Raw genomic sequence first — 72,089 nt, 5'->3', positions numbered from 1 at the left:
GGAAAGAATATTCTACATCAAGTTCTTCTTTAACTTCCACATGCACATGTGTGGCATATTCTGTCCTTCCCAAAACACACAGCATGCAAAGGTAAAATAAATTCAAACAAGATTTTCTATTAGTGATAGGCAAATTAATTTTTAAAACCATTTAAAAATATGCAAGACATAGTATTATCTAAGTAAGCTATTTTCCATATGGTAAGCATTTCTCATAATTTTTTCCAAAGCACAGAAAAATAAGAAAATTATAACATTAATAAATTAATTTTTCTTGCACTGGCTTGAATGAGAATGCCTCCCACAGGCTTGATCCCCAGTTAGTGGAATTATTTGGGAAAATGGGAGGTGTGACCATGTTGAATTATGTGTATTTCTTGAGGCTGGGCTTTGAGGTTTCAAAATGGATTAGGTCTAGTCTAGTTCTCTTTCTTTGCCTGCTGCCTTCAGATCAAGATGTAAAGCTCTCAGCTGCCAGTGTATTGCCATGCTGCTGGCCTGCTGCTATGATTCTTAGCATGATGAACAAAGTAAACTGCAAGCTTCCATTTCATGCTTTATTTTAGAAGCTGCCTTGGTTATGGCTCATCATTATAGAAATAGAACACTGACTAAGGTAATATTGGTACAAGGAACTCAGGCATTCTGTGATAGCTGACTCTCCTTATTTTTTCACCCAAGTTTTAAAGACTATTTTGTTTATGTAAGTTTTATTCATGCACATTTTAGCGAAAAGCATTTAATTGTGGTCTTGCTTACAGTTATGGTTGGGAATGATGTTTGCAGGTGCATTATGCTGAAAGAGGAGCTAAGAGCAAAGGGAAATTGGGCCTCCCATGGACTTTTGAAGCCTCAAAGCTCACCTCCAGTGACGCACATCCTCCAACAAAGGCACAAACAGTTCCTCATCAAGGCCAAACTGTCTATGTTTTCCTAAACAGAATTACCAATTCAATATTCAATATTCAATCACAGTGGCTATGAGAGACATTCTAGTTGAAAACACCAACGTAGTTAAACTAGAATTCTTGAAATTGAAGGATTTCTGAAAAGATTATATATATATATATATATATATATATATATATATGAAGTTAAAAATAGTATATTTCCTGTGAAGCCACATTAGAAATAAGTGAGAGGAGGGTGATTCTGGACTAGTAAAGGGAATTGGAAGAAAAAAATGTTTTTCCTGACCTGGTAAGAGTCACGCAGAATGTAGTGATGTAAGAGTATATGATCATATATGAGTGTCTTCTAACTCATGCTGTCCTTTGGGAGGTAATTTGTAATCTGCCTCTCTATTTCTGTCTCTTCTCCAATCCATCCTGTGTCTATCTCAAATTATATTTGAGACAGATCAGAGGTTTTCTTAGGAAAAAGAAAGAATAGAGTCCAAAAAACCCACATATCATATTCAGCAGTATTCAATGTATCTTAAATGCTTCAAAATGAGGACCTTTTGAAATGAAGGGTGATTTAAAACTAGAACAGTAATTAAAATTGTCAAATACAATTTGCTACTTACATAATGCAAAACAAAAAAAACGATCTAATATAGTTGAGTCTGAGAAAAAAGAAAGTGAGGAATCGTGGGATCAGGACAAGAAGAAGAGCAAAGACAGTATTCTTTTTTAATCTAGGAAATTAATGAATTAAAATATCTCTAATATATAAACAGCCTTTAAATGGGAGTGACAAGGGGCTACAAATCATATTAAAATATTGGGCCAATAACATTAAAAAGAAATGTAAAATATCCACAAGAGAGGACGGTACCAGGATGAATGCGTCCAAGATTTCCCTCTTGTGTTTCACATAGTCACAGCCATGCAAATGTATACTCCTAACACAAAAGCTTCCACATACACCCCATATACACACACTTGTGAGTAGGTTTATCAGAGCCATGTATGACCCTTTCTTTCAGGCAATCAATGAAACTTCTTAGAAATCCCTCTGAATTTACAGTGTTAATAGTCTGAAAACAAATTACACAGGGCATTCTCTGATAAATACTGTGTATTGAACATCACTTACATTTCTAAGTCAAAACTGTTTGTTAAATAAATTATTTAATATACTATGTAGTACATCATATATTACCCTTTAGTTTTTCAGATTAAAAATCATAATATATAATATTTATAATTACAATAAGCCTTAAACAGCACAAGAGGTGGTTAGACTTATCCTCTATGCTACTAGAATCTACTGTCCTATCAATATCTCTGATTTATTACTTGCTACTTACTATGTTTTATCTGGGCTGCTCTTCATTCCAATTGGCCTTCCCTCGGGACCACACTTTTGTGGCTCACCTAACCCATGGTGGCTTCTCTTTCTTCCTCCTGCACCTTATTTTCCTCCTGGTTCTCCTTCAACCTCAGGAACCCTAAATCCCAGCTATGTCCCTTTCACCCAGGTATTAGCCCTGGGAATCTTTATTTACCAATCAGAAGTAACTTGGGGGCAGGGTCACTTGGAGCTGATGTGGACTTAGGTCTTGGCAGCCCACACTCAGCATTAAAATAGACAGCATGAGCAAACTTCAACAGCTGGGTGCCCGTCTGGTCTACAAAGTAACCTAAGAGGAAGCCAGAGTTAGGTACAAAGTGAGAACTTAAGAAAAGACGCAAAATAACCAAGTTTAATGGAAACCAGTAATATGTCATCCCTAAAAATTCATTTGAGTGAATGAGTGGTGATCAAGATCAGGCATTTTTCAATACTCATACAATTGATGCCGAAAATATCAAGCATTATTAACACTTACTGTAGTAAGTCTTCAATCCCTCAGGAAGTCTTCTTCCAGATAATTTATTGTCTAGAAATAAAAATACAACGGATTTTAGGAAGAAGAGAAGTCTGATAATGACTAGGAATGTCACCAGGAGCCGGATATCCTGTGTCATATGCTAACTTGGGAACTGACAAGCACTCATTTCTTACCCATGCAGGAAAGAGCTATAAACTCGAACTTAATTATCAGTAACACACAACTACTATGTCCACTTAAGAACTCTGTCGATTATTAGCATCAATACTTCAAACTGTGTTGTGCAAATGAAATAACAAGATACCAGAAGAAGAGAAACCTGACTTAGCAAATGCTGAATTCCACAGCCAGAAAGTAGAAAGCCAGTGATAGAAAATTGCTACTTATCAAAGACTGGTGGCACCACACTGGTATTTTTATTCCTCTTTCTCTACGTGAATTTTATGAGGAAAACACAGAACTTAAGTTGCAACCATTGTTCAGAAACAATAATTCTCTAGTCCCAGTATGCATAGTTGGTTCAAATATTGGTTACTTTATATACTTTAAGGGACTTTAGTTTATGTGACTAAAGAGTGACTATTTGTCTCCTTACAAATGTTTAAAAATATTTTGAACTTGTGGTTTATAAATGGTTTATCATCTTATACTTAGCACCTTTAAACAACCTTTGCTATATTATTTTTGCCAACGGTAGATTTAATTCAATATACACAGGAAAATAAATTCTACCTCACATAAATATATACTAAGAATAAGAAATATCTAGAACTCGTAAACTGAGGAGTTGAGCACATGACAAAATTTGAGAACATTTAATAAGTCATGTCTACAATGACAAAAAGACAAAACTTTAATAATTCACATTAGTCAAAAAGAAGTTTTATGGGATGCATTTTTCAGATATGGAGGTGTGATTTTTTATATGATCAGAAAAATAATTGCCTATCACATTTGGAAAACTGGATGTATTAGAATAATATGCACATTTAGAGAGATTTAAAAATAGATTCGACTGTAATTTCTAGGTTGGGAGGTAAAATAATTCCAGTTCGTAGAGTTTAACTTCATTTCAAAGTTATGAAGTCACTCCTTTTTGACTTTGCTGCCAACCTCTAGGTAAAATGTTTCTGAAGTTTGCATAGTGATTTTTCTCATTAAAATGCAAATCAGTTTTCCTCAGTGACAAATATTAATTTAAAGCCCTAATATAAAGTAGAGACATGCCTTAATGGCTGCAAATTTAAATCCATTCCCATGTTAAGATCTGAGTTATAGGGTTGTATCAAGGTAGGATTTTGAAAGAGATTTTCATTATTTCACGCCTGACAATGTTAACTTTCAAAGAAAAAGTAATAGGAAGTAGATTTTAATTGTTAACACTCACAGACTATTAATAAATGGACACTTGAACTAATCACTTGCTCACATTTAAGAGGATATGTATTTGTTTATAGCATTGACAAAGCACATAAAATCATTTGGCACTGAACTCTCACTGTGACTTCAAGGAAGTTGGCCTCTTGAGTGATGTATTGTATCCATATGGTATTGATGTATTTTGTTTGTTTGTTTGTTTGCTAGTCTGTTTTAAATATAACAAGATAAAATTTAATTAGATAAGCAAAAACTATCAGTTTGGAATTAGACAAGCCAAACTGACCAAAGGAAAAGGGACTCAGAAATCCACTCATTTCATACACTGCAAAATCCTGTATATAAAACTCTTAATTGGAAGTCACAGGGCAGAGGCTGTGGTGCAGATCCAAGCAAGTCTCCTGTGTGCTGCTTTGGAATCTGTGAGTTCATAAGAGCTTTGCTTATGTTGGTTTAGATAGGCTGGTTTATGTTGGTGCTCTAGGTCTCTCACTGTTGGTTTGATAGGCTGGTTTATGTTGGTGCTCTAGGTCTCTCACTGTTGGTTTGATAGGCTGGTTTATGTTGGTGCTCTAGGTCTCTCACTGTTGGTTTGATAGGCTGGTTTATGTTGGTGCTCTAGGTCTCTCACTGTTGGTTTGATAGGCTGGTTTATGTTGGTGCTCTAGGTCTCTCACTGTTGGTTTGATAGGCTGGTTTATGTTGGTGCTCTAGGTCTCTCACTGTTGGTTTAGATAGGCTGGTTTATGTTGGTGCTCTAGGTCTCTCACTGTTGGTTTAGATAGGCTGGTTTATGTTGGTGCTCTAGGTCTCTCACTGTTGGTTTAGATAGGCTGGTTTATGTTGGTGCTCTAGGTCTCTCACTGTTGGTTTAGATAGGCTGGTTTATGTTGGTGCTCTAGGTCTCTCACACCCTTTCCATCTCATCTTCCATAAGGTTTCCTGAGCCCTGAGGGGACGAATTCAATTGGAGACATCCCTTTTGGGGCTGAGTGTTCCAAGGCATCTCACTCTCTGCATCATGCCAGCCCTTGAGTATCTGCATTTTTTTTCTAAGTGCTATCGGAGGAAACTTCTCTATAATGGCTGAGCAAGGGAGTAATCTAAGAGTATACCAGAATGTCATTAGCAATCATTTTATCACTACGTTGTTTTTGTCCATTTGTTTGTTTTGTTTTTTTATTTGTTTGGTTGTTGTTTTTTTGTTCCTGCTGTTATTTGGTTTTATTTGGCCAATAGAGTTTGGTTTCATAATAGGTCCCTGGGCTACCTAACCTCTCATTATTCTTCACCCAAGTAGTTTCAGATATGGATTCATGAATAAGCCACAAGTCAAGTAAGGCACTGGTTGGGTACTTATAAGCAAACTCTGTGCCACCATTGTGCAAGCCTAGTTTATAGGCATGACGGCCAGGACATCATTGTAGATCAAAAGGTTGATTGCTGGCTTGGTGCTTGTTTTCACTTTGGTTACTGTACTCATTAACTTCCTATACCAAAGGTATTATGATGTAGAGATAAAGAATCTATGTAAACACCAGCTAGATGTTTCCATTTTGAATGAGTTGTGTGAGCATTTTCTTTCTTAATGGGGTCTTGCTCTCAGTTTGTAGAAAACAGCATATAGTCTTGGCATCAGCCTGGATTATTTAAGAAATATCTTTTGTCCATCAACTCAATTACATGTTACCCAAGTCCAGTACTGTGGGCTTCGTTTGGTGACAAAAAGTGTCCAGTTGAGACTCTATCTCCCTCATTAATTATTTCATTTATTTGACCTTCACTGTATTAGCTCACCAATAATTATGTATTATATTACTCTTTCCTCTCAGGATCTATTTGAACTCCATAGTCTCTGTGCTATACATAACCTGTGTGGGTCTAGAGATTGTAGCTTTTTTTTTAATCATTGACTTAATTTCTAATATCCACAGGTAAGTGGCTAAATACTCTATTCATCTTTCTGGGTCTGAGTTACCTCACTAAGGATGATTTTGTTTGTTCCTTTGTAATTCCATCCATTTACTTGTAAATTTTATGCCATTTTTAAAAATAACTGGGTAAAATTTAATTGTTGTCAAAGAACCATATTTTCCTATACATTCTTCTGTTGAGGGGCATTTAGGTTGTTTCCAGTTTCTTGCTATTATAAATAAAGCAGCAATGAACATATTTCTGCAAGTCTCTGTGTGATAGGATGAAGCATCCTTTGTGTATGCCAAAAAGTGCTATAACCGGATCTTGGGATAGAATGAGTCTCATCTTCCTGATGGATCACCATATTGAGTTCTAAGTGAACAGATAATTCTCTGTTTGAATTTGAGTTACAATTTTAATTGGCTTGTCTGGTTCTTGATATATAATTTTTGAATTCTTTACATAATTTTGATATTAGCCCTTTATCATATGTGTAGTGGGTAAAAATCTTTTCCCATTCTGTAAGCTGCCAATTTGTCTGAATGACAGTGTCATTTGCCACGAGAAAGCTTCTTACACATTTGTACTCCCACCAGCAAGGTAGAAGTATTTCCCTTGCCAGTATGAGCCATCACTTGGTTTATTTATCTTTATCGTTGTGATGGGTATAAGATGAAATCTCAACGTCGTTTTAGCTTGCATTTCCCCAATGTGTAAGGCTATTGAAAATTTCTTTAAGGGTATCTCAGACATTTGATTTACCTCCTGTGAATTCTCTATTTAAACCTGAATCCCATTTTTAATTGGCTTGCCTGTTCTCTTGATATATAATTTTTGAATTCTTTATGCATTTTTGATATTAGCCCTTTATCATATATGTAGTAGCTAAAAATCTTTTCTCATTTTGCAAGCTGCCAATTTGTCTGAATGACAGTGTCCTTTGGCATTAGAATGCTTCTCAGTTTCATGAGGTCCATTTATTTTTTTTTATATCTTAATTTCTATTCTAATAGTATATTGTTCAGAACATCTTTTCCTGTGACAATGAATGCAAGACTATTACCAACTTTCTCTTCTATCTGGTTCAGTGTATCTGGTTTTATGGTGAGGCCTTTGATCCATTTGGGATTGCATTTTTTGCAGGATAATAGGTATGGCTCTGTTTGGATTATTCTACATACATGCATCCAAAGTGACCTGAACCATTTGTTGAAGATGCTGGCTTCTTTTTCAAAAATCAGGTGTCTACAGTTAGGAGGATTTGTCTGGGTCTTCTGTTCTATTCCACTGATCAATGCGTGTTATTATGCCAACACCATGCTTTGCTTTCTCTGTAGCTGTGTAGTACAACTTGAAAATGCAGTTTTATTATTCAGGATTGCTTTAGCTATTGTGAGTTTTTGTGTTTCCTTAAGAAGCTGAAAATTGTCCTTTCAAGGTCTGTAGGTCATTGTGTTGGGATTTTAATGGGGATGACACTGGCTCTGTAAATTGCTTTTAGTAGAAAGGGCATTTTTACTATGTTAATCCTATTGATCCAAAACATAGGAAAGTTTTCCATCTTGTGACATCTTCTTCAATTTCTTTCTTCAATGACATGAAGATTTGTTATTGGCAAACTATTGGTACAGTTTGAGGACTATAGAGTGGCCTGTATTATCATGAAACAAAGGTGATATTTTTATATGATAAGTTTTCCTGTAAGTCACTGATTGGATCCTGAAGAGAAGTAGTCAAGATGAATACTGGTAGCTATTACCTCAAGGACATGTACCTACACCCAAAATGTTTTAGTGCATCTGAATCAGTATACATAATTATTTTAAGTAGGTAAGCAGGAAGAATGTCTTTTTTCTTGGATTTTTAAACTGAAAATCACTGAAACTGGGATGACAATGGAGCAAATTTTACCATGCTAAAATAAGGTGTTGAGTGTTAAATTTACAGAAATAGTATCTGTGTAATAGCTAAGTATGTAAAGATGCTGACTGCCAAGCTCAGTGATGTGAATTTGGTGTCTGGAACCCACATGATGGAAGAAGGGAAACATGCCCCAAGAGTTGCTCTCTCCTCCACATATGTACCATGATTATTGATGATGAAATTCACAATTATTATATTACACAGTATTTGCTAATTTTATCTGATATTATTAACATGTGAATACTTTGTGAATAGAAACACGAAGCAAAGAAATCCACTCTGAAGAAATATAGAACTCTGGAATTATGAATGTGTTACAGCGATGCTCATTTCCTTATACAATATCTGATGCTTATTTCCTATCTTAGCACTTAGGTGCTAGAGTTTTCATTGTTTAAAAAAATCTTAAAATCCCTGAGTAAACTTCAACTATAAACACACTTGAATTACCACGATTGTTATAAAACTATTCACAGCAGCTAAGTTATGGAGTCAATCTAGATGTGCAATAAGAAATAAATGGATAAACAGAATGTGAGATATCTATATATCTATATATATATATGTATGAACAAATTATTTGGTGATAAAGAAAAATATAATCTTGTCATTCACAAAGCAATTGAAAGAACTGAATGACACTGCTTAGATGAAATATACAGAGACAGAAACATAAGTGAGTTTAAGTCTCTTTCCTATCAAACTAAAAATGTTAATCTAAACGTTGAATAGTTATCAGTGGATACTGGGAAGAGTGGCATGTTACAATGTTACATAATGTGTGCCAGGCTACATTTAGAAAAAATAAGATATGCTGTTTGAAAGTACAGTGGCATAACACTAATTCACAACGACTCACTTACTTTGTGTGATTTAAAAGGAAAATGCCAGAAAAATCTGCCTTTGGTGACGTAAAACAACAATTTCAGCACTCAAAAGGCAGTATCAAGCAGAAAAATGATTGTGTTCTACTTTTTAAGGTTTATTTAATTTTTGCATGTGTGCTGCATGTGTGTGTGTGTGTGTGTGTGTGTGTGTGTGTGTGTGTGTCTGTGTGTGTGTAGTTCTATATCCATTGGCTTCAACAGAGGACACTGGATCCCTTTAAGGAGAATTGTTAACCACTTTGTGTGATTCCTGGTAAGCCATGCATTATCTTTTTCAAGAGCAGTATGCCCTCAACTGATGGATCAAACTCTATGAACATTGACTTCTAGAACAGTTTTAGTTCTACATTGAGATTTTTTATACAAAACAAGAAAAGGAAGCAAGGTGGAGAGAAGAAAGGACAAAGGGAAAAGAGAAAGAAAAAAGAAATAATGCACAAAGGCTTCAAGCAATAATAAAAGTTCAAGGAGACTGAAGTTTTAATATAAAAGGTACAACATACATAAACTTGAACATCACAGTGCAACAACCCTTTATTAATGTAATAACATATGAATAACATATAGTTTATAAAGCAACTCGGCTTTCTGGTGGTTTCTTAGTGGTAAAAGTGGACAAAAGTTGTCATTTTTTTCTTTTATACCTAATGCAACCTACCTATAGCATGTAATTAACTTTTCCACCTAGAAGTGATAGTTTCACTGATTAAGGTGTCAGATGGATTCTGCTACTGAGATAAACTATGTGGTCTTTGCTCTCATTCTTTCTTGCTTAGTTTTGTTTTCTTGTGAGTAACTAGCTAATATTTCCTCTATTTTTCCTCATCACTTCCTTTTCAAGGACTATGTAGTATGACTCACAAACTGGTTTATTTAGATGAATTATTTTGAGTTAGGCTAAGCAAAGCAAATGATACTGGGGAAGATTATGCAACTTCTTGTTATAATCAGTATGCTGATGTTGGTTCTGATTGGATGTGCCATCCAATCATTCTGGTAAATAAAAATAGCAGTAGGAGTGCGCAGAGCAGGATCAACAGTTAAGGCCACTTTTTGCCCTTGAATGGATACAGGTTCAGTTCCTACCATCTACATCTTGATTGACTGACATCTGAAAATCCAGTCCCAGGGAATAGTATGTCCTTCTGTGTCGCTTCCGTCTCCGTCCCGCAGAAAGGAGCGATACCACGATATTCTTCTCAAAGCAGTTTATTCAGGAACCTTTCTTTCTGCATGCAAGCAGCAATCTTTCTTTTCTTTTCTTCTCTCCTCTAAACCCCCGAGCACACTCCCTTATATCCTCCCTCAACCCCGCCTCCTCAGTCCAGACTGCGTAGTCTCAGTTCATAGGTCCGCGTCACATGGCCTGATCTTGCCTCATGGTGGGCCTGCCCAGTTCTCACAATGGACGTGGCTAGTTTCAGGTGTGTGAGGAAGTCAGGTGCTAGTCATGAGACTTAGCTGCAGTCCCAGGCGCCTTCTTGGAACTGCCGCCACACCCGCTCCCCACATCCTTTGTGACTGTATAGCTCAGAATGGCTCCCTACACTTCTGGTCTCTGTGGGCACTAGATAAATATTTGTTGTATACATCTCTAAACAGGCGATCACTTATAAAACAAAATTTTAGGATTATATTTTAGGATTATAAATTCATTAAAGTTATTTCTTCCTGAACAAGTGCTGTATGTCTGATTAATAGGAAGGAAATTTAGAGACAATGATATAAGAAAAGCATGTAAAATGCAAATGAGTTTAAAAAATATCTTGAAAATTACCATTTCAATATAAATGTGCTGTATCCACTAAATTAATCATTTTAGCTATAGCCTGCCTCTGATTTAGAACTCAAAACATCTCTCTGTAATATCAGAAAAATGACTGACTGATATCTTTTATTTTTATATGTAAAGAGCGATAAGTATGTTTATTACATGTTTTTTTTCATCTACAATTTAAAGTCTTAATGTTCCCTGTGTGAGAACAATATGTATCTGTTATTACTCAGGTTACAGTTAGCTTGTGAAATCCTAGGTTAGAATGACATGAAATGAAATTCTGGTTCTCTCATAAACGTGACCTCCACATCCAGGATGCCTCGACATGACATGTAGGTGTTGTGCATGTAGCTACAGATACTGTGAGTTCACGACTACAATGTACATGTCATGTTTAAGAGACAGCATTTAACTGCCCTGCTCTTCTCCTTATATATTGGCAGCTAACATTTTTCTGAGTGTGGGTTATCAATTACTTCCACAGTCTTATCTTCTGATAAACTGCTTTATTCTCTGGTAAAGAATTCCGGAGTCATTGGTTTCTATGAAACACTAAATAACTGAATGTAAAAATACATGAAAATATCCATTTGTATTTTTATATGCACTTCTACTCTGATGACGTCATCTTCCATGGGGTCTTTATGATAGCAAAGAGTTGCTCACTCTTTGATATCCACAACTGTAAAGTTAATAAGCCTCCTTTATTTACAAATCACCAGTATCAGTCATTTTATGATAGCAGTTGAAAATGGCCTGGTACCATTTCCATAACTATACATTTTGTTTATTCACTACATTATTTCCTTATTTCTGCAATGGACTACTAGAAAATTCTAGCACATAGTGGTAACTTTAATCATTTTTCCTAAATCCTGTATGTCACTTTTCTATATAAAAGTCCTTAAGGTAGAAAGTGGAACATGCAGAATAGTTTTTTGTTTGCTTGTCAGCCTTTTTCTTCCTTGACATTTGTGCTGTGAAATCTCGACCCATTTTCTGACTAACTCAGACATAATGCAGGACTTGTGGAGAGCAGATTAAGGGAAAGAAAGCAATCAGAGTTAGCTTTATTTAAATGATGGCATATGCACATTTATGGAATGGATGCGTCTTTGGGTAAAGCCTGGGATCATTACTGTTTACCGGTGTGCCAGTCATGGAATACATTCATCTGTGTGGTCAGAATCCAGAGGCACACAAGAAGTTTTATAGTTTAAAAAAATATACTATTGAGGAATGGCAAGAGACCACATATTCACTGTAGGAGGTGGGATTTTAAACAGAACTGTGTGTCTATTTATTGAAAATGGTCTCCAGAACATCCATTCCTGACAAAATTGACAACAATGAAAAGAATGCACTTAAAATACCTGGAGTGACTTTTTGACAGAGGAGACAGTAGACCAGCATACAAAAGACTAAAGATACAATTGAGTCTGTAATGTGAAGTCATATTGTCGCCCGGGAGAGTGGAATGTGTGCTTCATTTACACCGTTGTGAAGGCTGAGCTATGAAAAGGAAAGTATCAAAGGTTGTAATGAGACATTATTTTTAAAGAAGGAGAGTTAAGCAAACAGCTTTCTGGAGTGACAAATCAAACGGGGACAACCTGTTATAACAGCGCATCGGTTCAAAAGGGAATGCTTAGAATAAGAAGTGAGGAGAGATATTGACCGATGATCAAGGAGTTCAACCTCAAAACATTGACTTGAAACTTTTAAGTGAACGAACTGCACCAGGCAGACACACAGAGGAACTCTTGGCGGCCATCCGGATTCACAGCACATCTTTTTTTCTTTGAGAAGTGAACTGAACCCTGAGCTCATATTGAATTCATGGAGCTTCCAGGGAGTTCAGATCAGCGTGGCAGGGGGTAAAGCAAGATCAGATTGTTGCCTTTTAATGTTCTGTGTGTTCAGCCCTCCCAAGTCAGTGGGAAAGCACTTGTGGAGATGCTCAATAGGAGCAGTGATTGAGAAGTGCAGTCTCTCCCTTCTGCCCTGCGTGGCAGACCAAACTCCTTGTAATGAATGAGCTAATTTATCATTTGCAGCTCATTATTGGAAACCATTGTGTAAGCAAATTATTAACAATGTATACTACAGAACACTGTGATAACATACTGTTCCCTTTTCACCCCTGTTGGAAAATAATAAGTTGAATTCAAATATAGTTCCAAATTGCTCATTTTCTACTTCTAAATCGCATCTAATATACAGACACTTGTCTTAGGAGTAACCTTCATAAAACACAGTCACATCCATTTTATAAGATTGATGTGTGTACTAGACACATACGTTTGTATCATGATTGAAACCATGACTGAAAATAGCTCTTTGTTGTTTTGATCTTTCAGACAATATAAGAAAACATATGTGAAAATAAATGGTATTAGAGTAGAGTCATTTGAAGCCTAATCTATGTCATTAAATTGCCAATTCACTAATTTAGAATAAAGAATCTAAGTACAATCACATTGTAAAAGATCCCCCAACAAACCAAAATAGAGAGATCTGAGAAATGTAATAAGTTTGATGTTACTGAAATTAATTAGTTTGTCAATGAAACTGTGGATACTTTGCAAAAGAATTTATAATCTGCACCACATTCTGCCTATAAACATTCTCTCTAGAGTAATATGTTGAGAATCTGTAACATTATCAGTTCATTCAGAAGACTGAGGATTCTTTTTTTGGCCTTGGCAGCATGGACAGCGTCTTAACTTGAGTTATCTACGAACTGAGATGAGAGAGACAATTGCCTTGCTAATGCTGTGGTTTTTGCTATGGTTCTAAGCCAGGATAGCAATGGTAATGAAATTACTACATTGTTACTACATTGTTAAGAAGACGCTTGGAATATAACAGACTTGGAGGATATTGGGGTTGGATTGCTTCCCTAATTAAAAAAATTTATACCTAAACTAGCATGACCTTTAGTATTGGTCAAAGTATAGGGATCTGAGTCATAATGGTGGTTCTGCTGGAAAAATACATGGCATTAGATTACTATATCGTCAGAAACTTTTATGACTTAAAAAGAAATACAGCAGGGTGTGTGTGTGTGTGTGTGTGTGTGTGTGTGTGTGTGTGTGTGTGTGAAAGAGAGAGGGGGAGAAAGAAAGAGATTGATTGGAAAAATAATAGAAGTGTGCCTCAAATGTAGATGAAGACAATAGTCCCTTTAGTCATTGACCGGTGCCAAAGCTTGACAGTGTGATGTACTTATTCTGTAATAAACTCCACTCATTTTCCACACCATCCACTATACTCTGGGTTTTATCTCTCTTTTTCTGTTTTTATGTTGATCACAACAAGAGTCGGGTGGAACATGGCAAGTGCTGACCCTGAAACTGTTTACAATGTAGCAGTGGGCCTAGTTTCCACTGCTATGCATTTGTCTTTTGGTAACTTCTTTACATACTGTTCCACGTGGTATGATTACAAGACTTGCCAAACTTTATAGTAAAGTCAACAAGAAAAATGAACTTCCAAGTAATAAAGCAACTAGGATATAAAACAAACAAGCAGCAACAAAATAAAAAAAAAAGCCAAAGACAAAATAAGAGAAAAAAAGAAGGAAGAATGAATGGGAGGAAGGAGGAAAGAAAGAATAATGAATGAAAGAAAGACCGAAGGAAAGAAAGAAAGGAAGGAAGGAAGAAAAAGAAAAAGCGGTTGTTAAGACAATCTGGGACACAGGTTGCTTTTAAATCAGAATTTCATCAATTGCCTTAAATCACAGTTAAATTATATGATGTATTTTTCAGTGTTTTCTAGAGGAACAGAGTAAATGCAATGAATCTATTTCTTTCATCCTCTCTCTCTCTCTTTCTCTCTCTTTCTCTCTCTCTCTCTCTCCCTCATCCATCTATCTATGTACCTACATATCATCTATCTATCTTTCATCTATCTGAATATGTCTTTCTAATTGTATTTATTTAGTCAACTTTAAAAACAGTACATCAGAATGCTGAAAAACTGAGTAATAAATTGGAAGCCTTACCAATTGGAGTAGTTATATAGTGGCTTTATCTCACTGAGACAGGAGGTTACAACTGGCTGTTGATGAGTGCATAAGACTTAGTGCCTACAAAGTTACAATTTGGCATGAGAATCCCAGAAGTTTCCCTGAGAACTGCTGGCCCCTAGTCCACATTACAAGCTTGGAAACAGTTATGATATCAAGGAAAGAAGAGGTAAGGCTCTCTATTCAGGTGATTCTAATTTCTGTGGATTTGAGAGAAAATATTATTCCCATCTTTGATTCATAGATCTTTACATTATAGATGACCAGAGAAACACAGGGAGGAAATAAAAATAAATCCATTTTTCTTCAACAATTACAAAAGTTACTTGATTTTTTCACATGAAATTGTTTGATTGCATTCTTCCCCAATTTCTCCCAGGTTCTCTCTATTTTCCTATTGGCAACTCTTGGGAGTCTCTGTGAGTTCATATGAACACCAGTGCTCTTGAATCTGGAATATGTTATTTCCTTGTAGTCATCTATCATCTCTGCCTCTTTTTTTCTTTCCATTTTTTCATCCATAAAAATCCCTGAATCATGAAGGTAGGAGTTTAATTACGATATCCTATTAATGGATGAGTTCCTAGAAGTCGATCACTCTGTGAACGTTTTTCAGTTGAGGATCTCTTTGTTAGTTACTATTTATTGCAAGACACTTTTCTGATGTGCTGGTATATTCATACAGCAATAATGTCATTATGGAGTACTTTTACTGCTGTGTGAATGTATATATTAAATGTAAATAAACTCTTCAGCAGAATAATAGTAGTCTTTGTGCTAGGTCCATAGCACATGTAGCTTCAGGTACGTGGCCACTTTAGAAGAAATAAATTACATACGTCATCAAACATATGTCATCAAAATAGAGCTGGCACTTCTTACTGATTAGCATTCACAGTATTAGAAGGTACTTTTTACACTACAAAAGGGGAAGAGAAACCATCAATAGAACAATGGAACAAACCATGGGGAATTACACCAGCGACTGCCTGCAAGATAGACTGATGCAGCAGTGCTGACTGATATGATATTTACCAATTGGATGCTTTTTAATTGAAAATGAGGCCCACTCCAAGAGATGAGGTCTATACCCGACACTAATAAAATCTTCTATATCATATTTCTATTTCCTAAAAGTTGAGAAATTTAGTAAAGAGTTTATGAATATAAAAAACTGCTAACAACATATGTAAATGAAAATGAGGAGAAATCTACTCATGGCCCCACCCTACCTGATGTTTACCTTTGTACGGGCTCATTGACACTGAAGATAGGTACTGTGTCACATGCTGCGTGGTGGTCACTCAAGAATCATTACATCTTAGTCTAAAGGTAGCAAAGACAATCTATGTGGACAGGCCTTTGCATGCCACTTAGGAATGGAGATTGGAGTCCCTTTTCAGAAATCCCCATAAGTCATATGCAACTTCCCAAACTTATTTGCTGAAATGACTTTTTATAAGAAATCTTTTTATTTTATTATATATGAGGAAACAATAAAACCCAAATCATTACATTATTCAGTACAAATAAATTAATAAACATTATGATCAAAGTAATTGGTTATTATTTTACTGTGTATAAATTCAAACAAATTGAAATGTCTTTATTTTAACCACACTGTGGAAGACACTTTACATTTGCATTTCATGATTATATTGATAATCCTGCAGAGGAAATATGGATCTATAGCAATATAATAACTAGCAATTGATCCATTCATTAAGTGAGATATGTGATTAGTAGCATGACTGATATATGCTGTAGTTTTAGTTAAGGCTATGAAAATTCCTACGCATGTGTTGGTGTCAATCAATGTCAAGGAACATTTTGATTTCTGAATAATGAGTGTTAATGATAGTAAAAGAACATTGTAGTAACTAAATTAAAGAACGGTTAGTGCAAACAAAGTACAATAGGCCGAAAGTGCTTATCAGAGAATTTTGTACATTTTTGGATCAATCATCACAGAATTAACAGGTAAGTAGTTATCTAAAGAACAATGCTAAAATCAATTCTAAGCTAAGAGTAGCTTCTTTCTGAGTTACTACCTCATTATTTGCTATGGAGCAATATTTCAAAGTTTTAATTTACTTATGTATAAAATGAGAAACTATAAGGTTTTCTTTCATGAACTTCAAGCCATCATTAAGCAAGGTATTTGTTTAAGCATTCTTCACACTGCTCACAGTATGTTTCAACGTTTTTTGAGCAGTTGCTTTTGAGAATGGTATCAAGAGGACTTGAGCCCAATTTATTTCACACAACACAACACACTGATGTCATCACTTTTTAAAGACTCCCATCTGAGTTCATATAATCCTCACCTGAAAATAGAGAGCATGTCAGTTGAGATGATCAGATAGGTACACAATCTCAAGGTTAAAGATAGATTGCTTCTACCCTGGATTATTTGATTAAATTACCTGAAAATAACATTTTTAAGCTTTCTTGAAAAAGCAAATTCTTTTATATTTTATTATGTTCATTATATAGAGAAGTGAGGCAAAAGCCAGCAAGAGATGTCCAAATGACCTCAAGTAACTAATATCATGTAGTTGAAAGCTATAGAGAACAGAGAATTATCACAGCACATGTCTATCAACTTGAGAAACACGTTTTAAAATCTCATGCTTTAGGTATTATATTTACATTAACCTTCTCTGTTAGAATATGTTCTTAGTGATTATCCTTGTCAGCTTTTACATGTTGAGCCATGTTAGTTTTTGAATAAAGGTAACAAAAGCTTTGTCAAGTGAATATAATTATGTATCATAGAATATCTCTACTTTCAAATAAGATAATTTATTGAAAAATATGATACTATGGCAGTTTTATTAATTCTAGAGACACACCAGAATGATCTATCTGTATAAATGCCATCCTATATGATTTCATTGGAGAAGTCACATGGTTATTAACTTCCAGTGTAATACAATAAGCTTATTGAATGAACAATTATAGAACCTGCAAGTGGGAAAGCTAATGAATGCTAGTTATTGAAATATGTATCTTATAACTGTTAATTAGTTGAAATCTGGGTTACTCAAGATTCTTTTGCATTAGGCAGTTTACCAAGTCAATAATTATCTCCTTCCATTGTAATGAAATAAGTTCACAAGTCATACACTATGATTGCTATATTTTTAATTTCTATGTAAGGAGTTCAGACATTATCACTTTCTCCTAGAAAGAAGTCAAAAGCTTAACAATCAATCAAATTTCTTACAAGTGTACAAAAGAAAACCCAAAGCCAAGAGGCAAGGAATTATTATCCTAAATTACAGAACAACTTAGAAAATCAGGCCACCTGCATAAAAACCTGTGAACTAATATTTTATCAAAGTCAGTACTACAGCAGGGAAGCTGAGATCGTAGTTGGTGAATTGCTGAGGAATCAGTATGCCAAGTTTAAGGGTTAAATTATGCAGTGCAATTTCCGATCCTATGTGAAACTTCTCAAGTGAAATGGTATAAAATATTTTGTCCTCGTTAGAGGCCAGTGAAAACAAACTCAGTTTAAATAATCTGGATTGTTTTACATTTAAGAGATATTCTTTAATAAGAATTTAATGTTTAATGTGAACATAGCATAACTTAACTGAACTTTGAAAACTGAATTAAACACCAAATGCCATGAAGATTCATTATTATATGTGGAGAAATTCAAATACTCAAATTTATGTTAGTCTAGTCCATCTAGTCAATCTGAGGTGAGGGAAAGGGATACAGAGAAACATAGGTAACATTCCCAGGGGGAGGACACAGGTCAAACACTTGATAAGAATGCAGAATCCAGTTTTATTCTGTAAGATCCAGACAGTTCATGTCCTTGGACAGGAAATCTCCAGTGTGTCAAGATTATTCCTACATATAGAGTCCATCTGTCTAAATCAAAATGTCAGCTATTACTTTGTGAATGTTGAAAGAGTAACTATGAGTTGATATGAAATGCCAACGGAAGAGACATAGCAAGTCTGTCTTATTTAGCGTCTTGTTGCTGTGAACATACACTATGACCAATGTAAGTTTTATAAAGGACAACATTTAATTGGGGCTGGCTTACAGGTTCGGAGGTTCAGTCCATTATCATCAAGTGGGGAGCATGGCAGCATCCGGGCAGGCATGGTACAGGAGGAGCTGAGTTCTACATCTTCACCGAAAGGAAGCCAAGGACAGACTGAGCATCCTCAGGCTGGTAGGAGGAGGGTCTCCAGGCCCACCCCCCACAGTGACACACTTCCTCCAACAAGGCCACACCTTCTCATTGTGCCACTCGCTGGGCCAAGCATATGCAAACTATCACTTTCCACTCCCTGGTTTCCATAGACTTGCCTAACCACATGAGTCTATGGAGGCCATATGTAAACTTAGTATAAAAATAAAAGTACATTTAGTTCAACTTCCAAAGTCCCCATAGTCTATATCAGTATAAACAATGTTGAAAATCCAAAGTTCAAATTCTCTTCCAAGATCCATCTAATCACTTAACTGTAATCCCTGAATTAAGACAGGCAACCAGCTGCCTTCTCCGTGTCTGATGTCAAAGTGGCCTTCAGATCTTCACCTCCTTTTTCGTCTTTGTTGACTACAACAAACTTCTTTCTCCTGAGCTGGTTCCACTCCCTGTTAGCAGCTTTCCTCAGCAGATAGCTCATGACTCTGGCATCTTTAACATCTTTGGGTCTCCAAGCCAGCTTCAATTTTACAGCTTGTCTCAATATCTAGGAACCATACATGATCCTCCAAAAGGCTGGCTTCACTTCTCCAGCTCTGCTCTCTATGGCAGTTTTACTTCAGGTTGATCCTCACTACAGTATTGCTGTTGCTCTTGGTGATCATCCCATGGTACTGTCGTGTCCAATACACTGGGGTCTTCCATTGCATTTAGACTTCACCAATAGCTTCTCCCAGGCTCTCTTCATGGTGCCAAGCCTCAACTCCTTTGCCTGACCCCTTTAATCCTGGGCCATAAACTGTAACCGAGGGTGCACCTTCACCAATGGCTTTCCATGCCTCTCACAGTGTCCAGTCTCAGCTACTCTTCATGACCCCTTCAGCCCTTTAAAACCAGTACCACGTGGGTGACTCTTAGACATTACCAAGTCCAGCCATGAGGTACAACCTTGGCATCTCTGGAACACTGCTCTCAAAAAACCCTTCCCAGAAGATTTCACCTCAGTGATGCTGATCTCTTCCTTAGTTCTAGCTAACCAGCATCAATTGCCCCAGTAGTTTCTCCTTCTCCTCTTGAATATAAAGCCAGAGACACATGGCTGAAACTGCTGAGTACTATTGCTTGCAGGAGCTGGAACATGGATCCCTTGTTCTATTACATTATCTCTAGCTTCCTCTTTTCTAACTCCTTCACTTCACTTCACTTTGCTGTCATGGATGTTACTCTGTAGATTGACCTTGAATTTAGAGATCTGTATGCCAGTCTCCAGAGAGTAAAGTTTGTACTTCGTGGCCTGGAGCTAACTTAGCTGGGTGGGATCTTGCCTTGAGGTCATTACTCCCTTAATTCAATTTCATATTTTTGTGCACAAGATTCAGCTCTACTTCACTTTGAGGTGTCCCTTTAATACTTGAACCATATATTTTTTATTTTTCCTTTCTCAACTTCCCATTTTTCATTAAATGCTCTTCTTGAGACTTAACCAGAGAACTAAATCTATGGTGGCTATTTCTGAGACTTCCTTTGTCAATGCAATTAATCTAAGTCTTTTCACCTTAGCCTCAGGAAGACTCTTCAGCCAAGAGCAAAAAGCAGCCACTTTCTTCACCAAAATACCATAAAAGCAGTCTTTACAGCACATACTGAATTTCTCCTCTGAAACCTCTTGGGCCAGGCCTGCACAATTCAAATCACTATCAGTAACAAAGACTTCCACATTCCTACTGGGATAGCCCATTAAGCCCCATTTAAAGCATTCCACTGCATTCAAAATCCAAAGTCCCAAAATCCACATTTTTCCAAAGAAAAGTATGGTCAGGCCTATCATAGCAATACCCCATCCCTGGTACCAATATCTGTCTTAGTTAGAGTCTTATTGCTGCGTACAGACACTATGACCAATGTAAGTTTTATAATTGGGGTGGTTTACAGGTTCAGAACTTCAGTTCATTATCATGGGGGTTGGGGGAGCATGGCAGTTTCCAGGAAGGCCTGGTGCAGGAGAGTTCTACATCTTATGGGAGGGAAGCCAGGAACAGACTGATCATCCTCAGGAAGCTTGGAGGAGGATCTCCAAGCCCACTCCCACAGTGACTGACTTCCTCCAACAAGGTCAAACCTTCTAACATTGCCACTCTCTGGGCCAAGTTATGCAAACTATCACAAAGACATTAAAGGCACATAATATATTGAAAAATATTAATAGATTTTTAAGATTTTTCCAAAACAGCTCTGAGATTCCATCTCACACCAGTGAGAATGACTAAGATAAAAAACTCAGGTGACAGCAGATGCTGTAGAGGATGTGGAGAACGAGGAACACTCCTCCATTGTTGGTGGGATTGCAAATAGGTACAACCATTCTGCAAATCAGTCTGGAGGTTCCTCAGAAAATTGGACATTGAACTGCCTGAGGACCCAGCTATACCTCTCCTGAGCATATACCCAAAAGATGTTCCAACATATAACAAAGGCACATGCTCCACTATGTTCATAGCAGCCTTGTTTATAATAGCAAGAAGCTGGAAAGAACACAGATGCCCTTCAAGAGAGGAATGGATTCAGAAAATGTGGTATAACTCCACAATGGAGTACTATCAGCTATCAAAAACAATGCTTTCATGAAATTCATAGGCAAATGGATTAAACTAGAAAATATCATCCTGAGTGAGGTAACCCAATCACAGAAAAATACACATGGTATGCACTCACTGATAAGTGGATATTAGCCCAGAAGCTCAGATTACCCAATATACAATCCACAGACCACATAAAGAACAAGAAGAAAGAAAACCAAAATATGGATGCTTCAGTCCTTCTTAAAAGGGAGAACAAAAATATTCATAGGAGGGATATGGAGACAAAGTTTGGAGCAGGGACTGAAGGAACAACCATTCAGAGCTTGCCCAACATATGGCCCATATATATATACAGCCACCAAAGATAGATAATATTGATGAGGGTAAGATGTGCATGCTGACAGGAATGGGATATAGATCTCTCCTGAGAGACACAGTCAGAGTATGTCAAATACACAGGCGAATGCCAGCAGCAAACCACTGATCTGAGCACTGGACCCCTGTTGGAGGAATTAGAGAAAGGGTTGAAAGAGCTGAAGGGGCTTGCGACCCCATAAGAACAATAGTGCCAATCAGCAAGGGCTTCCAGGGACTAAACCACTACCCAAAGACTAAACATGGACTGACCCATGGCTCCAACTGCATATGTAACAAAGGATGACCTTGTTGGGCACCAGTAGAAGGTGAAGCCCTTGGTCCTGCCAAGGTTGGAACCCCAGCACAGGGGAATGTCATGTGGGAGCTGTGTAAGGGGGGTGGATGAGGGAAACACCCTTATTGGGGATCAGGAAAGGGAGGGAATAGGGGCTTATGGACAGGAAATCGGGAAAGGGAATAACATTTGATATGTAAATAAAGAAATATATCCAATAAAAAATGAAATGCAAAACACTGACACTTCTCCAAAATCTCATGAGGAAAATAATGGTAATGAATTTTTTAATTATAAAAATCAAATTTGATATATTTGTAAGGGGAATTTCCTTAGGATGACAAGATTTTTTTTCTCCATGAAATAGTCTAAATGAGAATAAAATGGCAAGTTACATATTGTAAAAAAACCAAAAAACAAAAAACAAACAAAAGAAAAAACTAGTCCTAAAATGTGGAAGACTGAGACTTGCACAATCAATAAACTCACAAAAGTCAACAATAATCAATCAAACAACCCCATTAAAATATGATATACCTGAATGTCTCAATAAGCCAAGGATTGTACACAAATACAGTACACTTACCAAAGATAACATGCATGTGAATTTTCACTCTATTAAGATTACATGCACATGAATGCCCACCTCATACAAGTTAATATATGTAAATGTACATTTGATCAAAGATAGAGTATATTTGTAACAAGGATATGAAGAGATGTTCTATACTGCAAAGCTACAAGAAAATTTAAACTAACCACCTATTTCTATGATCAATTGAAAGGACCAAACTAATGATCAGAGTGGCACAAAATGTGAAGACAAACGCTCAAGAGGAGGAAATCTTTATTGTTGCTAGTGGTGACGACTTACTTTTGAGATAATTTGATAGTTTTATACAAAACTAATCATATCCTTTGTTATTTACCAGAGAAACATATGTCCACGCAAAACATCATAAATAGCAAGGTATACATTATGTTTTTTTTTCTAAACCATAAAGTAAGACATTTCATAAAGTAAGTGTAAGAAAAGCTCATCTCTGGTACTTTCATTCAATGGGATGTTATTTTATATCAAAATAAATGAGTTTCTAAGCTGTGAAAAGTTATGATGCAAACATAAATGTACATTGCTAAGTCTAAGTAGACAATCTCAAAAGAATGTATTCTATGTGCTTGAAATTGTATGATATTCTGAAAAAGATAAAATTATGGCGCATCGTTTAGCAAAGAAGAGGAAGTGGTTGCCAGGAGTCAGGGGCAATTATGTTCAGAAAAATACAGAATTTTGGGATATTAAAGCTATTTTACTTGTTATGCTGTAAGGACTACATGTCATTATATGTATACCCAATCCTATAATATACACATCAAGAGTAAACTCTAATGTAAATGAGGGACTGTTACTGAAATAGTATATCAGTGTAGGCTCATCAATTATAATAAATACACTTAATTGATAGATGACATTAATAACAGGAAATGCTAAACATATTGGCCATGGTATATTGGGCACGATCTTTCCATTTCCTTGTTAATTTAATTGCAAACTTATGCCAGCTTTATCTCTTCAGCATATTATGTATCCTATTCAAATTTGGTGGGTCATTTATTTTTCTCTTGTACTAGACTTATAAGACTCATTTGGACTATGATTCATATTATTATTATTATTACATCATTATTGTTTTTGATGATGATCTTGCTAAGATACTGTATGTTTATAAAATTATGATTATATTTGTATTTATATGATATGTAATAGTTTACAATATACTTACATAACACTGTTTGAAATTCTCTATTTTCTATTCTAGTCATTAACATATAAGAAATTATTTCCTGTTATTGATAGTATAGCAGTGATTCTTAGAAATCTTTTATGAATATAAGTGAAGGGATAGAAGACATTCATTTTTCCAGATTCCAAACTAAATGTAGATTTGTTTATACCAAGTTCACCTCAGACACATATACTCAGTAATGTCACATGACATGTCCATAAGTATTTCAATATCCATACATTAAATTAAAACAACCTACATAGTATTATTCATCTTGGAATGACGGACTCTAACATTTTTAAAGAAGAGACAATGTTGGATATGAATCCCCAATACTGAAAAAGAATGCCCCTTAACCTCTCAAATGTTCACTTTTATCTGGCTTAAATTACACAGGAAATATGCAAAGTACTAACATTTCAATGTACGCAGATTCCATAAGCAACACAAGAGTGACTTCAATTTCCCTTCTTTCTCCCTAATTGACAACATTTGTAGAGGGTGCACAATTTGAGCAGCAGAAAGAAAATGAGAAAAATTAAAGAGAGAGATATTTTTACCTAGGTAGTATATCTCCTCTTTCATTCAAAAAATCAACTATTGCCAATGCCATTTATAGTTTTAATTAATTATATCAGTATAGTGTTTAATTGAGAGAAAAATGTAAATGATTGTTACTTCATGATGTCAATATTAAGTAAACATGGCATTCTGAACATATTCAGCTCATTGAAGAAATATTATTCGTCCATGATGAAATATTTTATAGATTAAGGATTGGTAGGAAAGATATTTTACTTTCAAATGTTGTTCTGCCATTTTCATATTCAAACATGTGTCTAAACGCACTAGCTAGTCTAAAATGTTTATTCTATATCAGCATACAGTTCTCTGTTTGGAGTAAATTAATATGGCTGAACCAGTGGCTGGGCTTTCTATGACTGTTACTGAGATTAAGTGGAAGGAGAGTGTATGGAATAGAACAAAGTGTTTCACCATCTGCCAAGTGCCATCCAAGAATGAATGACTTGAAGATGTGAGAGCAAACCTGTTATATTTTTCTAGACATTAAGAACAACTAAAAGTGAGATCCTTTGGTGAGGAAAGGGAAGCAGGCTTGGGAAAAAAACTTGTTAACTTTCTGTCCCTAAGGGTTATCGTGTACAAGTAACCACAAGAGGCACAGTGCACACAGTGTTTGTCTTCTTCACATGTTCCCAACACTGTGTAACACACGAAACCATGTTATTAGCTTTTATTAAATATTGTCTTCATCTTCTGCTTGTACTACAATTTTTAATTGAGCTCTCCTTTCCCTCCTGATATTGTGTGATTCTAGAATGTCTCCTAGGGTCGATGAGTTAAAATTTAGCTGTTTGCTCTCCAGAATAATACAGAATAATTTGGTCTAAAATGAGGATATAATGCACAGTACATGTAGATCAACTGGAATAGAAATAGTTATGACACTGCTTGTTAACAGTAAATTTTAGTAAGCTTTAAAAATTGCCTATTATATATATCATTTATTTATTTATCATGTATTTATCATCAATCTATCTATGTATCCATCTCCCATTTATCACCTATTTATCAATCAACTCCCATATATCATCTCTATTATCTAGTTATTATCTATTTATGTCTATCATCTATCTACCTACCATCTATCAATCAATCATCTGTGTTATCTATCTATCTATCTATCTATCTATCTATCTATCTATCTATCATCTATCTATCATCTATCATCTATTAACCAATATTCTATCTATCTACAACTCTTTGTCTCTGTTGCTGATCCCAAACAAACTTCCCAAAGCTGAGGATGACCTTAAATTTCTGATCATTTTTTCACTTCCTCTTTAGTGCCAGCAACATAAGCATGCTTTACCCTGTCTGCTGAGTGTAGTGAGTAGTGATTGTTGCTATCACTCTTACAACTAAGTTGTTTTTCCATCCCTTTTTACATTTTTGTTTCCATTAAGTGGTATATATTTTCCTTTATTTTCTGGCTGAGAAGGAAATACTATTTTGTAAAATGGATTTGCTATCTTAACTTTGCCTGAAACCCTTTCAAATGTTTAAAGTTAAAATTTGTCTTAGATAAAAAAAATGCTACAAAATAACGAAAGGTAAAACAATAATAAATGAGAACTCTACAAAAGACAAAATTTGTTTTTAAAAGTAATCTGTTAGCAAAACACCTGAGGTCATCAACATAAGAATAATTTTTCTCAGAAAAAGGCAAACTAAAAAGAAAAATCCCTTCTTTTTTATGGTTAGAAGTTAAAAATAGACACATTTTATTAAGAAATGAGAAAGCACTCCCAGAATGGAAGGGAGAACTCCCCAAAAGCCTTGAGACCAGAAGCCTATGACACTTTATAGATCATTTGCATAGACTCCCACATTTGTTCTTTTATTTTTGTGCACACAATTTTATTTTATTTTATTTTTACTTATTTATTTCAGCCTTCAAAAGAGAAGTTAGTTATTTTTAGGTTTTTTTCTTTTTCTTTTTGAAATTTTATTTTTTAATTAGATTATTTCTTTATTTACATTTCAAATGTTATTCCCTTTCCAGCCCTCATCCCCTCCCCCTCCCCCATACGGGTGTTTCTCCCCCCAATCTACCCCCCCTACCACATCCCCGACATGACTACATCTTCTTATTAGACTACAATTTAGAATGTTTTTATGATTTTATTTAAAGATAATTTTATCAGTCCTGATGAACTTTAAATAAATCACATGTTATTTAAATGACAAAAGTTAAAGGATGGAACTGTTTATCATATATGAAAAAAATCTAAACAAAAATGAATAAATTATGGGAATCACTAGAAGGATGGCTATCGTCCTCCAACCTCCTTATTCCATGTCAGTTCTCTATAAGAATCAGAGATATTTCTGCATCTAGCTCTGCTTCCCACCAAAGTACCCATCCTTGTCAAAAGAACGTTACATACATAATGAACCAATTCAGCCAGTAGAATTCGTTGCACATCTCTAAAACTATTCTTTCTTCTTTGAGTTCTAGAGGAAATGCATTGATTTTTGAATCCCATCTTTCCCAAATATTAGCTCTATAATTTTTGGAGGGAAAGCCTTGGTTACGTTGCAGCTACATCTATTTAATAACAAAATAAATTATTATGACTACTACCTAAATCACAGTTTCAGCCAGTTAGATAATGGAATTATTTTGTATGGAATGTCCAGGAAAGACCTTGCATATACAGTTATTAATATACTACTATTTTCCAACTCAAATTCTGGCATCAGTTTCCAGCTATGACTTCAAAAAATGAGTCCCACCTCAGGAGAGCAATCATTAGCCACTGATTTTACTGGATATTTGATCTCACCAGGAACCTTGAGATTGTGTTGTTTAGTGGAAAAAGCTGTTTCTAATTACAGTATGGCTCAGCCTTAGGACACACCCTTAATCTTTATGGCTGGAATACAGACGCACCCTCAGTACTTACCTTTAATCCCAAACAAAGAAGGTAAATTTTGTTTGTAGGAAGCCCACATGTTTGAAATTGCTGTCTAATTAATGAAGTGACAAATCAGAGAAAGATTTGACAGAATAGAGTATACTTACGCTCTCAAGAACATGAAGAACAGAACATAAAAGAGACAGAGAAACAGAGAGGCTACTTAAGAGAGAGCACACAGAGAGAGACAGAGAGAGAGAGTTTTTATCAGGACAGTTGTACAAAGAAAACTTGCAGAGAAAAACAAGTTAGACACAGATGAAAACAGGACAATCCAGAGTATAAGGATCCAGGAATTAGAACATGTTGCCAAAGATTGGAGGAGGCCACGCAGAGCAGTTCAGTGAGAAACTGAGGAAAACCAGATTGAACCATTCAGTTTGGAGAGGAGTTTTGAGACAGAACAGCTGATTTGACCAGCCATCAATTCCTAGTTCCAGAGTTCACAAAGAACTAGGAAGGGGTGAACTTATTCAGCAGTAAGACTCAGAGGCTGAAAATATTCTAGGCCTGGATAAAATTGTGCAGAGGAAGAAATTTCTATTCTGTGAGGACCTTAGGAGAAGTGTTTATGACAAGGAACAGAAGTCTATTGCCCAAAGAAGTAAGGAATAGAGACTTGTTAATACTGCATTGGAGAACCAGGAAGTTAATTCCAGCTCAGTTCAAACCCTGTGATGATTATGACTCCAGCCAACAGGTAAACCTTATGAGAGACCCAACCTCAGAATCACTTATGTGAGCCATGATGAAATTCTGAACATTTAAACCTGTGAGACATAGTTTTAAGTGTACTAAAATTATTCAATTACCTTGGATTTTAGTGTTGCAAGCAAAGACATCATAGTGTAAGCTACCAAGACATATGCAATGCAACCAGAGAACAAATGTTTATGCATTCAGGGAGGGCACAATTAACGTATTTCTCTCTTAAAAGTCATAAAACCCGTAAATCAACCTGAATAAAAACCTCTGAAAAAAATAATTGAATAAGAGCACAAATTTGTTTTGTTCATACTTAAAATTTTTACAATAGCATTGTTTGCTGTCTTAGAAAGTGTTACCACATTTAAGACACCTTAACAATCTTGCATTGTTTATAATACATAGCCATACCATGAGTGTAATTTATTTTCATTCATGTATATTGAATGTTAGGGGCCTACTGAACTGAAACATAGTTGTAGTTTAATCTAACAGTGATGAATTACTGGAGTGAATTCATGTAAACAGGGAAATTGAAATTAAATTCATCACACTAAGGAAAACACTTCCTACCTATGTAAATTAGCAGCTTTTCCACTAAAATCAATTTGTTTTGGTAAATTATGCAAAAATCCTCAAAGGGCCTAGGTAAGTAATTTATTATACTCTTGGCTGTTTCATAATGTTAGGAAATAAAATGGATTCACACAATATTAAAGGCATAAACTGGGAACTTTAGTGACAATTTTCGTTTATTACAATTAATCTAACTTGACTGTCCTATCAGAGCACCTACATTATGTGGGACATAGGATCATTTTCCCTGATGCTTAGAAGATGCTCAATTGTAAATGAAACAAAATTTAAAAAAAAAGAAGTTTAATTCTTTCTACTCTGAGTAATTATTATTTCCTAATCCTATGACCCCATGTCTGTAATTTCCATACAAAACCTTAGATTCTGTAGTTCTACGATAGGAAATCACTGTCACTATCAATATTCAAATTATAGCTTTTGTGGAGAATTCTGTGTGTCTTGAGCTGCAATTAAAACCACCATGCTTGGTGTGAAGGAATTTTAATTTGAAATATTGGCAAATCAATGGTGCAGTTGGTATTAAACTGTTATCTGAATCAGGCTGCCTCGTATATATTTTTCTTAATTCAGTATTAGACTATGAGATCATAAATATCATTGCTTTCCTAGACTAATGTGACCTAACATTATGTTGTGGTTTGATTGAGAATAACCCCATAGGCTCATATGTCTGACTATTTCATCCATTTATCAAAACAAATTGATGTAGTGGAGTTGTTCGTTAGAATTAGGAGGCGTGCACTAGTTATAGGGTGTATGTCACCAGAGGCTCCCAGAGTTCCTCTTCCTCTCTCTGTTTCTCACTCTTACACACAGAGGTGTTACAACTCATTCAGGAAAATGTGGTAGCCTTTACTTACTGCTTAGCTTTTGGTATCAGTAAAATGCAGCCAACTTTAGCTTTTCTACTGTCGTTTTTGAGCATTTAATGGTCAATATAAATGCTTAAGCAGATAGGCTCGAGAATTGCTTAGGAGATAAACTTCAAAGCATGTACGTGAGAGTTTCTGACTTAGATTATTTGAGGTAGCATAGTTCAGTGAACTGGAGTCTAAAACTTGAGCAACCGCAGAAAGTGAGCTGAGGACCAGACCAGTCTCCCCTCCCCTCCCCTCCCCTCCCCTCCCCTCCCCTCCCCTCCCCTCCCCTCCCCTCCCCTCCCCTCCCCTCCCCTCCCCTTCCCTTCCCTCCGCTCCCTTCTCTCCTCCGTCCCCTCCTCTCCACTTCCCTCGCCTCCCCTCCACAACCCTTCCCTCCCCTCTCATCTCCTCCCTCCCCTCGCCTCCCCTCACCTCTCCACCCCTCTCCTCTCCTCTTCCCCCCTCCCCTTCCCTCTCATTACTCCTCTTTTGTCCTTCTCCCTTCTCCTTTCCTCCCTGTCTTTTCTTCTTACCGCTTTTCATTCTAATGGTGTGTGTGTGTTTGTATGCGTGTGTGTGTGCGTGTGCGTGTGCGTGTGTGTATGCGCTTTATTTTCTTCTCCCATCAGAAGGGAACAAGAGGCATTGAATCTCCAGCACCTGGAATTGCAGGTATCTGGAAGATGAACAGAACTTACCTCAGGTTCTACAGATGAACAAGTTCTGTTAACCACTGCTCCCTTTTCTAGCCCCTATTTCCCTCCATCTTTGATAATGTGAGCAGTTGCTTTATACATAAGATTTCTACGCTGTTGTTTCTGATTCTTTGCTATGAACTCATATGAGCCAAAATATAACAGACATAGATATTAATTAATCATTACCATGTGGTGAAAAGTAATAAACCTTTCACATTTGGCTATTGCAAACATCTTAGTCAATTTATTAATTAAGATCCGTGTTAATAAACTCTTTGAATAATAGGTGGAGGACCTGATTTTCTGAATATATTAAAGAAAACAAATGGTTTTAGAATTAAGTGGCCAGAATAAATAGCTCAGTGCTTTGAGTCTGTAGTATCAATGGGGATCTTTAGAATTCTCAAGTGGACAGAAGAGCAGAAACATGGCAAGATCACCACCTAAACATCCATAAACAGAGTTCAAGTACAGCTGACCTACAGATTCACATTGTGGATTAGCAGCACAGCACTCTGTAGATTTCCCTATGATTTTGTTTTATCCACATACTTTTCACCGTTTTGCAAAGACAGCTGATCACGCGATAATAACAGATTGCTTTATTTCAAAGAATAAGTTGGTAAATTTTTACATAGAACATACCAACATTTTCAATGTTTTACACATGTATACACACACATACACAGTCACACATAAAAGACTAAAACACTAATGTGATACTACAGCAAGTTTAAATAAACCAGCATTTAAAATAAAACAGACAAGACGTTTTGTTCCTTCTATTCCTGTTGTTATGTTTTTATAAAATTCATGGCTGAATTTTCTGGATGGCACGTAATCATATTTTTTGCAGTGTCACTTTTATTATACATATCTTGAAATATGTTTAAAAATATTAACATTTCATTTTCAAGTAATCACTTTGTCTGACATACAACTATAATAAATTACATACTTAACAAAATGAATAAAAACATAATTTGATTGCCTTACATAAAATTACATTTTAAAAATTAAAACAGCTTCATGTTTGAAGTTTCTTATTAGGCAAGATTACTAACACATTTCAAGCTTGTACAGCTCATTGACAGTGACCATGTGAGCTAGAGAACATAAAAAAATAAGTAAAAGTCGTATTAGTATTCAAAAGCTGCTGATATTGATAGTTAGGCTCTTTGTCTACTTAGGTGTCCTGGGAAGTTTTCTGAAGCCCAAGCCTATACTTTCCTGCTTCCCTCTGGTTGCTTTAGCCTCTCTCATTAATCTCGCAGTAAATGATGCTAACATGGTAGTGGCAGGGAGCATCAGATTCTGCTTATTCCCTGCTTGTGATCGCAGTGGGGTGTGCGGTAGTAGCAATTAAGACTGTGTATTTGTGGTGTGTTGATGCATCACAAAGATAGACTAATTAGATTGCAAACAGTCCTAGTGACATTTCCAGTGGTGCTTTTGATGGGCCTGTTCCAAGGTGATGGCGTCTCAGGATATTGATGGATAGACGATCTTGGGATAAGGGAATTGAATACGAGAAACTAGGAGAAAATATCTGATGCCTCTAACAATGGATGACTATAATTACTGGTATAAAATCCCATGACGAAGAGTCTTATGAAGAACAGTGCAATATATATCACCTGGATGGTTGTCCTGCTTTCAACTGCTAATAAGAACTGAAAATTATATCAGCGTTTATTTTGACTAAAGGCCCTTAATAAATATCCATGGTGTTTGGCTCTTTCATTGGGAAGGAGACATGGTTTTACACATAGAGCAATGGTGGGAGCCTATAAATCATCTACACTTGAATCTGTTCTTTGATGTTTAAAAGTTGGGCAGAAAAGAAGCCATTTTGGCCAATTGCTCTTCCTGTGTCCTTAAGGATTTATAGTTACTAGGTGACACTCCAATTCAAACAACAGAAGCATTCACGTTGACCACTTAGTTTTTAAGTATATATTGTACTTCAAATATTCCTTTCAAAGGCCTCCTCCTTTTAGAAATGAATATGTCCTTTAAACTTTGTTTCACACAAACTTTGAGGTAGGAATGAAGGAGCAAACACAGTCAAAAAAGATTACAGGAAGCATTTGAAATAAAGCCCAGTCACGTTTGACAAAACTTCAAACAAATAAAATTTTGATAAGATTGGAAGAAAATTCTCTCCAAATGTATAAATAGAAACATAGAGCACAGTCATTATCATAAGTTACAGTGGAAACTTAACACCACTTGTTAAAGTTTTTCAAGTTAACATATGTGTAATACACACACACACACACACACACACATACAGAGAGAGAAAAGGTACGCATGTGAAAGTCAGATGAGAACTTATATTTATTCATTTCCTTGTACTTTGTGGCGGGAGTAGAGTGCAAGCCCTTTACCCACTGAGCCACTTTGCCCATGAGCTTCTCATTTGATAAGCCCTGTTCTTTTCTTTAACTGGGTCAAGGCCATCCTGATTTCCCTTATTGAACACGAACATTGACTATGCTCAAGAGATGTGGTTATTAACACGGAAGACAAACTGTTGAAATGCTGTGTTCACAGTATCTACTCAATGTCTACTGATCTTCCTAAAACATATGTGAGACATTGAATAGTATCACAAATATGTTTTGAGAGATTTATCTCAGATCTGAGAAACCTAAAACTTGACATTTGACAAAACTATTTAGGGAAAAAGTGATCAGTTGAAATCAGTTAGCTTAAATTACAACATAATTTGAAAAGAGGTAAAACATAAAAATTTATGTTTACGCAAATGTCTTTGTGTATTCTTTTTTTAAAAGTCCCATTGCTAAACTATTTCATCTCAGTTTTTAATATTTTAATGTTAAATGTGACTGAAACCTTTGTCCTTTGCTATGTCTATTGGGCAGTGGTAGTCTACTATTTACTCCAGATTTTCCTTTAATATACAACTCTGCCCACTCCTGGCCCACTCCAATAGTTGCACCTGAAATATGGGCAAGACCTAACGACATCCTTGACATTAAAATGGTTAAGGTTGGAGCTGAAAATAGGGCTCAGCAATTAAGAGTCCCACTGCTCTTGTCTCTACAAGGATTAGAGGGTTAAATTCCAAGCAGAGGCATTGGGTATCTCACAACCTCCTGAAACAGCATATTTTATGTCAACTTGACACGAGTTAGAGCTACCAGGGAGGAAGGAATCTCAAGAGAAGAAATGCTTCCAGGAGATTCAGCTGTGCGGTATTTTCTTTATTAGTGATCAATGGGGAGGGCCTAGTTCATGATAGATGGTGCCATCCCTGGGCAGGTGGTCCTGGGTTCTATATGAAAGCAGGCTGTGGAAGCCATCAAAGTAAGCCAGTGAGCAGCATCCCTCCATAGCTCCTGCCTCCAGGTTCCAGCCCAGCTTGAATTCCTGTCCTAATTTTCTCCAGAAGTGAAAAACAAATAAACCCAACTTGCTTTTGGGTCAGCAATAGCAACTCTAAGACACACACACACACACACACACACACACACACACACACACAGGTGCACACATACCAATCCAAACCAAAATAAATACAAAGTAAATATTTAAATTTTTTAATCCGTTTAAGACTTACTATCGTGGACCTTCCTTAATTCCTTCATTTTAAGTGGTTCAGTTGTTAATCTCTATTAATATATAGTTAACCAGCTTTCTCTCTTTATTTGATTATATTATTTTAAAGGCTGTGGAGTCTTTTAGGTTTTGAGCCTGGTGAATAAATATGAATCACTAGCTGCAAGCCTTTCTTATCCCCATTGGCTTTCTCTACTCTGTGGTCGGCCTTCTCTACTCTATGGTCTGCCCACTGGAACATGCTTTTATGCCACATGATCCAAGTTCCAGCAAAAACACTCCCATTGTAATAGTTCCTGTCTTAGTTATGGTCTTTAATGCGGTGATAGAACACCATGTTCACAATCAACTGTAAGGGAGAAATGAGTTATTAAGTACATTATTATCAGAAAAGTAAGGCAGGAACCTGGGGGATAGAAGCTGATTCACATCTATGAAGAAGTTTTGCTTACTGGCTTGCTCCCCATGGCTTGCTAGCCTACTTTCTTATACAATCCTGGAACCCTTGCTCAGGGTTGCAGTGCCCACCAAGTGCGGGACTCTCCTACATTAATTGTTAATCAAGAAAATTCTACACAAGCTTGTCTACATGCTGATCTTAGGGAGGCACTTTCTATGTTGCGATTCTCCCTTCTCAAGGTGACATAAAAACTAGCCAGCCACCGCCCTTGCTATAAAGAGATTGATATCTATTTCAACTTGTGAAGGTTTTCTCTCCACTAGTTGTTTGTGTGTGACATTGAGTCTCAGTGATGCAAACATTACTCAGGACATCAATATAAGAGGCAAACTCACTGCATAGATCTCCTTCCCAAAATAACTTCTGGATCCCAGGCCTTTTATGAGTGATACTCTTTTCTCTACTTCTTATTGTTTATGATTAACTTTATTGCAAGAATTTTCTTCTTCTGAGATATACCTTTTACTTTGTTACAGAGGACACTACCCTTTATTCTAATACCAAGGTGGCCAATGCAGTTGCTCACAAGGCACTCACTCCTTTTCCACGTTCCTCCAAAATCTGTTATTTTTCTTCTAAAATAGGACTTGCTTTCTCTTTTATGAGTCTTTTTTTTTGCCCTTGAAATAGTAACCTCTGTGCCACCTGCACGCATGAGACTTCCTGCCTTTATCATCCCCACTGCCAAGCTCATTTGCAGAGCATAGCTGCTTGTGGCTTGTTTGCAGAGTAAATTTTCATTTTGTATGCCTGTGTATACATTTATTAATTTATAAGATCAATATGAAGATGAGATGTATTCTTGGGATATATTTAAATTTCCTCTTTAGAGGTGGAGTTGCTTTATCAGCAGTTTACTATAATTGTAATAATTGCGTACGACAGGCTAGATGTATTTTCTGTCCTATTTTCTAAATCCCTGGGTGAAAATAGGAGCCATTACATTTTGAACAAACACAGAATATATAGACACTTCCTTCTACAGGCATAACTTCCTGCTACAAGTATATAGAGTATACGTTTTATGAACCAAGCATCTCTGTCCTATTTATTCTTGGAATCCATGGGAAGCATTTTTCTCTTGCATTTTAAAGTTTAAAGTTTAATCTAAATTAAGAAAACAGTAAACTTTTAAATTAACATTAGTGATTTTATCTTTAGTGTTAAGAAAATACAAAAGTAAGTTTCCACATGAGTTATGCTAAGAAATAGGGAATGCACATATAATTGGAGATAAGAAAATCATGAATGATTAAAAAATTTACTTTTGATGTTTCCTGGGATTGCTCTGATTAATAAGTAACTCATTTTTTTCTTTAATAATTTCTTAGTGTTCACTCCCTTTACACACTGTAGTCATAGAAGTCAGCCTACCTGATCAGTGACCAGATTTTATGACAATACCATTTTGGCCAATAGTATATGTTTTCCTACCTAACAAGAATTTATAAGACACTAAATAAAAAGACAGTCAACTTTGAGTGATGGCTCAGTGGGTAAAGACATTTTGTACCAAGCCTAATCTGGTGAGTTTGAGTCTCAAGACTCACAGTGATAGAGAAATTGTAGGATGTCCTCTGACTTCCACACAAGTATGTGCATATGCACTCACATAAATATGAACACAAATAAATAATAAATTTAATCAAAAAACCTTTTAAAGACTCATTTTTTAAAAGTTAAGAGTCAGAGAATATTAATGAAAGACACCTTAACCAGAGTTCTCTAATCATGATTCATTCACTGACAGTTCAAAGTCAAAATATTTGAGAGAAATGAAATAAAATTTATAAATAATTGCATCCATGGAAAGCACCTACAATTCTTGATGTTAATGTGCATTGTGAATGTTCGTATTCAGCATGGTTTGTCACTTTCGCAATGTGACAAAGAAATATATATATATATATATATATCACATGAACAAAATTTACAAATACAAAATAGATGTTCTCAAAATATACTTTGGGAGATTCTGTTTTAGAAAAAAATGAATTTTATGCAGAGTGTCATCATATACAATCCAAAGAGCACATGAAACGGAAGAAGGATGAACAAGGTGAGGATGCTTCAGTCCTTCCTAGAAGGGGAAACAATAGTATTCATAGGAGGGGACACAGAGACAAAGGTCAGATCTGAGACTGAAGGAATGGCCACCCAGAAACTGCCCCACCTGGGCATCCAGCCCGTATCCAAACCCAGTCACTATTGGGGATGCCAAGAAGTGCATGCTGACAGGAGCATGATATAGCAGTCTCCTGAGAAGTTCTGCCAGAGCCTGACAAATACAGAGGTGGATTCTCACAGCCAACCATGGAACTGAGAATGAGGTCCCCATTAGGGGAGTTAGAGAAGAATTGAAGGAGCTTAAGGGATTTGCAATCCTGGAAGAACAACAATACCAACTAGAGCTCCCAGGGACTAAACCACTACCCCAAGTGTACATATGGACAGAACTATGACCCCAGCAGAGGATGGCCTTGTTGGACACCAATTGGAGGAGAAACTATTGGTCCTGCCAAGGCTGGACCGCCCAGCCCCTAGTAGAGGGGAATGTCAGGGCAGGGATGCGGGAAGGGGTGGGTAGATGTGTGGGCTAGGGGTTTTGGGCGGGAACCTGTGTTAGGAGACAGCATTTGAAATGTAAATAAATAAAAAATTCAATAAAAATATTTTCTAATAAAGGTGATAAAAATGTTCAAGAATGCAAACCCAAGGTAAGAATCTTAGAGCTAAACAAAGAATTCACAGCGGAGGAATGTCAAATGTCTGAGAAGCACCTAAAGAAATGTTCAACATCTTTAGTCATAAGGGAAATGCAAATCAAAACAACCCTGAGATTCCACCTCACACCAGTCAGAATGGCTAAGATCAAAAACTCAGGCGACAGCAGATGCTGGCGAGGATGTGGAGAAAGAGGAACACTCCTCCATTGTTGGTGGGATTGCAGACTGGTACAACCATTCTGGAAATCAATCTGGAGGTTCCTCAGAAAATTGGACATTGCAACCTGAGGACCCAGCTATACCTCTCTTGGGCACATACCCAAAAGATGCCCCAACCTATGACAAAGACACTTGTTTCACTATGTTCATAGCAGTCTTATTTATAATAGCCAGAAGATGGAAAGAACCCAGATGCCCTTCAACAGAGGAATGGATACAGAAAATGTGGTCCATTTACACAATGGAATATTACTCCGCTATCAAAAACAATGACTTTATGAAATTCATAGGTAATGGATGGAACTGGAAAATATCATCCTGAGTGAGGTAACCCAATCACAGAAAAACACACATGGTATGCACTCATTGATAAGTAGATATTAGCCCAAATGCTCTAATTATCCTAGATGCACGGAGCACATGAAACTCAAGAAGGATGACCAAAATGCGAATGCTTCACTCCTTCTTTAAAAGGGGAACAAGAATACCCTAGGGAGGAAATAGGGAGGCAAAATTTAGAACTGAGACTGAAGGAAGGCCCTTTCAGAGCCTGCCCCACATGTGGTCCCATACATATACAGCCACCAAACTAGATAAGATGGACAAAGCAAAGAAGTGCAGGCTGACAGGAACTGGATGTAGAACTCTCCTGAGAGACACAGTCAGAATACAGCAAATACATAGGCGAATGCCAGCAGCAAACCACTAAACTGAGAACGGGACCCCCGTTGAAGGAATCAGAGAAAGGACTGAAGAGCTTGAAGGGGCTTGAAACCCCATATGAACAACAATGCCAACCAACCAGAGCTTCCAGGGACTAAGCCACTCCCCAAAGACTATACATGGACTGACCCTGGGCTCCATCTGCATAGGTAGCAATGAATAGCCTAGTAAGAGCACCAGTGGAAGGGGAAGGCCTTGGTCCTGCCATGACTGAAGCCCCAGTGAACGTGATTGTTGGGGGGAGGCAGTAATGGGGGGAGGATGGGAAGGGGAACACCCATATAGTAGGGGAGGGGGGGCTAGGGGGAGGTTGGTCTGGAAACTGGGAAAGGGAATAGCAATTGAAGTCTAAATAAGAAATACCCAAGTTAATAACGATGGAGAAAAAAAAAAGAAATGGGCATTTAAAGATCTTCAATAAGTTCTGAAATGTGTCCCCATTAATGGGGAAGGAAAGACTTCACACATACAACTAGGAAAATGGGACTGGGGAGAAGAGAATAGACTGTTAGAGACAGCTAGAAGTGTAGGTTTGGTGGGCATTGATTTGTAACCAAGGATCCTTCTCTGTGACACTGCTGTCTTTCTCCCAGAGCATGTGACAAGGCATGGTGACACCTGTTTGCCTTACGGAGGGGTCTGTGTATGACTTATGTTAAGTGGTTGTGGCTGAGGACACTGTCAAGTGTCCTCTGGTGTAATGGCCAACTATGTCTATCTCCCTAACCTGTCAATGGTTAGAAGCTGTAGAAACTGTTTTATTATATGGTATCTGTGATTGGTACTCCACAGGCAGCTGTAAGCTGGGGTTAAGGCAATGTGTAGAATTTTAAAATTCGGGACCATGGGTCTATGTTTTCCATTAGCCAATGGAAATCAGGACTTTCCGTTCTAGCCTTGTGCTGAGGCAGAGCATTGTGATGGCAGAGCCTGGGAAAAGAAAACTGCTAACCTGGTTATGCCCAAGAGATTAAGAGGCAAAAAGCAATAACCAACCAGAACAGATGCCTTGGCAAGGCCACATTCCTAAGCCTAAGCTGACTGACCTATGTGTAATTGAAAGTATGATTTGAATAAAAAGTAAAAGAGTTATGGTAATGAGAAGGTGGTGGAGTGGTTATAGGATAAAATAAATGCCATTTTAAATTTTAAGACCCAACAGAATCATAAGTATTAATTGGGAAAAGACTTTCCAGATTTTTAAAATAATTGATAGACTGATTCATCTCATTTTACTTATGGTACATAAAGAGGCTTCACTGTGCACGGGAGCATGGTTACTCTACCTCATAATCAACACTTCTCTATTATACAGTTGTCTCTGTGTGTGTGTGTGTGTGTGTGTGTGTGTGTGTGTGTGTGTGTGTTTATGTGAATCACATGATAAGGAGCTGTATAAGACCTAAGCACAGAGATCTGCAGCCACTTTAGAGTATCTATTGATCCTCAATTTCTGACTCCTGCTTTATGTCCATAATGTGATCCCCAATAAAAAGAAGAAAAAGAAAAAGAGTGCTGCACAATACCATCCTTGCCACAAGATGGCAGTGGAGAGACAGTGTCTGATGACAGGATTGTGGTGTCTAGTCTGGGGGAAAACATTTTGTTTTTTCTTGGTAATTCAATTTATGTCTGTCTATCAGAAGAGGATAAAGGGGATTTCAGGGGCAGAGAGAGAGGAGAAATAGGAAACAATATTAGTGGGGCATTTTATATATTATAAGAAACAAAAGGCAGAGGTGTTTCCTATAGGACACAGACCTATTATTTGCTCATGTGAAAGTGTGTTCACATAACCACAATACTATAGTATTAAATGCATGTGTGTATTTCAGTAGAAGCATATCCCTTAAGCAATCCCTGTTACTTGTCTTTCTATCTAGACGATTTGACATGCTGCCTTTGATTTAGTGGTTATTTTACTGCAGAGTATGGTCCCATTTCGTTTCTCAGTTGCAAAAGAATCAGTAAGTGTTCATTTACTAACAGAAATACATTTTTCCTGCTGACGTTTTAGCATCTGAGTATTGAGATCAAAATTTTGATTTTTAATTATACACTGACGTCATACAAATACATGAATTTTGTACATGACTTAATGAATACTATTATTTTACCTCCAAAATAATATAATAACCTTTTCTTTATATAGTTTGTGAGGTGTGTATTTAACATGGGTGTTTTGTAGCAAATGGAGTATATACATATATAAGTGTACATATTCATATCTATATCTATATCTATATAGATATACATGTATAATGGAGCAATGATATTGTTGAAGTGGCTATCATTAACAAAGCGATCAAACCAACACACAATGTTTAGATGACCTTTAAAGCCAATTGCCAATTTTAAGCCACTACTTGTTTAAAAAAGGCTTGTTTTGTAAACCATGGAAATTTGTGAATACGGATTTTCTCCCCAAATACCCTCAGTTCTCTGAATACATGAATTTGTAGAAATAATGTATTTCCTAATTTTTTGCTTGTATTCATGTTTGTTTTAAGAGTACACTTATTTTGGAGAAGTAAGCTTTTGTCTATCAATGTGGTTTCTATTCTTCTCTTTCTTTCTCCCTCCTTTATGCCGTTCCTTTAAATACCATAAAACAAAATGTCTCTTTTAAATAGTGTGATAATGAGAAAAAATGCTATTATACTAAATGAGTGTATAAAACTAATGGGGATACTGTCTTAAATGAGTGGTCTATTGCTGTGAAGAGATATCATGACCATGGAAAAGTTATTTTAAAACAGTTATTAAAGTTATTAAATTAGTTTACAGTTCAGAGGTTTAGTCCATTACTATTGGAACAGAGTGCATGGCAGCACACAGATAGATGTGTATATGGAAAAGTAGCTTTATCCATATCTACGGTCAGTGGGGAGACACACCGAAACTGCGTTGGACTTTTTAAACCTCAAAGCCCACTCCCCATCGACACATTTTTTCAAGAGGCCACACCTACTTCAACAAGGCCATACATAATTTCTACCCAATAGTTCCACTCCCTCCCTGACAACTAAATATTCAAACGCATGAGTCTATTGAGGTGGCATTCTTACTAAAATTACCATAAATGGTCTAACTTTTCTGGAAAAAATTAAGACATGGATATATCTAATAGCTATTTTGAATCAATTTTAGACAGTTTTATATCTATGTACAATACATTCTGATAAAAGGTACTCTAGGCCTATCTTATCATATTCTCACTTCCAACCCTACGTTTTTCTACAAAGAAATCCCTCTTCCGGTATGCTAGTGTGTGTGTGTGTGTGTGTGTGTGTGTGTGTGTGTGTATGTGTGTGTGTGACTCAATGAGTTTAATCAGGGTCCATTTTTTTTTCATTATTAACTTGAGTATTTCTTATTTACATTTCAGTTGTTATTACCTTTCCTGGTTGGTTTCCGGGCTAACATCCCCCTAACCCCTCCCCCTCCCCTTCTATATGGGTGTTCCCCTCCCTATCCTCCCCCCATTACCGCCCTCCCCCCAACAATCACGTTCACTGGGGGTTCAGTCTTGGCAGGACCAAAGGCTTCCCCTTCCACTGGTGATCTTACTAGGATATTCATTGCTACCTATGAGGTCAGAGTGAGGGTCAGTCCATGTATAGTCCTTAGGTAGTGGCTTAGTCCCTGGAAGCTCTGGTTGCTTGGCATTGTTGTTCATATGGGGTCTCGAGTTCCTTCAAGCTCTTCCAGTCCTTTCTCTGATTCCTTCAACGGGGGTCCCGTTCTCAGTTCAGTGGTTTGCTGCTGGCATTCGCCTCTGTATTTGCTGTATTCTGGCTGTGTCTCTCGGGAGAGATCTACATCCGATTCCTGTCGGCCGGCACTTCTTTGCTTCATCCATCTTGTCTAATTGGGTGGCTGTATATGTATGGGCCACATGTGGGGCAGGCTCTGAATGGGTGTTCCTTCTGTGTCTGTTTTAATCTTTGCCTCTCTATTCCCTGCCAAGGCTATTCTTGTTCCCCGTTTAAAGAAGGAGTGAAGCATTCACATTTTGATCATCCTTCTTGAGTTTCATGTGTTATGTGCATCTAGGGTAATTCAAGCATTTGGGCTAATAGCCACTTATCAATGAGTGCATACCATGTGTGTTTTTCTGTGATTGGGTTATCTCACTCAGGATGATATTTTCCAGTTCCCACCATTTGCCTGTGAATTTCATAAAGTCATTGTTTTTGATAGCTGAGTAATCAGGGTCCTTTTTTAAAGCATGTGTGCTGTTAGCACCCAACAGTAGATTCATCAGTAAAGACAATGCCTTTAGCTCCCCAAGCAGCCATCAGCTTCAAATAATTCTCATGTGGGAGGGAAACTGAATGTTGATAACAGACCTAGTTTAATACAGGCCTTGTGCAGACAACTGTTGCTATCATTCCTAAGTGTAACTACCATGTGATGCCCAAGTGACTTCATAAATGCAACCACTCTGTGATGCCCAGGTCACTTCATAAGTGCAGCTACCATGTCCTGACCAGGTGACAGCATCTTGAGGCACAGCTCTCTATTGCTTGGCTCTTCCATTTTTGTTTCCTTCTCTTCTTCCATGGTGTCTCCTGACCCACAGAAAGAGTGATATGACTATCCTATTGAGGAGAGAGCACTCAACACTGGCTTCTTTTCAGACCTTGACCTGTCATGAGTCTGCAGTAACTACCATTTGTTGCAATAGGAGGCTTCTCTGACGAATGTTGACAGTAGCACTATCTTGCCACTAAATCTTAATGATCTAGGAGATGTTTGGCAACACATTCATTTAGTCATATACCAAACCAAAACAGAATCAAGAGATTTGTCATTATGGTCTGTGACCTCTCCATCTTTGGACCTTGAACCACCTCCACAGTAGCCGATATGAAATGCCCCTACAGAACAGGAATCAGAGTCAACCAGAATGCAGTTGACTGCCTCTATGATAGACATACTACTGCTACAGTAGACACACCTTGGCTGTCCGGTTGGTATCTCCCATAGCATGTATTATCTAATATTGAATATGTGTGTGTCTGGACTGAGTTGTGGTGAAGGGTCATAAGGTGATGTGATTGTTCAGGACTGTTAGACATCATGGTAAAATTCTTTAGAACTGCATGAAGCTTCTCTTCTTTCCTAGACTGGACAAGATTCAAGTACCTGATGACCAAGATGGAAAGATGAATGAATAGTAGTTTATTTTGGAGACAGTGACTTGCATAATAGATTTTAAATAGACGAGGAAATACTATTCTATCTTATGTATTTGAATACTTATATATGTTATCCTATATCCCCTTCAATTTTGACCTGAGTAAGTTCAATATTTAGAGGAACTAGCCATAATACATTTGACTCTGATGGGTTGTTGAAAAGAAAATGGGTAATAATGATTTGAGGTAATTTAAACCCATTTCTAGGGGTTTTTCATTTATCACAGCTCTGAGGAGAATCTCAGCACCACACATATTGAGTAGGATTTGTGATCAAAGCTTCCTCACACAGACAAAAGGATATCAACATGGAAATAGAAGTTGTGGCAAAACAGACATGGGAGTTGAATGTAAACATGCTTCTCATATATAAAGAAGATATTTCATAGGCTAATTTCTAATTTTACAGGAAATAAATAGCCAGGAATTTTGGACAAATAAGAAAATCAAGAGCATAGAATCAAGTACAAGAAGAAGGAACAATGAATAGAACTGGAGAAGTGAAAAGACCAGCCACAAACACTATGAGGTAGGTAGACACTTAAATCCATTGACTCACTCAAGGGCAGCTATGGTTCTGTAAATATAGATTGAACTATTAATGTATCCTGTGAAAAGCTAGATTCCATGTCTTTAGTATTTCATCTCCCTTGAATGTGTGTGTGTGTGTGTGTGTGTGTGTGTGTGTGTGTGTGTGTGTGTCTGTATGTATTGACAGGTACCTCTCTGCAAACACTGACCACCTTTCTTTAAAAAAGGTTTTCACCATTTCTCCCCTCAGCATTTGATAAGCAATTGGGTGCTTTTGTGGTATTGACATGCCTTAGGGACACCTATTTATAATTGGGCACCTCTTTCTTTCAATGTTTTCAGTTACCAGAATTCACAGTACCTCCCTCTTCATTCCCGGTTCCAGTCGTTCCTAGAAGTCTCCATATGTATCCAATTTATGCACACCTGATGAGCATAATTGGTACTTGAGTAACTGTGGAGAATGAGGAACTGAGAAAGGTATATTCTGCTCCATTTTGTCAAGAGTTTTAAGGAAAACTCTAACAACATCTAATTCCCTTTATGTGTATCCACCCTGGGTGGATTTACTCACCCTGGGTGTAGAAGTTCAGTTTACAGACTAACTGGAAATAATCATGAAGAATGACATACAGCACTTCAGTAAACATGTGTGAGTAGACATGAAGAAAACACCCACCTGCCTCCTCTTCTAAGTTACTACATGGATCTTAGCCTGTGAGGTACTTGGACTTGTGTAATACAACAAGGTTGGGTTTTTGTTTTTTTGTTTTTCTTATACAAGTGCAGATTATTTTTATAACTGTTTTCCCTGAACTTACCTGTCAATAAAGAATGGCTTGGTGTCATGTGACTTTATTTAGCAATACCCTGATAATGGGCTGATATAAAAGGGAGTACTGTCAGGATTAAAATGAGTTAACAGTGGCATCTATCCATTTATATTTAGAAATTCTTGTTTTATTTCTACCATATCTAATTCATTTTATCACATAAATATCTATTATTATTCATAAAAGTATAACATTTACTTCTTAACTAAATTTACTTAAGTTTAACACTTGTCTATTTAAAAAAACAGTAAATATTAGCTATACACTGGCTCAGATAAGGTTGTCCGAAAATAAATCAGCTTTTGCTATGAGACTATTTCACAGCAATTGTTTTTCATCATGATTTGGCATAAAAATCAGCTAGGTATTTAAGTATATTCAGGCTAGGTTGCCAGGCCATATCTGTTAAGTTATAATCACTTGGTGGTGGAGTTCTGTCACTGAGTGCTTTCAAAGCTCTAGTGTGTTTTTAATGTGCGGCTATAGCTGGGAGCCAATGGGTAGCAGGATGCAGATTTTAAAGAATGAAGAGCAGATATTTTGTCAGGTACATATTTATGTGTAAATATAGCCACAAGCAAGTTGGTTTAATGATATAGTCATATTGAAGGTTTCATATAGCAAGGTTTCTTTTTACCAAGAATAACAAATAATATTTCAGCACGAACGACCCACTGCTACCCAGCAGTTTGGAGAGTTGCTTTACTGATCATTCCTACTGGGACCATGCTTAGGTTCAGCCCCTTAGTTTAATTACTCACCTCTGCAAGCCACTTGACTCCTGGATGCAGCAGTTCCATTTTAATAAAATAATGGAAGAGTGGATATTGACTTATATGCCCCCCAACGATCTGTCCACCTGCAAATTCTGAGCAATATCTTATTTCTGCTTTATTTGTTTCTAATGATAATAATTGAAAGGTGAATCATAGAAGCTATACATGAGGTTTCAATTCACTTTTTTGTAGTATATATAGATTTTGAAAACTAATTTTTCTTCCCCTGAGCTGACAGTTCGGCCAGCAAGCAACCTTTTTAACAGCCTTACCCAGAGAGGAAACCAGCTTGAGTATGCACAGAGAAGACAAGGCTGACCTAGTAATGAGGCCAGCAAAACTGCATTGATTTTCTTTCTTGACCTTCCTTCCCATTTAACTATTTGTCAATACTGGAGACAGAAAGCTGTGGAATATAATTTTTCAGTAGCTCGAAAAAGAATATAACTTGTCCAACAAGGAAACTTGGATGCGATTGACATCGAGTGAGAGCTTTTAGTAAAATGACTCTTCTCACATCTTCGGTAGGCTCAAACAAGTATTTGTTGTTTTGATGCTTTTTTTATTGGTTATTTTTTATTTACATTTCAAACGTTATTCCCTTTCCCAGTTTCCCTTCACAAAAGCCCCTTTCCCTCCTTCTCCCCCTGCCTCCATACAAATGCTCCCCCACCCACCGACCCACACCCTCCCCACTATCACAGCCTCCCCCACACTGGGGCATCGAGCCTTCACAGGACCAAGGGCCTCCCCTCCCATTGGTGCCAGACAAGGCCATCCTCTGCTACATATGTAGCTGGAGCCATGCATTTCTCCATGTGCAATCTTTGGCTGGTGGTCTACTCACTGGGAGCTCTGGCAGGGTCTAGTTGGTTGATATTGTTGTTCTTCCAATTGGGTTGCAAACCCCTTCAGTTCCTTCAGTCCTTCCCCTAACTTCTACATTGGGGTCCCCATGCTCAGTCCAATGGTAGGCTGGAAGCATCCACATCTGTATTGGTCAGACTCTGGTAGAGCATCTCAGGGGACAGCTATATCAGGCTCCTGTCAGCAAGCACATCTTCCATCAGCCATAGTGTTTGTGTTTGGTGGCTGCATATGGCATGGATCCCCAGGTGGGACAGTTTCTGGATGGACTTTCCTTCAGTCTCTGCTCCATTCTTTGTCTTTGTATTACCTTCAGACAGGAGCAATTCTGGATCAATATTTTTGAGATGGGTGGGTGGCCCCATCCCTCAACAGGGGGCTGTGTCTAATCTCTGGATCTGGTCTCTATAGGTTCTCTCTCTCTCTCTTTTGTTGTATTTCAGCTAATGTCATCCCAAATGAGTTCTGGGAGCCTCTTGTTTTCCTGGCATCTGGGTCTTTTTGGTGGCTACCCCAGTTCCCCATCCCCCATTGCTACATATGTCTGTTCAATTTCTTGGCCCTCTGTACACCCTCCCATCCCCTCTCATACCTGATCCTGCCCTTCTTTTATCCCTATCCCTTCTCTTCCTCCTCTCAAATCCTTCTCCCCCTTTACCTCCTGTAATTATAGTAGTTAGCATGTAGAGGATTGCAAATTGATCCTTTTATAAACCTCAAGTTCAAGTAGATTAAGGATCTCCACATAAAACCAAATACACTGAATCTAATATAAGAGAAAGTGCGAAAGAGCCTCAAACACATTGGCACAGGAGAAAATTACTTGAACAGAAAGGCCCAGGCTCGAAGATCAACTAGACAAATGGGATCTCTTAAAATTGAAATGCTTCTGTAAGCAAAGGACACTGTCATGAGGTCAAACAAATTTTAATCAGTTAAAAATATTTTAAAATGAGGTGTGTGTGTGTGTGTGTGTGTGTGTGTGTGTGTGTGTGTGTGTAACAAATGTGTGTAGACATGAATGCCATAGTATATATATGGATAGAAGACCAATTTTTGGAGGCATTTCTCAACTTCTACGTTTTTGTAGGTTCCAGGAATTTAACTCATGTCCCTAGGCTTGCTGGGTACCTTTCACATCTACCTACTGAGCCATTTGCTGGCCCTCAAATATATATTTTGTCCTAAGCTTACGACTGACACCACTCTTATTTCCCTTTTATGAGGAGCTTAGACTTCTTTCTCACTTTTTTTCTTTTATAGCCCTAATATATTCCTTGATCTTTCTTGACCCTTCATATGCAGGATATTCCATGAAGTGTCTCACAATATTTCTAATAAATTCATTACTTTGACAGTATCTCTTAGTGAGTTCTTCAAGGTCAAAAGCAAGTCCCATTCACATCCCTTGCTCTAGGTGTAACCCAAGGCCCATGTGAGACCCAGTGTCTGGGTTTCTGTCTAATACCTGTGAATCAGGGAGCAAATCAAAATTATTTCCCCAACACCGTGCCTACCTTCCTGTGACTGCATATATGGTGTCTCATGTACCCTGGAGGTAAAAGTAGCAAAGGATAATTACAAAATGTTTGTAAAATATTTTGCTCAAAACAAAAAAAAATAGTTCCATGTCTCCATATTTGTTACATACTAGTTTATAAAGAAAGTTTGTTGATGACCTGTTTTCTTATAGCATATTATTAGATATCTACTCAATTCCTAATGGGAAGCTTAGTTGAGTATGCTATATTATGAGCTGACATTGATAGAGTAGATGGGTAAAATTACCGTGTTCACTTCACGAACATTTTAAAAGTTTATTGTGGGAGCAAAGTGTTATTGGTCATTAGAGATAGCATAGGTATTGGTGAGAAAGTGATCAATTATATACATCCTTGTTTAAAGGTTAGCAAATGGATTGTTAACATGGCTATAGAGCAGACATTTCTAAAATACTAAGAGCAGAGGTGAGCATTTTGGAAGTAGGCCAGCTGCAGAGAAAAATATCCCAATAGTGTGAGTTAACCTTAAGGCAAACCATGGCTTATATATAAATGTCTGCTACTGGATCCAATTTAATCTCAAAATCACTTCATCATTATCTGTACATATGTGTGCATGTTGTCAAGTATAAGTGTATTCAAGATAGATGACGTGGTCAAAGAGGGGCCAGATCTTTGAGAATGCTAAAATGATATTTTTAAAATTCATATGTCACTATGACCCCCTTTCTCCTCTTCTGGGTCTGTTTGTTTCAGATTAATATCCCCTGTGGTGTGATCATTATCTATTAATCTATATGCCTGTCTGTTTAGAATAAGAGCCTTTTACAGCAGGACTATAGATCATATTCCTGTTTATATTTATCTATCCAATGTATATACAAACTTTGTAATGTGTGTTTGTATATGTGGGTAAAATTAGAAGCACATAGTTCCTGATGCTGTAAAACATGTAATATTATATATAGTTCTACACAGTCTGCTTTTTACATGTCTGCCCTTAGATGGCATTTGAATGATGAATGTTTTCACAATTTTGAGAATCACCTTAGAACTTTTTTTTAAGATTTATTTATTTATTATATATAAGTACACTGTAGCTGTCTTCAGATACACCAGAAGAGGGCATCGGATCTCCTTACAGATGGTTGTGAGCAACCATGTGGTTGCTGGGAATTGAACTCAGGACCTCTAGGAAGAGTAGTCGGGTGCTCTTAACTCCTGAGCCATCTCTCCAGCCCACCTTAGAACTTTTAATATTGTGCAATTGTTCCTCAGTGTAGAACTAACCTGCTTTAGAAAAATAAAAATAAAAAAACAAAAAAAAAAAAACAAAAAACAATATGCATGGCTTGGTGACTTGAATGAGCATTTCCCTAAAGCCTCATATATTTGCATAGTTACTTTCCAGCCAATGAAGTATTGGGAAGGCTGTCTTTCCTTCTTGGAGAAGGTGTGTCCTTGTTTGGAGGCGGTATTGTCTTGTAGCTAGGGATGGATTTTGAGTTTCAGAAGCCCACTCCAGGCCCATTGCCTGACTTATGGACTGCTGTCTGAAGATCAGGATGCAGCTCTCAGCTACTTCTCCAGAATTAGGCCTACCTGCCTGTTGCTAGCTGTCATGATATTAATGAGCTAACCCTCTGAAACTGTAGCAAGCCCCCAATTAAGTTAAGTAGAACAAATTCTTTCTACTGTAAGTAGTGTTGGTCCTGTGTCTCTCCGCAGTAGTAGAACAGTAATGGAACATATGATATAACGCTGTTGTTTGACTAAATACAAGAAAGGAAAATACAAAAAGCATGAGAATTAATCTTTTTCTTCATGTGTCAATTATAAACCAAAATAAAAATAACATTGAATTGCTTTCCACTCACATTCATATACACAGACATATTCATACAGGTAAATTGATAATAGATTACATTTTTATATCAATTGGGTTTTTTCTATTAGTTTCTAATTAGTTATTGTGATAAGATACTATGAAAAAAGCAACTGAAAGCAGAAAAGAATTTATTTTGGTGACTGTTGCAGAAGAATAATGCTGTCATGTTGGAGAAGAAAATGCAGCTGAGGCCAACACTGGGTTAGCCCATTTTCTTTTCTTTTTTTCGTTCTTTTTATTTATTTTTTAATAATTTTTTGTGGGTATCAGAAACTGCTTTTGCCTCCAGAATGACATCACTTGGTCACCTACAGGGGACAGGGATCTGCACATTTGTTGCCATGACAACGGCCATACATTCCCAGTATACATTTGGTTCAGCTCCCTCCTTCATCTGGGAGCAGATATGTCACGGTTTAAATAAAAGGCAGCCCCTCTCTGACCCCTTCCTCTTTTTTCTCCCTTCTCCCCTCCCTCCATCGTCCCCAATAAACCTCTTGCACGTGGGACCTTTATTGGCCTGGTGTGGTCTGTCGGGATGAGAGCGGCGATTATATCACAACACTTTTATTCTTTAATCTTTTTTTACATCCCAGTCTTTATTCCCCTTCTGGTCTGCCTTCTGACTGTTCCACATCACATATGCCCCCCACCCTGACTGCTGTCTCCAAGAGGATGTCCCCACCCGTCCACCTCCACCCAACCAGACCTCTTCACTCCCTGGAGCCTCAAGTCTCTAGATGGTTAAGTGCATCATTTTCACTGAGTCCAGACCAGGCAGTCCTCCGCTGTGTATGTGTTGGGGCCTCATATCAGCTGGTGTGTGCTGCTGTGTGGATGGTTCTGTGTCTAAGCGATCTCAGAGGCCCAGGTTAGTTGATGCTGCTGGTCTTCCTATACGGTTGTCCTCTTCCTCAGCTTCTTCCACCCTTTTCTGTAATTCAGAACCACAGGGTGATATCTTTTTCTGTAATATCTGCATCTGACTCTTTCAGCTGCTTGTTGGGCCGTTCAGTGGGTGGTCAAGATTTGTAAGCACACCAGAGCATCAGTAATAGTGTCAGGCCTTATGGACTCCTCTTGAGCTGGATCCCAATTTGGGCCTGCCACTGAACCTCCCTTCTCTCAGGCTCTTCTCCATTTTTGACCCTGCAGTTCTTTCAAACCATAACAATTCTGGGTCAGAGTTTTTGACCGTGGGATGCCAACACCATCCCTCCACTTGCAACACCATCCCTCCACTTGATGGACTCTGCAAGCTCCCTCTCCCTACTGTAGGATGTTTCATCTATGGTCCCTCCCTTGGAGTCTTGAGAACATTTCACCTCCCAGGTCTCTGGTCCATTTTCTCCAGCACACCAGGTGCAAAGGCACCTGGAAGTGGGATGAGGCTATTAAACCCCAAATCTTAAGGCTTCAGGTAATGTATTTCCTCCAGCAGGGCTCCACCTCGGAATGGTTCCATATTGTTCACAAACGATCCTATGAGCTGAAGGCCAAGTGCTGAAATCTATTCGCCTATGAGGATCATTCCTCATTCAAACAACCACTCTTTTAAAACAGGAGACTAGTTTATTTATTTATTGAAAGTTTGTACAGCTTTTCCTAGTAGATACACAAAAAAGCGTCACTCATTCTTGATACATGACTGGAAGTCTACACAGTGACAGAACATATCTACATACCTAGCCTTAGGACTTGTAACAGATTTTAAATTGTGCCTTCTGTGGGTAAACCTTCAGCAGTAGCTGCTGTTAGGAGTATTCTATGCCTCTTTTCCTATTTACAAACTTGATTAAATGAGAGCATTAAAGATTTTTATATTTGCACAGGGAACATTTCTTTTGAAATTCTAGTTATGATTTTCGTTCACTCTGTTCTGCGACTTTAGCGGCTAAAGTGATGTACAGTGTACATCCCCAACACTTTTCAAACATGGCAGCTCATAAACCAGAGGCACAGATATTGTTCTCAGCTCTTAACTCACTCCTGTAATGTAATCAACAGAGAAACTCTACTTTACCAATAAATCTGATCTCTCCAAGTTGGACAATATTTAAAAATAACATCACATAATTGATGAAAGATGGATGAGTATGAATAGTTAACCCTTTTCCTAACTTTCAGGAATTTCTTCTAGACTATTCTCATGTAAAACCATTTAAGGGTAGTTAGAAACTTCTGTTTGAATTGATGTAACATGAACGTGTGATATATACACACTAGAATTTTATTCAGATAGAATGAGAACTAAAATTATGAAATTTACAGGAAATGAATGGACTAGAACACAATATACTTAGCGAGGTAGGTCAGTCTCAGAACAACATACACGAAAGGCACTCATTCAGTTACTCCCGCCTTATCATGTTAAACATATGAAATGATATGGGAGTAATCTCCTTAAAGTCCAAGAAAGGGGAGAGGAGTTGATGAGATGGAAAAAGGAGATTGAAAGTGGGGAGGAAAATGTAACCCAGGACGCATTAGAAGAGAGAACGATGAACTTCCAATCGAAACTGGGTAATGAAAATGAGGAATCACAGGCAGCAAAATGTACATAAAATTTCATGAGAGTTGTTACTATGTATGAATGTTAAAAATTAAACAAATCATTATTAATGATAACAATAAAAAGATAAAGCCTATGGGCACTGAGCCAAAGCATAACATTGCTATCTTTCAGCAATATCCTTCTATTTACATATTTTTGGATCTAACCAAGGCTTCTAACATTTCCGCCAATGTGTAGTCCGAATGTCTTCATTCTCAGTGCTGGGCGTGTTTTTCCATTGATGTACAATCTGGTAATGGGTTCATTTGAATGCTCATTGGTTTATGTATTGTTCCTGGTTTTTATAAATAGGAAGTTTATTAGCAGGTAGAGTCCTGCATTCTTTTGGATCAACAGAGATGCATGTCATTCTATCATGCTTGCCATGTGATTAATAGGTGGGATTAAATGACATGCTATTCTAAGGAAGATCCTTTCATATCTAGGTGAGGCATGAATGTTGCAGCTAATTAGCAATGCTTCTCATTTGTGCAATAAGGAATTATGACACACACATTTTCTCCAACCCAAATGATACATTCTGCACCTCTTTTCAGGGACATTTACCCAAAGATTTCTATATGTCTAAATTATATTTCATTAAGTTTTTTACTGCTTTTCCTCATGTACATTGGTTAATAAAGCATTGATTAAATGAGCTAATTATCTTAAGTAAGACAAAATTCAGAGATTTCACCCTAAGCTAAAACTCAATATTTTAGAGCTAATATTTCTTGTTTAGAATATAAGTACAGGAAATACAGAATGTTTAACCTTTGAGAGCTTTGATTTTCTTGATAAATGTTTGTAAGTTGAAGTATTATGTCTGTCAACTAACTGATCCTGGCAAAATCAGAAGTATTGTGTCACTAGAAGAAGTAAAGAAGGGGCAATATTTTATAAAATAAAATTAATAGAGACATAACATTGTTCGGTGTATTTAATATATGAAATATCGCTTTAAACTATGTGTTTGTATAAGGGGACATTATTTTTATTTTATTGGGTTTCAAGATGGTGATAAATTTCTGGGTATATCACTTCATGTCCTAAGTGTTTATTTTTAATTAATTCTTAATTTCCAACAGTTTTTCTATTTGTTTAGAAATGGCATGTAAAAGCACAAACCAATCTATTTCACTTTCATGTAACACACACACACTTGTGTGTGTGTGTGTGCGTGTGTGTGTTTTCCTGTGTGGGGAAGTACAATTTTATACTAATCTGTGGAAACCAGAGGTTGATGTGTGTATTTTGTTGTATGTATTTTCCTCAATTGCATTCTAGGTCTGGAAAAACACACACCTGCGCGCGCGCGCACACACACACACACACACACACACACACACACACACACAGACAAATACAGACATAGACACACAGACATGTACACACAGACACACAATACAGTGTTAGGCTTAGGCTTAGTTATTGTTAATGAGGGATAAAATCAATGTTTTCTGTTTTTGTGTCTGAGAGCACCCACTTCTGCCAAAAACTACAACTGGATGAATTACATCTGTAGCTTATAAAAAAGCCAAGAATCTCTCACTCTGTGTCCTATTAACCCTTGCTCCTGAAGATCTGACAAACTGTCCTGTAGAAGTTGAATAGCTCAGAGACTGTATAAGAGAAGCAACAGAGAGAGGCTGTGATCCAGATCTCAGCCTGAATCTGTCCTTCAACTACTCTAACTCAGGGTAGATGTGTGAGAAAGCTGTCGTGGATGGAGACCTACCTGAAGCTCTAGATCCCTAATACTTGAAGCACTGCCATGAAGGGTGACACTTTGAAGCGGGGAAACACCAGCCTCTGGCCAATACTCTAACTCCAGAATGAGGGACCATAATGACATTGTTCCTTAAATTAATACATTTTTAAACACTTTTGCTGAGAGAATAGAATCATGTTTCCATTTTTATACTTGGACGTTTAATTTATAAATCAATTCTTTCTTTTCTTAGTAGTAATGTCTTCCTTCAGATATGGAATTTACCATCTTTTACAATACCCCTCAAATAGCATCAAGCTATAGATATAGTAGCCAATACAGTCAAATTATTATGTTGCCCATGGTGGAAGATCTCACAGGAAGAGAAGACTAGAATATCTACACATAAAGACAAATTTAAATATATAAATAAAAAACAAAAGTTCCACATCAATACAAATTACACAGGTGAAGCAGCAAGACACCTCTGTGAACCCACATAAAACTACAAATTTAGAATTGAATATCTAGAAATCCTGGCATAAATTCAATTCCCAAAAGTAATGAAAACAAAGCACAGTGACATTCATCTGATGACTGAGTTGAGGAAGAGTATATTCATATTTCCTGCTGTATGTCTGCGAACACAGTTTCATGGCACAAGCTTATAGGACAGAGTAGTGCAATATTGCATAGAACATAGTAGAAGGTTTATTTTACAGGATGTGCCATGTTTCAGACACAAATGGAAATGTGGATGATGCTATTCTATTAATAAATGCTCTTATTTGATTCCCTCAGCACATAAGTCTGTGCAGGTCTTAAAGTTTTAGGTTTTATTTCTTACTTCATTAGTGTGCCATTCCCCGGCTGCATATTCTGAGAGGCTATAGCGACAATGATGTATTTCATCTTTAGAGGAAATTGCATATCTCCGCGCAGGAAAATAGAGGATTTGTGAATCATCTTTCCTGGTGGTCTATTATAATGATATCAGTAACTGTCAATAATCCATTAGCATGTGAGCACTCAAATTAAGGCAATAATTACCTGTCAGTCCCTCACTAACATTGCATGCAGTTAGATTTTTTATCTGATGGCATTTCCATCTGGTAAAGACAGAGAAGATATGAAATCAAAAACAGCATAGACTAAATATTTATCACTTATTACTGAGATGTTAAACATTAAAGACATCAGAATCCGAATGCAAAATATTTCTCTCTAAGGGCTGCTTTGATGTTAAACGAATGAGTTTACATTTGAAATTAATTCTAGGCTAAGTATATAATACTACCCTATAGAGAAGATATTGATAAACTGCAGATGCAAAATAAACTCTGCACCAAAACAATCTCAGGAAGTGTTCCAAAATATATTACATGAATTAGGAAATATATATAATTTTATAGTCATCTTTAAATGTTAAGTTGATGGTAAAGTCTAAATCATAATATCGGAAAATTTTAACATGAGATTATCTAGTTTTTGTACAAATTCTATGCCCTATCTGTGCATCCATAAAAAACTCACCAAAGTCTTCTGAACTGACTCTTCAGTATATGGGTTTCCAAATTTAAAATTAAAAATTAAAAACATTTCCATATCATTATTTTAAATATTAACCTGCTAATGATAAAAAATAATTTATCACTGAATGTGACCATTAGTTTACAATTTCCCCAGAGTAAGTTATAAAAAAAATGGATTCTTTTTTTTTTTTTTTTTATTAACTTGAGTATTTCTTATATACATTTCGAGTGTTATTCCCTTTCCCGGTTTCCGGGCAAACAACCCCCTCCCCCTCCCCTTCCTTATGGGTGTTCCCCTCCCAACCCTCCCCCCACTGCCGCCCTCCCCCCAACAGTCTAGTTCAGTGGGCATTCAGTCTTAGCAGGACCCAGGGCTTCCCCTTCCACTGGTGCTCTTCATAGGATATTCATTGCTACCTATGGGGTCAGAGTCCAGGGTCAGTCCATGTATAGTCTTTAGGTATTGGCTTAGTCCCTCGAAGCTCTGGTTGCTTGGCATTGTTGTACATATGGGGTCTCAAGCCCCTTCAAGCTCTTCAAGTTCTTTCTCTGATTCCTTCAACGGGGGTCCTATTCTCAGTTCAGTGGTTTGCTGCTGGCATTCGCCTCTGTATTTGCTGTATTCTGCCTGTGTCTCTCAGGAGCGATCTACATCCGGCTCCTGTCGGTCTGCACTTCTTTGCTTCATCCATCTTGTCTAATTGGGTGGCTGTATGTGTATGGGACCACATGTGGGGCAGGCTCTGAATGGGTGTTCCTTCAGTCTCTGTTTTAATCTTTGCCTCTCTCTTCCCTGCCATGGGTATTCTTCTTCCCCTTTTAAAGAAGGAGTGAAGCATTCACATTTTGCTCATCCGTCTTGAGTTTCATTTGTTCTAGGCATCTAGGGTAATTAAAGCATTTGAGCTAATAGCCACTTATCAGTGAGTGCATACCATGTATGTCTTCCTGTGATTGGGTTAGCTCACTCAGGATGATATTTTCCAGTTCCAACCATTTGCCTACGAATTTCATAAAGCTGTTGTTTTTGATAGCTGAGTAATATTCCATTGTGAAGATCTACCACATTTTCTGTATCCATTCCTCTGTTGAAGGGCATCTGGGTTCTTTCCAGCTTCTGGCTATTATAAATAAGGCTGCGATGAACATAGTGGAGCACGTGTCTTTTTATATGTTGGGGCATCTTTTGGGTATATGCCCAAGAGAGGTATTGCTGGATCCTCAGGTAGTTCAATGTCCAATTTTCTGAGGAACCTCCAGACTGATTTCCAGAATGGTTGTACCAGTCTGCAATCCCACCAACAATGGAGGAGTGTTCCTCTTTCTCCGCATCCTCGCCAGCATCTGCTGTCACCTGAATTTTTGATCTTAGCCATTCTCACTGGTGTGAGGTGAAATCTCAGGGTTGTTTTGATTTGCATTTCCTTTATGACTAAAGATGTTGAACATTTCTTTAGGTGTTTCTCAGCCATTCGGCATTCCTCAGCTGTGAATTCTTTGTTTAGCTCTGAACCCCATTTTTTAATAGGGTTATTTGTCTCCCTGCAGTCTAACTTCTTGAGTTCTTTGTATATTTTGGATATAAGGCCTCTATCTGGTGTAGGATTGGTAAAGATATTTTCCCAATCTGTTGGTTGCCGATTTGTCCTAACCACAGTGTCCTTTGCCTTACAGAAGCTTTGCAGTTTTATGAGATCCCATTTGTCGATTCTTGATCTTAGAGCATAAGCCATTGGTGTTTTGTTCAGGAAATTTTTTTCCAGTGCCCATGTGTTCCAGATGCCTCCCTAGTTTTTCTTCTATTAGTTTGAGTGTGTCCGGTTTGATGTGGAGGTCCTTGATCCACTTGGACTTAAGCTTTGTACAGGGTGATAAGCCTGGTTCGATCTGCATTCTTCTACATGTTGACCTCCAGTTGAACCAGCACCATTTGGTGAAAATGCTATCTTTTTTCCATTGGATGGTTTTGGCTCCTTTGTCAAAAATCAAGTGACCATAGGTGTGTGGGTTCATTTCTGGGTCTTCAATTCTATTCCATTGGTCTATCTGTCTGTCTCTGTATCAATACCGTGCAGTTTTTATCACTATTGCTCTGTAATACTGCTTGAGTTCAGGGATAGTGATTCCCCCTGATGTCCTTTTATTGTTGAGGATAGCTTTAGCTATCCTGGGTTTTTTGTTATTCCAGATGAATTTGCAAATTGTTCTGTCTAACTCTTTGAAGAATTGGATTGGTATTTTGATGGGGATTGCATTGAATCTGTAGATCACTTTTGGTAAAATGGCCATTTTTACTATATTAATCCTGCCAATCCATGAGCATGGGAGATCTTTCCATCTTCTGAGGTCTTCTTCAATTTCTTTGCTCAGTGTCTTGAAGTTCTTATTGTACAGATCTTTTACTTGCTTGTTTAAAGTCACACCGAGGTACTTTATATTATTTGGGTCTATTATGAAGGGTGTTGTTTCCCTAATTTCTTTCTTGGCTTGTTTCTCTTTTGTGTAGAGGAAGCCTACTGATTTGAGTTAATTTTATACCCAGCCACTTTGCTGAAGTTGTTTATCAGCTTTAGTAGTTCTCTGGTAGAACTTTTGGGATCACTTAAATAAACTATCATATCATCTGCAAATAGTGATATTTTGACTTCTTCTTTTCCGATCTGTATCCCCTTGACCTCCTTTTGTTGTCTGATTGCTCTGGCTAGGGAGAGAGTGGGTAGCCTTGTCTAGTCCCTGAGTTTAGTGGGATTGCTTCAAGTTTCTCTCCATTTAGTTTAATGTTAGCAACTGGTTTACTGTATATGGCTTTTACTATGTTTAGGTATGGGCCTTGAATTCCTATTCTTTCCAGGACTTTTATCATGAAGGGGTGTTGAATTTTGTCAAATGCTTTCTCAGCATCTAATGAAATGATCATGTGGATTTGTTCTTTCAGTTTGTTTATATAATGGATCACGTTGATGGTTTTCCGTATATTAAACCATCCCTGCATGCCTGGGATGAAGCCTACTTGATCACGGTGTCTGATTGTTTTGATGTGCTCTTGGATTCGGTTTGCCAGAATTTTATTGAGTATTTTTGCGTCGATATTCATAAGGGAAATTGGTCTGAAGTTCTCTTTCTTTGTTGGGTCTTTGTGTGGTTTAGGTATAAGAGTAATTGTGGCTTCATAGAAGGAATTCGGGAGTGATCCATCTGTTTCAATTTTGTTGAATAGTTTGGATAATTTCGGTATGAGGTCTTCTATGAAGGTTTCATAGAATTCTGCACTAAACCCGTCTGGACCTGGGCTCTTTTTGGTTGGGAGACCTTTAATGACTGCTTCTATTTCCTTAGGAGTTATGGGGTTGTTTATCTGTTCCTGATTTAACTTCGATACCTGGTATCTGTCTAGGAAATTGTCCATTTCCTGTAGATTTTCAAGTTTTGTTGAATATAGGCTTTTATAGTAAGATCTGATGATTTTTTAAATTTCCTCTGAATCTGTAGTTATGTCTCCCTTTTCATTTCTAATTTTGTTAATTTGGACACACTCTCTGTGTCCTCTCGTTAGTCTGGCTAAGGGTTTATCTATCTTGTTGATTTTCTCAAAGAACCAACTCTTGGTTCTCTTGATTCTTTCTATGGTCCTTTTTGTTTCTACTTGGTTGAGCTCTGAGTTTGATTATTTCCTGCTTTCTACTCCTCCTGGGTGTTTTTGCTTCTTTTTGTTCTAGAGCTGTTAGGTGTGCTGTCAAGCTGGTGACATATGCTCTTTCCTGTTTCTGCAGGCACTCAGCACTATGAGTTTTCCTCTTAGCACAGCTTTCATTGTGTCCCATAAGTTTGGGTATGTTGTACCTTCATTTTCATTAAATTCTAAAAAGTTTTTAATTTCTTTCTTTATTTCTTCCTTGACTAGGTTATCATTGAGTAGAGCATTGTTCAATTTCCACGTATATGTGGGCATTCTTCCCTTATTGTTATTGAAGGCCAGTTTTAGGCCGTGGTGGTCTGATAGCACGCATGGGATTATTTCTATCTTTCTGTACCTGTTGAGGCCTTTTTTTTGACCAACTATGTGGTCAGTTTTGTAGAAAGTACCATGAGGAGCTGAAAAGAAGGTATATCCTTTTGCTTTAGGATAGAATGTTCTATAAATATCCGTTAAGTCCATTTGGCTCATGACTTCTCTTAGTCTGTCTAAGTCTCTGTTTAATTTCTGTTTCCATGATCTGTCCATTGATGAGAGTGGGGTGTTGAAATCTCCCACTATTATTGTGTGAGGTGCAATGTGTGTTTTGAGCTTTATTAAGGTTTCTTCTACGTATGTAGGTGCCCTTGTATTTGGGGCATAGATATTTAGGATTGAGAGTTCATCTTGGTGGATTTTTCCTTTGATGAATATGAAGTGTCCTTTCTTATCTTTTTTGATGACTTTTAATTGAAAATTGATTTTATTTGACATTAGAATGGCTACTCCAGCCTGCTTCTTCTGACCATTTGCTTGGAAAGTTGTTTTCCAGCCTTTCACTCTGAGGTAGTGTCTGTCTTTGTCTCTGAGGTGTGTTTCCTGTAGGCAGCAGAATGCATAGTTTGTTAATCTATGTCTTTTTATTGGGGAGTTGAGGCTACTGATCTTGAGAGATATTAAGGAATAGTGATTATTGCTTCCTGATATATTCATATTTGGATAAGAGGTTATGTTTGTGTGCTTTTCTTCTCTTTGTTTTGTTGCCAAGACGATTAGTTTCTTGCGTCTTCTAGGGTATAGCTTGCCTCCTTATGTTGGGGTTTACCATTTATTATCCTTTGTAGTCCTGGATTTGTAGAAAGATATTGTGTAAATTTGGTTTTGTCATGGAATATCTTGGTTTCTCCATCTATATTAATTGAGAGTTTTGCAGGATACAGTAACCTGGGCTGGCATTTGTGTTCTCTTAGGGTGTGTATGACATCTGTACAGGATCTTGTGGCCTTCATAGTTTCTGGCGAAAAGTCTGGTGTGATTCTGATAGGTCTCCCTTTATATGTTACTTGACCTTTTTCCCTTACTGCTTTTAATATTCTTTCTTTATTTTGTGCGTTTGGTGTTTTGACTATTATGTGACAGGAGGTGTTTCTTTTCTGGTCCAATCTATTTGGAGTTCTGTAGGCTTCTTGTATGCCTATGGGTATCTCTTTTTTTAGGTTAGGGAAGTTTTCTTCTATGATTTTGTTGAAGATGTTTACTGGTCCTTTGAGCTGGGAGTCTTCACTCTCTTCTATACCTATTATCCTTAGGTTTGATCTTCTCATTGAGTCCTGGATTTCCTGTTTGTTTTGGACCAGTAGCTTTTTCTGCTTTACATTATCTTTGACAGTTGAGTCAATGATTTCTATGGAATCTTCTGCTCCTGAGATTCTCTCTTCCATCTCTTGTATCCTGTTGGTGAAGCTTGTATCTACAGCTCCTTGTCTCTTCTTTTGGTTTTCTATATCCAGGGTTGTTTCCATGTGTTCTTTCTTGATTGCTTCTATTTCCATTTTTAATTCCTTCAACTGTTTGATTGTGTTTTCCTGGAATTCTTTCAGGGATTTTTGCGATTCCTCTCTGTAGGCTTCTACTTGTTTATTAATGTTTTCCTGTGTTTCTCTAAGGGAGTTCTTCACGTGTTTCTTGAAGTCCTCCAGCATCATGATCAAATATGATTTTGAAACTAGATCTTGCTTTTCTGCTGTGTTTGGATATTCCATGTTTATTTTGGTGGGAGAATTGGGCTCCGATGATGCCATGTAGTCTTGGTTTCTGTTGCTTGGGTTCCTGAGCTTGTCTCTCGCCATCAGATTATCTCTAGTGTTACTTTGTTCTGCTATTTCTGACAGTGGCTAGACTGTCCTATAAGCCTGTGTGTTAGGAGTGCTGTAGACCTGTTTTCCTGTTTTCTTTCAGCCAGTTATGGGGACAGAGTGTTCTGCTTTCAGACGTGTAGTTTTTCCTTTCTACAGGTCTTCAGCTGTTCCTGTGGGCCTGTGTCTTGAGTTCACCAGGCAGGTCACTTGCAGCAGAAATGTTGGTCTTACCTGTGGTCCCGAGGCTCAAGTTTGCTCGCGGGGTGCTGCCCACGAGCTCTCTGCGGCGGCAGCAACCAGGAAGATCTGCGCCGCCCTTTCTGGGAGCTTCCGTGCAGTAGGGTTCCAGATGGGGTTTGGTGTTTTCCTCTGGCGTCCGAGATGTGTGTGCAGAGTGCAGTCTCTTCTGGTTTCCCAGGCGTGTCTGCCTCTCTGTAGGTTTAGCTCTCCCTCCCACGGGATTTGGGTGCAGAGAACTGTTTATCCGGTCTGTTTCTTTCAGGTTCCGGCGGTGTCTCAGGCAGGGGTCCTGCCACTCCTGGGCCCTCCCCTACGGGAACCCAGAGGCCTTATACAGTTTCCTCTTGGGCCGGGGATGTGGGCAGGGGTGAGCAGAGTTGGTGGTCTCTTCCGCTCTGCAGCCTCAGGAGTGCCCACCTGACCAGGCGGTGAGGTCTCTCTCCCACGGGGTTTCCTTTGAATTTTTTTACTGCCACAGTTACCACATTCATGGTTCTTCTCCAAAACGTCTGCCTGCTTTTATGTTTTTCTCTTAATTCTTAGACATTGTTTATTACATTATTAAAACACATTTTGACCATATCTACCTCATCTTACTATGCCAACTCCTCCCAAGATTTATCACCTCATTTTTGTGTATTCATGTTCCTTTACTCCTATGATTTATTTTAATCATATATGCAAATGAACATACACATATCTGAATATGTTTATAAAAGCTACTGAGTTCAATATTGTACTTCCATCACAAGGGCATAGATTCCACAACTGATCATACACAACCTCTCACGGGCCTCATCCTGAAGAAAAGACTGCCTCAGCAGCCAATGATGGGCCTGTAGCACTTTCACTAGGGGTCACCCCTCGCAAACCCTTCCCTCAGCCATGGAGGAATGTTGGTTGAAATGCACTTTTTCGGATGCATAGTTTTTAAAAGTCCATGTGTTGTAAATGTCAATATTGATTTTATTTCCTCTAATGAAGTTATGAGATGAGAGATGTAACCAAGCTGTGCAAATGCATGGCAGAGGCTGACCCCAAAACATGTCTAACTTTAGTTCTCAGGACTGAAAGCTTCTAGTCTTTATACACTCTAATCTTCCGCAAACCTGGATCTTGAAGCTTTCAGCCTTCAGTTTTCATCTGCTAAACTAGGGATAGAATGTTTCAGCCTTATTACAGAATCAACTCACTCTCTGACTTGTTCTGAACTCTAGCTGGTTGGGTTAATTCAGTTGTTCTAGCCCAGACTCCTCTCCAGGGGAACTGATTCAAACTGGCTTCTCACAACTTTTGAGTGGAACAATTCTCTTTCCCTCTCTGTTCTTTAAGTAGCTTCTCTTTCCTGTCTGTCCTCATGCGAAATAGGTATATCGATCTATTGCTGTCAAATTCTCTCAAATCTTTCTCTGATTCATCACTTGGTACTCTTCTCAATTAGATGTCATTGTTTGGGACTAAAGGTGTACACTAAGGGCATGTCTGTATTGTAGCCAAAGGGAACAAAGGTTTATTTCCAGATGGATCATGTTTTTTGGATGTGGGCCCTTTTGAAAGCAGACATTGCCGAGTTAAAATTTCTCTTCAATGAATTGAACATTCATGTTGAGTCAAAAAAAAAAACAACTTTATTTTGTATCAGTCCTCTTGATATTCTTTTTTATTGGATTTTTAAATTTACATTTAAATGTTTTTCCCTTCCCATTTTCCTGGACATAAGCCACCTATGACATCCCCCTCCCCTTCTTCTACAAGGGTTCCATCCACTCCTCCTTCCCCATCCCGACATTCCTCTACACTGGGGTTCAACCTTAGCAGGACCAAGGCCCTCTTGGTATTCTTTATAGCCTTTTGGACTTTTATTGGTGTAGTCCGTATCTTATTTGTGCTTGTCATCAGAACATCTTTTATGGAGAGTTTAATGGGGTTGGATAGCTTTATATCAACTTGATGCAATCTTAAATCTTAAATGCAATCTGACAGGAGAGTACCTCCATTAAGAAAATGAATACTGTGAGGCAGTGGTGCACACCTTTAATACCAGCACTAGAGAGGCAGAGACAGGCATGCATCTCTCATTTAGAGGTCTGCCTGATCTACAGACTGAGTTCCAAGGCAGTAAGAGGCAATACAGATAAACCCTTTCTAACCCAAACTAACAAGAGAAGAAAAAAAAGAAAAGAAAAGAAAACAGACAGAAAGAGAGAAAGAAAAAAGAAAGACAAAACAAGGAAACTAAGAAAGGAAAGGTATACATTTGGACTGTCAGTAAGACTGTAGGGTATTTTATTTGGAAGAGTAGAGCCCAGACATTTGAGGGAGGAACCCTGGGCAGGTAGGTGGTCCTGTAAGGAAGCAGGCTGAACAAATCATGAGGGACAAGGCAATAAGGAACAAACCACTCTGCCACTCTGCATTGTACATCAGCTTCTGCCTCTAGGTTCCTACCCCATTTGAGTCCCTGCCCTATCTTGACACATATCAGTGATGGACTAACTAAAGTGGGGTAGGGTAAGGCAAATGAGCCCTCCCCCCAACTCCCTTCTTGCTTTTGGTTAGTGTTTCATCACAGCAATAGAAACCCTAACTAAGGCATTAATCTTATATTTACTTATTGAAGAACTTTGAATACTCTATTTAGGTATTTGGTACTCTAAGCCTTAGCACTGGAATATTATAGTTAACCTAGTTATTTACTTATAATAAATATTTATATAAAGTACAAAGGCTGTTTCTTTTATCATTACTCCCATAAGCAGACACACACACACACACACATACTCACACACACAAACACAAACACACATATACACATACACATATGTCTCATGATATATGTATATGACATATAAAGCTTTTGCAAAAATACACCTATAACACATTCACAATTCTGTGTGTCATTTATATGTAAATGCACAAAAGTCATAGACTTTTGGTTAATACATAAATATATGCTGCTAATTGACTGATATGTGTCTACTATGACTCCAATAATTTTGCAACCCAAATTGTGGGTTTGTTTACAGAGCAAAGAGCCTTTGATGTTTCTCATTGTCCCTTAATTCACAGGTGTTTTTGAGTTAATCTGTTTTCACCTTCCTCAGTTGATATTTGTTCCATTCTATGCCATACCTTTCTTATGATCTTATACAAGCTTGAAACAAGTAACTTATTCTTGGGTGACTCCTTTTCCTTCAGAAGAAGACTGTAGTTTTAATGAGAATAATCAGTAGTAGCAGTCTTCTGTAGGAGTAAGGACTGTGTGCTGACTGTATTTTATCTGATCTATATATCGCTGAGCTCATCACTAATGAGTTTGGAAATGTTAGTGTAGGAGCAGTGATGTTTCTGGGGTAGGACACAAATCCCATCATTAGGAGATCTAGTAGTCTCTCATTTTGGAGTACTGCAGCAGCAAAGAACCTAGTTGGTTTTGAAGGATGTTAAGCCAATCTGAGTTTTTAAAACGTTTTTCTGAGAGCTGGTTATAACAGGTTAATTTATGCAAAGACTTTTGTCTAGCTGTTTTAGTTCCAAGTCCTTAAAAAATTTCCAGGCGTAGCAAGATGATCTCATTAGACACCTTGTCTGACCTCACCTAAACTGCTTTTATGGGAACAGATCTCTATAACTGTTTCATAGCTGGAGAAAGTGGTGATGTAGAAATGAGAGCAATTAAAGTGCCTCAGGACATTGTTGGAATCTCTATATGAGATCATAATAATACTGCACAGACAAGATCCAAAACATAGAACAGACATTTGGTGATAACATATAGTCTTGGTTTGTATTATTTTATGAAGATAGTATCTGTAACACAACACAAAAACTGTTAGTACTACTAATTCCAAATGAGAGCATAGGTTTGAAAATAGGACAGTTTTGCTCTTATTAGAGAAAGATAACACGTAAGAAAATGATCCCAAGATTCATTGGCAGGATTTGTCATAGGAATTATAAATTTGATGACTTCCCTGCCACCAATGTCTATTACAAATTGAACGGCTGAGCATTCTCATTCTTTTCTAGTTCTTTCTGAACTCTGGCTGGCTGTTCAATTCAGCTTCTCTGGCTCAAAACTCTTTTCCAAGATGACTGATTCAAACTGGCATGTCTCAGCTTCTCACCAAATTTCTCTGCTTGGCCTCAAACTAATTTGTTTTAATCTTCTGGGTCCTTCCCTCAGGTTTCAACTGCTGCACAAAAGGTGTGAACTCACAAACAAACTCAACTGCCATGAACTGATTGCATGAACTCTATGGGATGAAAGCTCCTCCCACTTTCTAACCTGAACTGCATTCAACTGATCCACACCAAACCCAAACTGAGCTGAAGTCCACTGCATTGCTTGAAATCCTCTGCATTCACTGATAATTGACTCACAGTTTCTCCCTGTGCTATTCTTAAATACCTTCTCTTTCCTGTCTGTTCTCATGAGAGTTGCGTGTATCCTATCTTTGACTCATTCTGCCAAATTTTTGTTTGATTAGTCACTTTGTCTGCACCTCAACTAGATTTCATTTTCCAAAATGGCTGCTTCCTTCTACAAACAAACTTTATATTAATTGGTAGGGAATAAAGGTTTGTGCTAAGGGTCTGTTTGTATTCTAACTAGATCATATAGGCTAGATCATATAGACATAGAAGGTCTTTGCATGTGATCCTTTGCAAGAATAGCCATGATTCTGGATTAAAAATCCCCGCATACACACAAACACACACACACACACTTTTTTCATGTATTTTATGCTAAGATATAGCTTGCCAAGGGTTACTGAACTTGCCAACAAGCGATTGTAGCATTGAATCCAAAGTTCTTTTAACTCAAAATCTATCTGTTTTCTCTGTCAAAAGGATTCCCTCATAACACTGAAGGAAATAGTGTGGTCTGAGAATCCATGTTGTTTATGTCATAGTATCAGTATCGATTTTTCACTGATACATACTTTAGGGATATTTCTGTACCTCAAGTACAGCAAAGATTAAGTTAAGCAAAGATTAAAGCAATGTAAGCGAAAGATCTCTCTCTCTCTCTCTCTCTCTCTCTCTCTGTGTGTGTGTGTGTGTGTTTGTGTGTGTGTATTTGTGTGTGTTTATGTGTGTGTGTGTGTGTCTTTGTCCCATGCTGCTATGCTTCTCTCTTGAGGGATTCATCAGTTTTTGGACATCATATTCTAATTTTCTACCGTAATCTACCATGGCTAAAAAAATCCTGTTCTTCCATATTCTTTTTGTAGTTTCATCTCTCCATTCCTTGTTCCTCCTACACTGCCCAGTTTTCTTGTTTCTGACATCAACATTTCTGGACAGCATGTATGCGAGATGGAGTGTATATAATTAAAATTATCTGGTAGATTGAGGATAACAAATTAACAATTCAGCTATAGCATAGTTTATCTGGCTTCTATGTTTACTGCACTCATGAATAGTGTTGTTTTGCCTTTTTTTTCCCTGACCTTTCTCATAAGAAGTGATGGCTTCAACTGGAGAAAAACACCAAGTTTAACAAACTCAAAAAAATAAAAAAAGAAAGAAAGGAAGGAAGGAAGGAAGGAAGGAAGAAAGGAAGAAAGAAAGAAAGAAAGAAAGAAAGAAAGAAAAAAGAAAGAGAAAGAAAGGAAGGAAGGAAGGAAGGAAGGAAGAAAGAAAGAAAGAAAGAAAGAAAGAAAGAAAGAAAGAAAGAAAGAAGGAGTACTTTTGCAGCCAGCAGGCCAGCTTGCATTCACTGTAATTATCACCAGGGATAATTTCACTCTTCAATTATTTCCATTCCATTTTGTTTTACTCTTTTATATCTTATGAGACTTAAATTCAATAAATGTTAATCTACCATCATAGATAAACTGTTCCCTTTGGGCTTCTCTAAGAAAACCACTCCAGATTATAATATAATGTCTAGGATATCTATAAAAGGCAACCAGTAATAAAAAGATGTTTTCATTAGAGGATATAATAAATATTGGTGGAAAGGAAATCACGAGAAAAATGAATAAAGGAGAAAAAGTGCTTTGATGTCTGAATGAATGGAGAAACCTTGTCAGTGGGCAGTAAGGGAGTCATTGCTATGAATCAAAACTCATTCCCCACAAGTATACATTCTATCAGACGACTCAGGTCCTGCCGATATACAAGAATGCATCCACTGGTGGTTTGAGTTCTCTTGTAAAGTTTCTAAATATTTTATTTTCTTCCATCAAGTGTTTTTGCTTTTGGTTTGAGCAGTTTCACTCTATGGTTCTGGTTATTTGTTTCCAGACATGCTGTTTTCCTGCATGTGAAGTAGACCTATGCTATGATACTAGCCTAAAATGAATAATCAGCACTTTGAGAAACCATTTTTTCCTGGTAAAATGAGTTTATTATGGGTTTATTTTTCATTGCCTATCAAACAGATGTTGCCTGCTCTCCGAGGGATTTTGTGTACTTCCCAGTCACTCTGGATGGGTGGATTGCCAGATGCTCCAGCATGCTGCAGAGCTGCTCATGAATGCCAGGGAGGTGAGTGGATGTTCCTCAGCTATCGGGAGGGAAATCAAAGTGTGCTGAACACTGGGGACATGGGGTAACTGTGGCTTCAAAATGGAAAACTGCAAACTAGTACAGAACAGATGCAGACTAGTTCCTACTGCTGCGGAAGCAGCTTGCTACTGAAGAAAGAGCATCAGAATTGGAATCAAACATACCTGCTGAAATTCCAACCCTGCTGCTACATCTTCTGTCAATGGAAACCTGTGCCTCAACTCTAAACTGTGTATTTTCATGTTGTCGGAATAAAGTTGTTATGTTAATTAATATACCCTAAATTAGAATAGTTGATCAATAACTATTAAGTAATCCAGTCTTTCCTTGAATACTCTTAAACTGAATAAATAGAACAAAAATATATTTAATCGCCCCCTTTTTGTCAGTAATATCCTTCACACATATTTTATATATATATATATATATATATGTCTTCCTAACATCTATGTAGGTACTCATCAACCCATGTATCTAAAATATTAACTTGCTTAAAATATTTAAAATTAATGGGCACATTATGAATGAGAAATTTACCTATATACCCCAAAACATAGACACACACTGTATGTGTATATGGATAGGTATATGTATAAGATGTATCTATATATGTATATTATATCTATGTGATATATATTATTCTATAACATATATCATATGTATATATTTATTATATAAAATATATATTCACATCTATTTTCATATACATACTTTTGTTATTGGAGTTACATGGACATTAGTAAAAGTAGTTTCAAGAACTCTCTTGCTAAACCTTATTTATATATTAATACATATTAATTTTTATGAATTTTAAAAGCTATGCATGCCTATTAATTGAATTGTAAACATTACCCAAAGAGCTGTATGTTTAAATATTATATTTCAAACTCCAGACACTATTAGGAAGTTTTAAAGTCCTTTAGGACGTAGATCTATTAAAAGGAGTTGGATCATAGGTAATGTTTCCTTGAAGGGGATACTAAGTCTTCGTTCCCCAGCTATAACCTTTACCTCTTGTCTACCATAATCAATCCATTTTTCTCATTTTCTGCTATGATGGAGAACATCAACACAATCAAAAGTATCAAGGGCATGCAACCAAGGATTGAAACCTTTCAAAGTTACCTGAAATAAATATTGTCCCCAACAAAATTATTTTTGACTTATTTTTGTGACAGAAAACTCCATGTTCAGCAATACTTAACCTTATTTCTTTGCATAGTACTACTATGCTGACTTCATTATTACAATCACATGTATATAAACATATACATATAGCATCAGAAGAACTATGCAGAGAACACAATGAAGAAAGAAATGAAATCCAATGAAATATACATTAACATATATTGATAGGATATTCTGAAACCAAATGTGTCGACTTAACTGGCAAACTAAAAAATATTACACAATCAAACATAATCACACCCAAATTTACCATAATTTTTTTAATGTAAACTGCTATGTAGGAGAAATTAAAGACTATAGAATATTATCTCCTTGTCAAGGTATGTTTGTTTTTATTTACTTTCAATTTCATTTTGCTCAATTCAGCACAGTTCTCAAATTATCAAATTATCTTTCAAGCAGAATCATTGCTGATTTACATATTTACTATTTACTTCAAAGACTTGATTGTATACAATGCTTTTTTCATATTTTTTTCTTTTGAACTGTAATTAAAACTCCCTGTAGAATCCAGGGAATGACACTGGTAACAACAATAAAAACAGCAACAAAATGACATTAAAAGTTACAATTTAGGTATTGTTGAAATGTTTTTCCTTACAACATTGTCTTGAGGTAAAACTATTGATACATATATATTTGGAAGCCCATACACTGTACTATAGTTAATAATCTTGTATGTTTTAAGTTTTATTGCTGGACATATGAGGCTGCACTTATATATCATTCTCAGTTCTTCTCCCAGATCTCCTAATGAATCCAACTTCTTCATATATAAATAGTATGAAGCTGTAGAAACTATGCATCCTTGGAGGTTTAAGTGAGTGTGGTACACAGGATATATATTATATATATATATTATATATTACATATTATATACATATATATTATATAACATTATATTATATACATATTATAATATATTGTAATACATATATTATATACATATATATTATACACACACACACACATATATATATATATATATATATTATATACACAGGCCATATCTTCTGACTTAAAGAGTGGCAAAGAATCACCATCTTCTAAGTTCTTGGGCCTCATAGATCAGAATCTAAGGTTTTTCCAGTATAGTCACTCTGGCATCAAATGTCAACATTCTTGAGGACATGTACCTCAGGAGCATCCCCTTGGTATGGGATTAGGATGCTGTGTTGAAGATATAATGAGAATCTCAATCCTTCTTGAAGGTAATATGGCTTTTCTTGCAAGTATTGAATGCACATCATTTAGTCTTTAGATATACCAAAGGACAAATGGAATGTAAAACTTCTCAAGTTCAACCCTAGTTTTGGACATAAACTAAAAGGCAAATAAAGATTCACATTCCTTAGTTCTTATAGTTTCATTCAATTTATGTCATGGTAGTAATTATATTTCATATAATTTCTAATTATGTTGTTATTTTGATAGCTCTATACTGAACAGGCATAAATCATTCCCAAGATTTGCATATCTGAGCTTACATTAAAAGATTCCCCAAGGGGTAAAATTTGTCAATATGAATTTTTCTTTAAATATAAGACAAGGGAACAATAGAGATATAATATATATTGAAGCCTGAAATTGAACCCAGACTTTATCTTCCAAGGTTTGCTTTTGTAAATCCCCAAAGCATTAAGTTACATATTTCTTACAGTAACTACATGGTATTTGCCTTAAGACCTTCAATATTGTTTTAAATGTGTAGCAGATTTATGTAATTTATCTTCTTTTTTCTTTAAACTTGTGTAAGTTGAATAAACATTGAATCAGTTCATGTGGATAAAAATGCTAAATTCATTGGTAGTATACAGAAATGTATGATAAATTATTATTAATGATGATAGACCTATTGCAAATATTATTTTCCAATAGTCTGAAGGAGGCAAATTGTTGAGTAACCCATATGACTTGATTCAGATGGATTTCACTATCATTTAGCTGTCTTCTCAATCATTTTCACATCAGCAGCAAAGTTCTTTGAGAATAAAAGAATGCTGAGCTTACGAATCACTTTCTGCCATGGTGGATATAAAGGAAATATGTTGAAGAACGCAAACAAAGTCTGTGCAGCCGTTTACGTGTTGGCTTTGAGGGGAATAGTTACAACAAAAGCAAGCCACATTGGAAGAGCATTAGTCAATGTTTTGAGAAAGCAACATTTAGCAAACATTCGTGTATGTGTGCAAATGATTATCCGGAGTCCTGTAAAGATGATATGGTATATGGATATAAAAGAGAATCTTGTCTCCTCCAGGTATACACAAATTCAAAAAGTTCCTAAGCATTAAAAATCAAACCATCTGAGACAATGCAGAATTTTGATTATTACCTTCTTCCTGCTACCACATTAAGCAAAAGCAGCAACATCTGTTCTCCATGCAGGTGGCAAGCACTTCTCAGGTCGGGCAATTGACTCCCCACAAGCAGAGCCATTCAGGTGCCTGGTATCTCTGTAGAAGCATCTTTGTTCAAATATGTTTGATGTGTTGAAATAAATTTCCTTACATTACATACCCACCAGGTGAGACTTCCTTTTTATTTTTTATTTTTCTGTGTCTTAATCTGGTTAATAAATGCACAGTGTATTTCTCAGTTTCACAGATTGTTTCATTAGTTAAGAGAGAAAATGTTTTGAATGTTTCTATTCAACAGAATTCCACCAAGTGTGCTGAATAGAGTTATTGAGTGTCTTACGTCATAATGCATATTTTTGTAGTATATGACTGCCAATGAACAAAATGGCCACAGTTTTATATTTTGAACGAGATGTGATGTTTATGCTAAAAAGCCTTTACTTGTAGAGATCGTTAGCCTAGTAGCTTTCCCAGTTAACACAGGTGATTTAAGCCTTCCTTTTATTAACTTACTCTGTGTTCAAAATAACTGCAATTTCAGAAATTATTTTAAGTGCTATTGGTTCCTTTGGTCAGTGGATTATCACATTTTTGATGGAAAGGAATTCA

General features: G+C 37.1%; 1 long non-coding RNA gene across 1 annotated transcript; it reads left to right on the top strand.

The window, feature by feature from the left end:
* The first annotated feature begins 42,457 nt into the window (after positions 1–42,457).
* LOC108348945 (uncharacterized) lies at positions 42,458–71,643 on the top strand. Its single transcript, XR_015644288.1, has 4 exons — positions 42,458–42,939; positions 43,578–43,697; positions 67,806–67,911; positions 71,509–71,643. It is a non-coding gene; the product is annotated as an uncharacterized LOC108348945 (long non-coding RNA).
* Positions 71,644–72,089: the final 446 nt, after the last annotated feature.

Source organism: Rattus norvegicus, chromosome 19, assembly GCF_021556685.1.
Source record: "Rattus norvegicus strain SHRSP/BbbUtx chromosome 19, alternate assembly SHRSP_T2T, whole genome shotgun sequence".
NCBI lineage: Eukaryota > Metazoa > Chordata > Mammalia > Rodentia > Muridae > Rattus > Rattus norvegicus.
The sequence above is the reverse complement of the archived record's forward strand: the minus strand, read 5'-3'. Positions and strand labels throughout refer to the sequence as shown.